This window comes from Peromyscus leucopus, chromosome 15 (genome assembly GCF_004664715.2).
Source record: "Peromyscus leucopus breed LL Stock chromosome 15, UCI_PerLeu_2.1, whole genome shotgun sequence".
Lineage (NCBI taxonomy): Eukaryota > Metazoa > Chordata > Mammalia > Rodentia > Cricetidae > Peromyscus > Peromyscus leucopus.
The window spans coordinates 29622287-29694375 of record NC_051076.1 but is presented as its reverse complement, the minus strand read 5'-3'; the positions used below and the strand labels follow the sequence as shown (position 1 = coordinate 29694375).

Below are 72089 nucleotides of genomic sequence, written 5' to 3'. Positions count from 1 at the left end.
AAGTGATTTCTTCATTTTCACTGTTTCCAACCCAGGCTCGTTTCCTCATCAGCATTGTTAATATACTTTGGAAACATGCCAGGCGTGCCATGGAGTAATGGCTTTGCTAAGCACTACCTTCCTTTAAACCACTTTCCCTTTAAAAAGTAGAAAGTCCACTTGGCTCTCCTCCAAGGATTCTTGGAATATTTAATCCAGTGGGGTACCCAGAAAATAATGTCCAAGCCATGCCTTAAGCTTGCTAGCATGTAGAATGAAGGGTGACCTGCTAATAAACACCAATGATTGTATTGAATGGTCTCCTGTATACGTCTTTGAAAATAGATGAGGTGATGCCAGCCTTTGCCTCCTTGAAGTGGGTTAGATATTAACTGGCTCGGGGAAATGGAAATTACAGTGGTACATTCAAATCCAAAAAAAAACAAAAAAAGTTTTCTTCTCATTTGTGAATGTTAGCTTTGAATCTTTAGATGTGTGTATCTTGCCTGTTAGAGACTGTTCTCAGAGCCTAGCCAGGTGGCCCCCTCTACAGTTGCTTCAGGTTACAGCTTTTACTTTTTTATATTCTTATTCCAGAAGCTTCTTACTTTGTCATCTCAGGACTCTCCTGCCTAGGTCAGGAGACCACCAAAGCTAGTCTTCCATGTGATTAACTCAGTGTTCTGATTGGGAACTTGGCTACATTAGCTCAATTCCTTTTGTCATATAAGGTAATCTTTGTGGGAGTGACAGTGCTCCTTATTTACAGGCTCCACTCTACACAGAGGAGAGGTCACACAGAGCATGTATAGCACAGGACAGAATTCTTTGAGCCCTCTTTAGAATTGTGCCTATCACAATGCATATGTATCTTAGCTTCCCTTCAAAACCATAAGATTCTCTATGTCATGGATCAAAACTGAATTCATGAAACACTGATTGAAATGAGTTTTCCCCACTTTTGGTGTCTCTAGTTATCAGTTTATATTGAGATACTCTGGCACAAACTGCAATTAAGCATAGATCTTCATTTAAAAAAAGGTAGTTTGTAACAATGATTTGTCAATATGGCTGACACTTTTAGGAAGTGAAATTATATAAAGCCAGTATAATGACTAATTCTGTCTTCAAGATAGCCCATTCACCAAGTATTTATGGGTTAACAACTCTTGTGTGAACTGAGCAACCTCTGAGATTTTTATTGGGCACAAAGTTAGACACCATTTTTTTCCCTCAAGAAGGTCACAACATAGTGTTGGAGAAAGCTATAAAACATATGAAAGATTATTATACAATACAAGACAGGGTAGTCGTCAGCTACCCCAAGTGATGCAGAAATACAGTGCGGAAACTTGGGAGTTAGAAATAAAGACTGGCTGAATTAAGAAGAGGAGTCAAGTAATCTGAAAGTGTGACGGTATGATAGCTCCTAATAGTGAGTCAGAGGAGATTCAACTTCATCTGTTAGAAAAGAGTTCTGAAACATTTTGATCTGTGACAGGGAGCCATGAAAGCTGCATATAAAGAGCTTGAGTGTGAACAGTAGCTTCAAGATAGATGGAGAAGATGATGGAGAGAATCTAGAAAGCTGAGGTGGTGAAGGCTTGGACCACATGCCAGAATTAGGAAGAGAATGAAGACTCACTAAGACATGCGTTAAATAGTAACAGGAATTGATCCAGGCTTTGACCTAATAGATAAAATGGAGTTGAAATCTATGCATTTTTAACAAAGTTAAAATCTATAGTTTTTAATTTAGGGGACTGTGGTAGAGATTGATAGCTGCATTTCAAAATTCAATACCATTTCCTTTCTGGTGAAACAGCTGGGTATTTCTCTGCTTTAGTAGAAATTGCATGTAGCCAAGACACCAAGACCTAGTGCCCAGCTTTCAACTTTTGTGCCATGCCCCTATATGGATGGGATCATGCAACTGAAGCAGAGTTTTCAAAAAAAAAAATGGCAAGAATAAAAGGTTAGTGGATGAACAGTAACCATGAGTTAATTGAAATCCAAGCACTTAATGAATCCAAGTCTTTCTTGGAGCACCCATCAGTGTTACACCCTGAGATTTCACTGAAGCCTTGGGTCTGAACACAAACGTGCACTTTCCATGGGTGTGCCATCACACACACATGCTTCCCCAAATATATTCGCTCACATATGAGACAATTACTTGTTAGGAACTGCAGCAGCATTTACTGCTTTTGAATAAACAGAGTGACTTAATTACAGAAAACAAAGATTTTTAATATTCCCTACTGTCATTCCTCAGCATATAAAGAACAAATTACTATAGCTTTGGGTTACATCATGTTAGAAGGTTTGATTTTAAAACATCTCTGTTTGGGTTACTGACTTGAATTTCATAAATGCTATTAAATAGATTTTGGCCAGGGAGCAGGACAGAAATCCAACAATTTCTGAAGTGGCTTTAAATTTCTGCCATGGTATAATACGTCTTTATGTGAAGCAGCATTAGTAATTATAAACTCAAAACTTGATCAACTCTGAAAAATGTCGAAAACACTCTGTATCCTGCAATAGGATCTCTTCAGCCAAGATTTAATGTTTTGTGTGAAACTAGCTAAGCACATCCATCTCATTAGTATAGTATTCGTTACTTTCCTATTGCTGTGCTGAAACATCACAATCAAGGCAACTTATAAAAGAAAGCATTTAATTGGGCTTACAGTTTCAGGGGCTTAGAGATTATGATGGCACAGAAAAAGCATGATTGTAAAAAAAGCTGAGAGCCCAGGTCTTGATCTACAAGCAGAAGACAGAGAAAGCACACTGGAAACATGATGAGTCTTTTGAAACCTTAAAGCCAGTGACACGTGTCCTCCAACAAGGACAAACCTTCTTAACCTTTCCAAACAGTTCCACCAACTGTTGACCAGTTGTCTCAGTTACTGTTTGATTGGTGTGAAGAGACACCATGACCACGTCAACTCTTATAAAAGAAAGCATTTAATTGGGGCTGGCTTACAGTTTCAGAGGCATAGTCCATGGTCATCAAGGCAGGGATCGTGGTGGCATGCAGGCAGACATGGTGCTGGAGAAATAGCTGAAAATTTTACATTCGAACTGTGAGCAGCAGAAAGGTAGGAGCTCACGAGGTCTGGCTTGGGCTTTTGAACTCTCAAAGCCTTCCCTGAGTAACACACTTCCACTAGCAAGGCCATAACTACTTCAACAAGGCCATACGTCCTAACGCTTAAATAGCGTCACTCCCTCATGATTAGGTATTCAAATATATGAGCCTATGGGAGGCATTCTTCTTCAAACCTCCACACCAAGCATTTATATATATGGAGCTATGAGGTCGATTCTCACTCAAATCACCACGAGCATGCAAATTTTCTTTTCTCATTAATAAGTGGTAGTAAATATATATACCAGATAATTGTTTTAAGATAAATTTCTTTATGATATATTATCAGTAATTGTTTGACTTGTATTTATACTTATAAACCAGTCTACCCAAGGTCTCTGAAATTTCTTAGATGAAAAGGGAGTATAAGAAGAAAAGAATACCAAAGACCTGATCTAGCCAAAAGGGTAAACAGGGACTATGAGCATTCTCAGGCCTGGACAAAAAACTTCCTGCATGTACAGTCCATTCTCTTTCCACTTTCCACCTTCCTAGTTTGGAAGCAACCTTCAAGTCCCCAAAGTGGCATCTGTAAGAAGGGCCACAATACAGTCCTCTCCCACTCTCTGCTGTTACGTAAAAAAAAAGCTAACTTCTACTGCATGTGAATCATTATGCATTGTCTGCTTATTTTAGGAACCAGACTACCTTACCACAGGCTTAGAAAAGTACCACTAACAGAAATACCGAAAGAGGTGAAATGCTGAAAAATGCTAACAGAAATGAAAGAGAATTCCATTTGGCGGCTACAGAGAGCACTAAATCTAATAATATGCCTGGAGCCGCAGTAAGTCCAAGCATAAGGAGAGAACTCAGGAAGAAGCATAGATTGGTTCTTTGCAAATTAGTTTGCTAATTCTCAGATTAATAAAGTATAAGAACATAAGAGTTGAGGACTGGGTCTCAAATACAGACTCGCATTAGGTACTGGAAAAAAACGAGGGAGAGCTAGTGAAGAATTGAGAGGGGAGATTCGGGCACACAGGAAAGGAACAAGGTTCAAATAAAAAATACCACTTCCTAATTCATGGAGCATCTTCCACTGGTCCACACAAAGAACGTCAAGGTGCAGCACCCTCCCTGGGGCTGTGCCGTGCTGCAGGGCGGGGGGGGGGGGGGGGACGTGAGGGGGGAGACACAGACACCACGTCTGGAACGGGGCTGCAAGGAAAGCCAGACACTACCCGTCTTGCTTAACTCCCTCATCTTCCTCTAACACCCGGGGAAACACACAAATGAGATTGCCCAGAAAACAGGGAACATCATCGTCTCTGTTTTTATTTTGTTGGACAATGGGTTTAACCCCATTTGTTTCTTTCGTTTCTTTTCCGTTGCCGCCAGGATGCCTTTTCTTACACAGCACAAGGAGATGAGCCTGCCGTCATTCACTGTCGTCTGTGGAAGTTCTGACAGGGTTTGGCTGGGTTTTTGTTTCTAGCTTCTATTGACATCACATGAGCAAAAAAAAACCTTCAGAGGTAGCCCACGTGCTGGAAGAATGATCTCCTACTTGTAGTGGGTAGCCATTCCAGCTTGGATCTGGAAGTTCCAACCCCCATTGAGACTCTGGAAACTGTCACGCCTACGAGGCGGGGCCAGGGGAGGCGCCTGGAGACCCAAGAGCTGGATGGGCCCGCGCACTCACTCTCTGTGCCGGCCTAGTAGGCGTGACAGTTGCCAGAGTCTCAATGGGAGTTGGAACTTACAGATCCAAGCTGGAATGGCTACCCACTACACCTACTCTACCGTTCTGTGGCAGTAGAGTGTGCTTTGCTCATAGTTTTAAAGAAGCAGCTCCATAATGGGTGTGGTTTAGGTCTGGGTTTAGGAAGCCCACCGGTGATTTTGTTGCTGTTGTTGGTAGTTCTGTCGGGGTAGTACTTACCTAAAGGGAAAATAAGAAGATCCCAAAACAAAATTATCTTTAAACTCAATGTCAATAACATAGATTTGTTTTAGAGGATAATTTTGGGAGAAGAGTAAAGAGTGATTTTTTTTTATGTATAAATAATAGGAGATTCTGTTCTTAGTTCAGAAAATATTAATCAAAGACACCCAGAGTCTAGAGGGGGAACAAGAATTAGAGGGCCCCTGGGGTAGTCATGTGGCAACCTTGGCCTGCACATCATCAGCACACACTGAGCCTGCTAGATCTTCTGGCCCATGTCCCACTAGAACTTGCTCCAAGAGCTTAGCATCATATTTCACTCAGGTGGCCTATTAGTTAATTCTGTTGAATTGTTGTAACAAAGTATCTAACAAATGCAATGTAAGGGAGGAAAGGTTTATTTGGGTTTGCTTTGGTGGTCCAGTCTACCAAGGCAAAGAAAGTATGGTGATGGGAACTTGAACCAGGTGGCCACATTGCACCTGCTGTCATCAAGCAGGGAGGTGAATGCTGGCATTCAGCACATTTCCTCTACTTGATTCAGCTTGAGCCCCCAGGGCCACAGAATGATTGGTTTCACCATGGTGAAAACTCTGAAAATACTTTCACAGTCATGCCCAGAGGCTTGCTTCCTAGGTGATCCCAAATTCTGTCATATTGATAACCAAAATTAACCATCAGGACCTGGGGAGATGACTTAGTGGGAAATATTGTTTGCTCTGAAAGCATGAGGTCCTGGGTTCGAATCCCCAGTACTCACATAAAAGCGAGGCATAAATGCATGTACCTGAAACTTCATATTGAGAGGCAGAGGCAAATCCTAAGAGTTTGGTGGCCAACCAGCCTCGCTGAAACAGCAAGCTTCCAGTTCATCAAGAGACTCTGTATCAAGGCAATAACAAGGTCAGAAGTAGAGGAAAACATCCCATGCCCTGTTCTGGCATGCACATGCAGAGGTGATACAATCATACTCTCATGTGTGTGCAACACATACATACCACATGCACATACGAAGGTAAAATGAACCATCACAGGCTGGCAGGTACATAACCTGTCAAAAGAAGTGAGTTATTCAAAGCCGCTTGTACATGATACCAAAGGAAGGGACCATCACAATCAGTCCAGTCAAAAGAATTACTCAAATTAAGAACGCTAATAAATCAAATAAATGACTGATGGATGTTTACAAAACAAGAGAACTATTTGGCGCACTCTCTTTTGGTAATATTGTGTGAGGGCATAGGACCTTGACATATAGGAAAGCCCTGCTTATTCTCTTTATCATACAAGTCAACAACCTTCCCATTCTCCCCTGTTTTATTGGTGCAACTTCCCCCCAACTTTCAGGTAGATGAAATACCAATAGTGGAAATGACTCAATGATCTTTTTTAATTTCCTAAGCTCTTTCAACCTCGATAGACCCTACCTTAATGCAAATGAAACTTGAGTAGATTTTACATTACCTACTGAAAAATAGTTTCAATTAGAAATTTAATTACACTGTCTTGAGGAAATGGAAAGGACACTTTCTTTGAATTTTATACATTATGGAAACCTCCAAAGTGCAATAAATCTGCTAATTGATTTCTGTACCTGCTATGTTTGATTAGGTGTATTTTATTGTCTTCTTGGTTTTAATTAACCCTGGGCTTGTCAAAACGCTTCCAACGACAAAGGATATATGATGAAGTGTGATAAACTCTATTAACACAGGCTGACTTTTGTCAGTAATTGCGCTCGAGTACAAGAGTTATTAGAAATTAGCCCACAGGAGGGGAAAAAAAAAAGAAGCTGTACTTTTGGTAACAATATTTACGACCACCATAAATCTGAGAATCGGCCCCTATGTGCAGATGATAAGCAAGTGTGAATGACCATAGGGCCCTATAGAAGATCAATCGCTCACTAGGTGTCATATAAATATTAACCGTGACAAAAAAAAAAAAAGAATTATGAAGTCTGAATGATAAGAGCAAAAATTACGACAACATCCCTGACTGTTCACATTAAGGAAATAGACCCAGAAAGTGAACATAAGTAGAAAAGCCAAATTGTTATCATTGAGTCTGACCCCAAGGGATCCTCGATGGGAGCTCATGCAATCCATACAAGACCAAGCACTTCAACAAATCCATCAGCTTCCCTGATAATGGGGACAGTTTTTCATATGAAAATCATTCTGACCATTAATGTCCTATCAAGGTGCCAATATAGATCTTTCTCTTGAAAAAAAAATTGAAAAGAAACATTTATATTCTTCTATCTACTGCTCTAGATAGAGAAGAGAGAAACGCCTTGATAATTCATCTGTCATTGCAGTTAACTTGTGTTCTCCTTATAGCCCAGCACCAGCAATGTTTTACAGGCTTTTAATCTTGGAAATCCCATCAGAAGCATGCCTCCAGAAAAAATAACTGTGGGAAATTGCTCTTCTGAAATATTATCATGTCAAAACCCCAAACATCTAAATGTGTGACATAATTCATTACAATCAGGTGACTTTGCCTAATCAGGTTAGAGAAATACCTATGATGCCTGGGCCTTGGAAGCAGTCTCTGAGTTGAAAGTCCACAATATTTGGTTTCATGAGGTTGGTGGTCATCTGAAGGTGAATGGTCATAAGTGCAGCTAGATTAAAATATAAGCAAAGAAATTGCAGAAACGACTTTGTGACATGGATATAAAAGAGTAAACCTTCTGGGTAGGAAAGGAGAAGGGAATTAAGGAAAGTAATATTGGAAATTTGAGAGGAAATAGTCCCCACACTCAAGAGGCAGAAACAGTAGGGCCATGTCTTTGAGGCCAACTTGTACTACATAGCAAGTTCCAAGCCAGCCTGGGCTACACAGCAAGACTATTTCTAGGAAAAGTGATAAGAGGAAAAATGCATTCATGACAGGTGGATGAGTTGAATTTCTGAATGAAAAGAGGGGGTTTAGTAAGTTCCTGTAGACTTGGTACACACTCCCCAAAATGAGATTTGTCTTCCTGGAGAGTGAATACACAATATAAAGAGAACAGACACCAACAGCTCCCAGGAGCTACCATAGCACATGGAATCTCAGTTTAAAGAGGATCAACCTTGGAAACTGAAGTGGATGATAGGTGTCCTATTGTCCTATTGGGACAGACATTGCCATCTCATTCCCATCACCAATACTGCCTCCATACCTGGAAGTCCCTTTCCATCACCAGCACTGACTCCATTCAGAGCAGTTCATCTCCATCACTGACATACACGGAGGTCTTATCCATCACTGACAAACATGGAAGGTCCTCTCCATCTTTTCCTGGTTGTATCTCATTTCCTTGTCTTACTGTTTTAACTAAGACTTCAAGCACTATAATGAGCAGGAGTGGAGAGAGTAGGTACCCTTGTCTTATTCCTGTTCTTAGGAAAAATGTCTTGAGGTTCTCTCCATTTAATGATGTTGGCTATCTGGAGCTGAAAAGAACAGTATATAGAATCAATCAAACTAAAAGTTGGTTCTTTGAAAAAAATAATAATAAGATTGACAAATCTGTAGTTTAAAAAAAAAAGATGTCCAACTGATGCACATCTACAGAAGTTTCCAGGAAAAAAAAGTAGGAGAATATGTGCAAGACCAAGGAAAAGCATAAGGTCACATACTAACTCTTTGTCATTTTTATATTTACACTTACTTCTTTTGACATTTATTATTATGTAAGGTCTTAAATAGGAATCATTTTGTCTTCTCAAAATAGGTAAGCAGATCCCAGTATCCACATTGTCTATTCCATATCAGATTTTTAAAAGTTTTATTTTATATTTACTTGTGTGTGTGCAAGAATCCAGAAGAAGACACTGGGTCCCCTGGAGCAGGAGCTACAAGCAGTTGTGAGCCACTCTACATGAGTGCTGGGAACCACATTCCAAATTCCTGCACTTGGAAAGAGCAGCAAGCACTCTCAACGGCTGAGCCATCCATCTCTCCAGCCACTCCATATCAGTTTGAAACACTAGGTTCATCATACAATAAATCTGAATATTTTATGACGTTGTTTATGCTCTGCTACTGATCTGTTTGCTTATTTATGAGCTGGTAAAAATATTCATTTCTGAGAAAATATTTTCTGGAGGATTTCAACCTACTGGCTGATGAATCTTATTATGAAACACGAGGGATAAATTATGGGATGTCGATAGCATTAAACACACTTCAGTTTTTGGAAGCCATATGGTCTTCTCCACTAGAGAAATCCTGTGTAGATGCCTGTAAGGAAGCAGATTTCTTCACTGTTAGCAGGCCCACCACCTGCCTTGTGTTTGAAACTGTTATTAAATGGAAAGAGCAGTTGATCTTAACAGAAAGCTCCATTCTTCCATGTTCACTGACCTAGTTTGGAGCCCAGCAAGTTGTTGCTCAGCTTTAAAAAAAAACAAAAACCTGGTGACTCCAGAGGGTTTTAAAATACTGGTGCCAGGTGCTACATCCCAGCAAAGGCAAAACTCAGCGTTTCCAGGCTATTCCATCCCTTCCCCAGGCTGAAGCTAGCAGTTCTGTCAGTCTGTCCCCAAGGTAGCTAGAAATCCCACCAGGAAAGGAGAGTCTTGTTAATTTAATTTCAATTTGCTTTAGAGTGCATATACACACATTTTAGTAAGCGCCGTGAGAACTCAGCTGTTAACCTAGTAACTATTTCATTGTGCAAATATATTTGGACATCATCTTTTCCTGTTTCCAAGGAGATGGAGGTGTACCCCACATAGATAAAATGCATGTAGGTAAAAAAGACTTCCATTTATAAATACAATTAGAACTATTTCTGTTTTTGACCAAAGATTCTGAGTCTCTTCCAAAGGAGGACAGGTGCAATTTGGCATTCCAAAAATTTAAAAAGTTGAAACCTGGACCAAGTTAGAGAGGATTTTTTGTTTGTTTGTTTGTCAGGACTGGAAATCAAACTCAGTGCCTTGAGCAAAGTAGGCAAGTGCTCCTGAGCCCCACCCACACCCCAGAGCGATCTAAAAGCAGAGAACGACACACACCCCTTTCACGGTTGGCACTTGAAAATGTATCACTAGTTCATGTCTACCATTCTGTTCATTTCATGTCCCCTTCTCACACACCTTTGGGACTATATCCTGAAGGAAGAGTTGGATTAGTCACCAACAGTTTTTAGTGGGAGGGGGAAAGGAATCGCCAGTGTCTTTTTGATGGAATTCCAGTTCTATCAAGTGTGACTGCACACAGTTGTGTTCTTCTGTCTCAGACAATGAGTGAGCCTTGTCATTGGAGAAGGGATAGAAACCAATGCTTGTTTTAAATCCCTGTTACACCCAATGGTCTTGGCGCCAGTTCTTCACAGGAAAAATAATTTGACAAAGTAAAATGACTGAAGATATTTACACTGATTTTTTTTATAATATCTAATTAGGGGAAGGCAAATCCTATTACACGGTACAGTCAGACCAAGACTTCGTCCACCAAGATGCTGGTGTGAACATGACAGTAAAGAATTCAGTTTGACATGAACTATGAACCAAGGCTGAGGGGCCCCCCGCTGGATCAGGCCCTCTGAATAGGTGAGACAGTTGATTGGCTTGATCTGTTTGGGAGGCATCTAGGCAGTGGGACCGAGTCCTGTGCTCATTGCCATGAGTTGGCTGTTTGAAACCTGGAACTTATGCAGGGACACTTGGCTCAGTCTGGGAGGAGGGGACTGGACCTGCCTGGACTGAGTCTACCAGGTTGATCACAGTCCTCGGGGGAGGACTTGTCCTGGAGGAGGTGGGAATGGAGGGTGGGCTGGGGTAAGGGGAGGGGGTGGGAGAGGGGAGAACAGGGGAACCTGTGGCTGATATGTAGAACTGAATGGTATTGTAAAATAAAATAAAAGGAAAAAAAAAAGAAAAAAAAAGAATTCAGTTTGTATATGTTTTCAGGGCTGACCATTTGATACTGGCTAAGCAATTGGCATGCTCCTCCCTGGGGACGACTATTTCTCCCGCTCTCGTCATTCCTTGGTTGTCTATAGTTGTTTGTCTAGGGTTGAGGCCTCATGAGCTTTTCCTCTGTCCACATTAGCATGTCTGTTGGTGTTGTCCTTGTTCACACACACACACACACACACACACACACACACACACACACCAACAACAACAACAACAACAACAATTAAAGAAAAAGAGATCATGAACTTGACCTAGAGCAAGAGAAAAGAGGATGAGGAGATGATGTAATTTTTATACATATCAGGTAAAAACCAGAAGAGGTTTGCAGTCTCCTGGGACATATAGATGAATGTCTATAAAGGTAATCTCTTTGAGTGCAGATATGTTAAACCAAAATAAAAATCACAAAATTAAAATAGTTGAAAACTTGCAACGTGGTTATCCAAACATAACAGCCAGACTCTGGAGCCTGAGTTTTCCATTTGTAGCCATGAGCAAGATATTTAAGTCCTCCAGTCCCCCAACAATATGAAACTTGCCTTGAAAAATTGTTGTGACAATTTACAGGAGGTACTTTAATGAGATTTTTGTTTTTTAATTGTTGTTAAAGAAATAGAAGTCATTGGTAGCATGTATTGCTAATATATAGAATATACTAATAAACTTTAAAAAAAGAAAAATTAACATCATACATAGAGACCATTGACTCAAAAATAAACACAAAAAATATCATTCCAACTTCACTTACATGAATAAAAAACAGAATGAGATGAATTTCTTGATCACTTTATGATTTATTCATAATTAATAATTAATTAACCATGGAAAGATGGTAGAGAAATGAGTCATCTTAGATGACATGCAGTCTTTCTGGAAAAAGAAAACGTCAACATTTATCAAAGGCCTTCAAAATGTTGATGTGGACTTTGGCCCAGTAATTATACTTCAAGTTTTAAGAAGCTCATTAAGCTATAGTTCTTTGTAAAGAAAAAAAAAATCTTTATAAATAATGCAGATGTTGAAAAAAAAGGTAGTCGTATGCTATGTTAATAGTTTGACTTATCATAAAGCTATGAAGAATGTTCATCAATAATTCTTTAAATACTTGGGCTATGATTATATCATTAAGGAAGAAACAGGAAACAATCTTAGGACTGACAGAATTTCTACTACATGAAGATACATATGTATCGGTAAGTTAGTTTTGTATAACAAAGAATTGCTCAAAACTTATTAGCTTAAAGCAACTATTTATTAATCTCAGAAATCTACAGGCAAAGCTAGGTTGGGCTTAACCGGGCAGGGTTTCTCATTTAGTTGCAACTAGTCAGGCTTGCAAAGGACTTTGGTTAGCTGGGATGGTTAAGCATAGCTTTGGTTGTTATAACTTAACTGTTCTCCACTTAGTCTTTTATTCTTCATCAGGCAAGCCTAAGGTTGATCCTTTTTGTGTTATATCAGAAGAGAGAGAGAGAGAAAGAGAGAGAGAGAGAGAGAGAGAGAGAGAGAGAGAGAGAGAGAGAGAGAGAGAGAGAGAGATGTAGCTAAAAGGCTGAAAACAGCCACCCTATCACTTACACTGTTCTGTTTTCCAAATTGATTCATGAGACCAACTCATACTAAGTGGAAGGAAAATAAAAACTCACTCCTTGATGACATAGTACCCACAATAATATTATAAGTAGCAAGAAAATTGGAGTAATGTTTATGATCAACCATCCATAGCATACATAGAAAAAAGTTGGGAAGCACCAAAATATGTATCGTATTGGTAGAATTATTGGTGATTTTTAGCATATTTTTCCATTTTTTGCCTCACCTACAAAAAGAAAGTTTTCCTTTTAATTATCAGGTAAAAATAAATATTTTAGAATGCATATCTCCTGTGCATGTTACCTAGTGATACAGACACACCAAAGTGGATTGGGGCCACAGGGGAAGAGACTTTGGTCCAGCCTGGGTTGGAAGAGACGAGGCTAGAAAGGGCGATATTTGATCTGGGTGATGAAAGATACATAGAGAGAACATGGCTAAGCTAGGTAAGATAAGAACATCCCAGAATAACAAGGATGTAGGAGACAGTATGCTTTCTAGTAAAATCAGAGGATGGAAATAATAGTAAAGAACACAACCCAGAAGGGGCCTGCATGAGACTGCAGAACAGGGAAACCCCATGCAGTTTTAGGAAGAATTCCAAAAGGAGGCAGAAAGCAGAACTCTCTGGTGGAACTCTAGCTTTACTGGCTGAAAATGGGCACAAAAAATTGAACCCAAAGCTGGGGAAACTTATCAGTCCATAAAGTACTTGGTAAGAAAACCTGAGGACTTGAATTCAAACCCCAGGCCCACGAAAAAGTCATGTGTGGCCAGATGGTGGTGCCACTTGCCTTCAATCCCAGCACTCAGGAGGCAGAGCCAGGCAGATCTCTGTAAGTTCGAGGCCAGCTTGGTCTAGAGAGAGATCCAGGACACATACCAAACCTAAACAGAGAAACCCTGTCTCAAAAAAACAAATTTAAAAAAAAGAAAAGAAAAAGAAAATATGAAGACAATTGTATTTGTCCTCTGAGCCTTGGAGAAGCAGAGACAGGTAGACCAAAGGGGCTCACTGGCCAGCCAGCCTAGTATAACCCGCTCTCCCTGAGTCCTATTGACATACTTTGTCTCTGATGGCTTCTGAGGGGTAATGCCAAAGGTTGGTTTCTGGCTTCCACATGTTCCACACACTCAAGTGCTCGTGTCCCACTCCCTCAGATGCTCATATGTGAACACACACACACACACACACACACACACACACACACACACACTCCCTTACTAACTCCGAGCTGGATAATTTTGAAGGGATTCTCTTTCAGACAGTTCTAACGGTACTGTTAGGATTATGTGGACACTGGCACCAGAGGGGCGCTTGCTTTTAGCTGAGGCAAGAACTCCCAGAAAATTAAGGCACAGTGATCAAAAGGCTGGCAGTCTGGTTTCTTGGCTACCCCAGTGCTCCCCTCCCCGGGTTCAAAGTCTAGAGAAGCAGGGCAAGTGTTGTGCTGTGGGAGACTTTCAGAGCGAGATTGATCAGCTCCTGATGATTAAATTGGGGGTTATAAAACAGCAATACAGCTGTCACCGTTGCAGTGGCTCTTGCCTATGTTATGTGTTTTTCAATGAGGCGCTTAATTGAAATGAATGCCTAGGTATGTAAATTCCTAGATTCAATCAATCAGCCTGTGGAAGGTCCCCTTTGTCCCAAGATTGTTCTGGTGTAGGATGTAGTTTGGGGATCCTAACTACAGGAAAGCCACCAATTCTTAATTGAGTTTGCAGCTTCATCAGGACAAGACTGTGTCAAAAAGAGAGGGAAACATGGAGTCACAGCTATCTGCCATGGGGATGGAGATGGGAAGGAAAAAGACAGAGGGTGGGAACCCAGTCACCAGCTTAGGGGTGGGGCTGCCCTCTATACTAGCAGTGCCTCAGCGGTCTTCCTTAATATTCTGCCCCTTCATGTTTAGGTTGAGTGGAAAAGCAATTGGCACTCGGGGAGAGCTGTGCGAACCCACACTTCCTTCCTTCCCCAGCGCTCTGTGGCTTTATACAATTAGGAGCAGAGAAAACCGAAATAGTGTGAAAGATGTGTGTGTCATCCCCAAATCAAATTCCACTGGATGTCTGTGTTTCATCCACTAAGCATCATTTTAAGTCTTATCAAGGATCGATTATAGAGTCTTTTTCTTTCTTTCTTTTGTTTTGTTTCTATTTTGTTGTTGTTTGAGACACAGCCTCATGTAGCTGGCCTCAAACTTAGGATGTAGCCAAGGTTGGTTGGCTTTGAACTCCTCATCTTCCTGCCTCCGTTTCCCAGGTGCAGGGGCTGCAGGTGTGTGCTGCGTGTCCACCAGCTTATGAAGCCCATTTTTAGAAATAGTATGGGACGACGACTAGGCAAAGGAGAAGGTGAAGGGATTTGCCTGCAGCAGACAAAGTTATGTCAGGATAAAAAAGACAATCCAAGCTCTCCCGAGCCCCAGCACGAGTCTCTCTCCTCACAAGCTCCAGCATGCTTAGGGTTGGAAAGTCACAAGATGAATGTCATTATCTTCTCAGGGGTTCCAAGGAGTTGTGTGTAGTATACCCAGAGAAGAAGAAGATGACTTAATTTGCTAATTAACACACTTGGGCTGTCAGCAGCTACCCAGTCCAAATGTGTCAGTGTGTCTTTAAGAAATAGGAAGTATAAAAAAATGAATTACTTACAAAAATTAAAGTTTACTGTCAAGGATGTGACTAAGAAAGAACTCCCGATATATCTACTAGAGTGACCATAAAAACAGAGTTTGGAAACTCACCTTCAATACCTTCTCATTAAGGAGTTGTTAAACTTGGAGAGGCCAAGAGAGCAATGCCTCTCTTGTAGAAGCAGACAGATTTCTCCTCTTCTGTCTAGTGTCCTGTCTAATCGTAGCCACCTGCTCACACAGACTCTTGCTCTCCTGTTACCTGCTCAGGATGACGCTTCTGTGGACCAGACCAGGGTCTCATCTGTTACTATATGAAGATCTTCCTTAGAACTCATCAGAAATTGTTCATTGTGTGTTTGCTTTCCTCCCTGAGTGCGTTCCAAGAGTACCCCTCAGGACATCTCTTTCTTCCAGTTCATTCCGCCAAATGTGTGCTAATTACTTCCCACCCTAGGAAGAGCCTCTCTGTTTGTCTGCTTGGTGCCACAACTCTGCCTTGCTGGATTGCTTCCATGCTCAGGCGACGGCAGGGCGTTTAGCCATTCTCTCGGGGGGATGTGCTCACTGGAACTGGATTGGAAAATAAATTCCTCACACAGCACTGGAACATGGACTCCCTCTCTCCATTTTTTTTCTTTCTTCCACAAATCATTCCCAAGCTCCTATGGTGTGCCAGGCACCAGATTTGACTCCAGGAATAAAAGGCTGAACCAAAGATTTGGCTCCTGTGGAAATTACTAATTCATTCAGCAGTTCCAATAGCATAGGATATAAGAGTTAGAGAAAATGGCATGTGAGGATGTCACAGGTGATCAGCATAGATTAGCATAGAGACGGCTTCTGGAAAGAGTATACTTAAGCTACAGAGCAGTGAGCAAGATTAAAAGAGAAATGGGTGGGTAGTATATGTGTGTGTTTGTGTGTGTGTGTGTGTGTGTTGTATGCTAATGTGTGTATGTATATATATATATATGTATGTATGTTTGTGTATGTGTGTGGTGTGTTTATGTATATGCGAGTATATGTGTTTGTAATGTCTAAATGTGTGAATGGTATATGTATGTATGTGAATACATGCATATGTATTTGATATGTGTGTATGTATGTATATGTATAGTATATGAATGTGTGCATATGTACGAGGTTTGTGTATATATATATGTATGTGTGTGTGTGTGTGTGTGTGTATTTACGTATAGTGTGTGTGCTCATGTATGTGAATGTGTATACGTGCCTGTGTATGTGTGTGGTGGTTTGAATAGGAATGGCCCCCACAGACTCATGTGTTTGAATGCTTGACCCAAAGGAAGTGGCATTATTAGGAGATATGGCCTTGTTGGAGGAAGTGTGTCACTGTGGGGTGTGCTTTGCAGTCTCCTATCTCAAGCTATGCCCAGTGTGATACACAGTCTCCTTCTACTGCCTACGGATCGTGATGTAGGACTCTCAGCTCCTTCTCCAGCACCATGTCTGCCTGTGTGCTGCCATGATGACAATGGACTGAACCTCTGAAACTGTAAGCCAGCCCCAGTTAAATATTTACCTTTATAAGAGTTGCTGTGGTCATGGTGTCTCTTCACAGCAATAAAACCCTAAGAAAATGTGTGTGTGGTAAATGTATGTGTATATGTGTATATACATGTGTGTGTATGTGTGGTGTGCATGGTGTGTATGCATGTGTGCATATATGTTTATATGTGCATATGTGTGGTGTGTATGTATGTGTCTATATATGTATGTGCATATATACGTGATGGTAATGTGTACATGTCTGTGAATGTGTATGTGCATGTGGTATACACACATATATGCATGTGTGTATATATGTTTATGTGTTCATGTGGATTGTGTATATGTATATATATACATGCATGTAGTATGCATGTATGTGTATATGTATATGTGTATACATGTGTGTATATGTGTGTGTGTTTGTACAGCTGAAACAACATATACAAAGACCCTAAATAAGAAAGAACATGGTATATTTGTGGAGATGTCCATAGCATAAAGGAGTCTTCAGCTGGTTCACAAATACACTGGCGTGCCTGCTCTATGCCAGGACTTCCCTAGAGTCTGGGGACAGAGATTGGAATATGTCACACACATGGGGAGCTTAATTCTAGTGGAGAAAGATGACAGGAGGCAGAAGTGCTAAGATAATCTAAGGTGTTGGTGGGGTTGTTGGAACAACACAGTAACGGAACAGAGACTAAGTGTGGAGTCTGAGTAGGGCTGCTCGGCCCGTCTGGTCAAGGAGCTTGTTTCTGAGGTAACATTTGTGCTGAGGTCTACAGATTGAGGAGCAGCAGCCATGTGAAGGTTTGGGGGAGCACGGCATGGTACAAAGATGTCACCAAGGGCTTTTAAAGTGCTTAGGAGTTCAGGCCGCAGCCTCAGTGGAGACTTGAGGTAGGTGTGCTGTGGTTTGTTTTCAAAGTGATGGTTCCAGTTTTGCTACAAGACAGAGTGTACCGGGTGGATCTAAGTGATGGGAAAGAGACTGGTTCTGGAAACACTTGGAAAGCAGGATTGACAGGCTTGTTGGTCGAAATACTGGTGGATGAGGAAGAGAGGGGACAGAGGGAAGGCTTGTTCTTTCATGCCTTGTACACTAGGTGGCAGGTGGTATCACTGTCAACCCCGTGAGCTCTTTCTTGGATATGTTGTGTTGGAGGCATCAACAGCGCTTCTAGAAAAAAGCCACAGACAGAAATCTGACTCTCAGGAGAGAGGTCTGGCTTGGGCATTAGGACTGGGGATTTCTCCGTACTGGTAACTAAAGCTCAGGGAAAGTGTGAATCATATAAACAGGGCCTTGGATCCAGCCTGAGGAATGGCGGGCTGCAGTTACTTGGGTGATGACAGTTTTCCTTACCCAGTTGTGCCCCCTAGACCTCCTCTAAGATCTCCCGTCACAATGCATGCTGGACTTCCATCCTGCAAAAGTTATTGACTACAGCATGAACACGCTCTCTGTTAGGCAAAGTAAAATGCACAGACATACTTTTCGATGTGTTCTGTGTAAGAACCAAAGGTGTGAAGGATGTTTTCCTCACACAGTAGTTAAATAATAGTGTTGTGGTGGTAGGTATTGGCCAGAAATTGAGGAGCAAACTGTAAATGGGTTTTCTTTCCTGAGTCTGTGAAGCTCATGTTTCCATCCACACCGGTCCCCCAGTTAACCCACAAAATTTATTCTATTTCTCCTTCCCAGGGAGATCCATGAGTGTTTTTCTCTTTGAGTCCCGCCTTGTTACTTAGCCTCGCTGGGTCTGTGGGTTGTAGCATGATTATCATTTACTTTACAGTTAATATCCACTTATAAGTGAGTACATTCCATGCTTATCTTTCTGGGTTTGAGTTACCTTACTCGGGATGATTTTTTTCTAGTTCCATTCATTTGCCTGCAAATTTCATGATGTTATTGTTTGTAACGACTGAGTAATACTCTATTGTGTGAATGTACCACATTTTCTTTATCCATTCTTTGGTTGAGGGACATCTAGGTTGTTTCCAGTTTCTGGCTATTATGAACAGAGCAGCACTAAACATGGCCGAGCAAGTGTCCTTGTGGTAGGATGGAGTGTCCTTTGGGTATATGCCCAAGAGTGCTGTAGCCGGGTAGATCAATTCCCAATTTTCTGAAAACCCACCACATTGACTTGTTTTTAAATGTGATTATGTATTTTTAGTATTCAGTTAACGTGTATATTTGAAAATGTTACTCTTTTTCATTGGCTATTCCTTGTTCTTTCTACTAGGTCCATTTATGATTCTTTGTTCCATTTTGTACTTTGTGACTTTGGCTCTGTTGCTCATTTTTCTTATAACAAGATATAATAATCTGAATTTAAAAGTTATGTCATTGTATAGAATAGTACAACTTTCCAGTTACTTAAGAAACCATCATTGAGAACTAATTAAATTCCTCATTAAAGATGAATTTTACTATAAAAGTAGTACAATTTATCTGCAAACCTATTACTTATGTCTGTCAATCCAATGTTTGGGCCACAAAACTGCCCCCCCCCCCGCCTCAAATAATCTACTGCACAGAGCATAATTGACCAAAGGGTCTTCTTGCTCTCTTGAATTCATGACCACATTTTTACTGAAGTCACTCTTCTTACAGATTGTTTTCTTGCTGTGTCTGAGCACAATGGGCATGCTAGTGTAGGCCAGTGCACACAGGGCAGAGGGCCCCTTCTATGGGGATCGTCAGTCCTGGGATTCTACAACGTCTTAGGTAAAACTTGACCAGACTGGTTTAGTCTAAGTCTTCCTGCCTCCTCCTTGTGATTTGCCTTTCCTTCGTGAGGATTGGACCTGTATCGTCTGAATTTTTCCTTGCCTTCCACTGTTTTGTCTTTTGTTTGCTTTTACAGACAGAGTTTCTCTGTGTAGCCCTGGCTGTTCTGGAACTCACTTTGTAGACCAGGCTGGCCTCGAACTCACAGATCTGCCTGCCTCTGCCTCCCTAGTGCTGGGATCAAAGGTGTGCAACACCACCACCCAGCCCACTGTTTTGTCTTTAAGGAATGCTTTTATGTTTTTGTTTTTTATTTGGTTTTTTTTGTTTGTTTGTTTTTTGTTTTGAGATAGGGTTCCTCTGTGTAGCTTTGGTGCCTGTCCTGGATCTCCCTCAGTAGACCAGGCTGGCCTCCAACTCACAGAGATCCACCTGGCTCTACCTTCCAAGTGCTGGGATTAAAGGCGTGCGCCACCACCGCCCGGCTAAACAATGTTTTTACACCTTTGATATTGTCATGGCACCCTTTCCTCAGAGGATATGGATTGCACCCCCCCCCATATGTTTCTCTTTAAAAATATTTTATAAGTATGTGGTGTGCATATTCATATACATGTGCATAAATGTGTATACACACACACACACACACACACACACACACACACATATATATATATATGCTTGATAACATGTGTGGTTCTTCACTTAACTAAAGAAAAGACCTTGTTAAATTCTACTATTTCCATAAAGGGCATTTATTTATCTCACCCTCCACCCCCCCCCAAAAAGAAGCTCATGCATGGATGATGGTGGTGTCATAAGGAAAATAATAATGAAACACTGACACATGGACATCTGTTTAAGGAGATTAAGGACACTTAAGACTGTATTAGACTTTTTGTCCCTGGACAGATACTTGGGAGAAATAATTTAAAAGGAAGAAAGATCTAATCCGGCTCCAGTTTCAGCCCATTGATCAGTGGTTGGGTTCTTGTTTCTATGGGGAAGAAGCAGGAACACATTCTGCAGGACACTCAAGCTGAAGGAGTTTTGGGTCCTGTGGCTATTGCCCAGCAGAGCCTAGAGCCACTGACTTCTTCTCCAAAGTTCGAGCCATCTGGCCTTCCTAGGGAGTGTGTTTGGGGGAGGGAAATACCTATCCTCAGTGCCCAGTTCATTTGGTAAGAGATCCAAACTGAAAAATGGAAATCACCTCAGCTCCCCACAAATCCTAGGCTAATTCTTTCAGGGCCCTGTGATAAGGTGTAAGAACACACTTACCTGGGGGCTTACACTTCTTGTTCTACCTAATCGCTAAGCAACGGGGCAACTGCGCATTTCATCTACTACAAAAATGACTCTGAACGTTTCAGTCTCCTCCATGAAATGGGGGTGAGAGTGGGTTCCTCCGGCCCCTCTGAGGTGCCATACACACTGGGGCAGGATTTTCTTCTCCTAGCCCAGGCCCTTTGAAAGTTGGTTGGATCCCTCCCTGCACAAATCCCTGTCACAGTGTCATGCCAGGAGGGAACTTCAAAAATCTGGAGCAAGCCAGTGCAGTCTAGTACATTTTTTAAAAATCCAAATCCATTACCATAAAAATGAGCATCTCCTCTTTCCCAGCCTGCAATTCTCCCTGACACTCAACTGATGGATCAGCGGACCTGTGCGTTTGCACTCCTTGTTGATCTGATCTCCCCCTATTTAATAGACAATTATAGGCTCTTTAAATCCCAAGGATTCAGAGACAGCAAATAATTACTAGTAGCAATTTTAGGATAAAGCCAATCTAAATGAGTTCAGTTAAATTATGCAACACCAAATAGTGTTTTTTTATTATTTTAAATAAGGACAGCTAACCAAAACCCCCAAACAATGCTTAAGCTGCCTCCAATCCCCCCCTGACAGCCGCCTGTTAAACTTCTGACCTGTTTGCGAAAATCCCCACAACTGTCTACCAAAGGGGATGCTCACATGATTGCAAACTTCTGTTCTAAGGACACTAAATAAATTATTTCTTTAAGATCATATGGCAGATCTATAATTAATTAAACTCACCCTGATATTATCACAAAATAATTTAGCTTTTTCTAAAAAAGGTAAATGTAATTTGCCGATCTGGTATTTGGAAGAATGCTTTGCCCAAAATCAATTCCTTTAGCTTCCAGAGAATAGAAACTAGAGGCAATCTCATTTTAATTATATCTCTTTATTGCTAACAAAGGAATGATTTATGCAATTAAATTAACTGGCTAGAAAATTATTCTCAGCTGGGCTGTCCTAATTCTTTGCTTTCTGAATTGCAGGCTCTTACACTTTCCTGTGTAGATTAATTTTTCTGATATGCAAACAATGCCTCTTGTGTTCGTCTTTTCCATTTTTCTATTCAAGTCCCCCTTTTCTTTCTGCCAGCGACATGAGTAATATTTGTTGAACCGCTAGGCTTTCTGACTAGGCTGGTGCTTTTTTTTTTTTTCTCCTCCTCTTAATGTTAAGAAGATGGAAAAGATCTTTTCTTTTCCAATCTCATTATTCCAGAGCAGAGCAAGATTTGAGGGTTTCTTATCTATAGTGCTGGGACAGCAGCAGGAACATGGAAAAATTGCAAAAATGTCAGAGTGCAAAACTGGAAAGCCATTTCAGCAGCCCCAGAAGTTATAAATTAGCCCGCGTCTGCAGGGTCGTCTTATTACTTCCCCCTCTCCCCTTGCCTACACCACAGTCCCTTCCCACACCTAGTCCCTCTCTGTCTGCCCCAATTATTTCCTACAAAGTACAACCAGGTAAATAACACACTGTATTCTCCGAAGCCCTAAGTCAACACTTACAGAGTGACATCACTGAGTGAGAAAGGTGGGGAGAGGTCACGAAGGAACTCAGAGACAGGTCAAGTTCTTGAAGATCCAGGGGGGACTATCTTAGGTAGAAGGTCTTATAAAATGAGATCTATTTCTGTACAGAGTGATGGCAGTGTTGAGGAACTGATGGCACCATGTGTGGCCTAAATTAATTCAAGTTGTTTCTAATGGTCCTGTAGATTTTGAAATTTAGCTGGAATTAGGAAGGGGGTACAAAATGAATGGCAAATCTCAAGAAAATGGCAGAAGAGAAAATTGGTGATTTTTTTCTTTCTAAGTCATGTATACAGGCCTACGGTGTGCTTCCCACTCGCCTCGCCTTATCTCCTAGATCATGAATCACAGGCTCCCTCTGCAAAGGGCAGAGCAGCAAATACTCCTCAACCCGTGGGCCAGATGATTCTGTCACAGCCACCCACCTATGCCACTCGGACACGTCACCGCCACAGATGAAAACGTAAGCAACGAGCGTGGCTGTGTTCCAGGAAAACCTTATTTGTAAAGTAGATACCAGGCTGTTTGGCCATGGGACACAGTTTGTCACCTTCTGTCCTTGGTCCTACCAGCTTTTATGTTGTCTGAAGAAGAGAGACTCAGAAGGAGAATGACAGAGGAAAGAGGGAAGTTCAAGGGTCCAGGAAGGGCAATGCACGCTGGGAGGCCCTCAGTCACTAACAACGATTAGTCGGCCTGATGGAGCTCACAATCCAGTGGATATAATGTTTTAATGGTGTGTGTGTGTGTGTGTGTGTGTGTGTGTGTGTGTGTGTGTGTGTGTGTGTGTGCAGGCACATATGTGTCACATTGTGTGTGTGTAGGAAAACTTTCAAGGGTTGGGTCTCCCCTTCCACCTTGGACTGAACTTAAGTCGTTAGACTTTACTGCAAGTGCCTTTATCCACTAAGCCATCTTGTTGGCCCCATGTTTTCTTTCTTAAGTAATAGGATGTGGATAAGTCACTATCATCCACAATGTAGTCGTCTTGTATATTTCTGAAATATAATTCTATTTGTAAAGGAAAATAGAAAAATCTTTTAATTCAATCAATATGTAAAGATTTTGATCACTACGTCAACCAAATTCAAGAAAATCAAACTAAAGATTCTGTTTGACATTCTGAATATTTACTTCCAGGAGAACTGTTCAACTGCCAATCTCACGTTAAATATATTACCCAGTTTTCATTGCGCTCACATGAGTGCTGGTGGCAGTGGTGTGCAGGAACAGTGATTCAAGAGCAGCTTTTAGTTAGATTATCAGGGCTTCTGGACAAGGCTGCTATGTAACATGTTCACATTCCCTAGAAGTTCACCTTTAACCAGAAAAAATATAAAAACGTAGTTCACTCTGGGAAAATAGAAAGCAAGGAATTATTATAGGTGGGAGAGCTTGGAAAAACCTCACGGTAAATACAGAAAAGTCTGGGCCGTGATATCCAGCCCCTCTTCCACCACAACCACAATTCAACAAGGTCCAGCCTCACAGGACAATCACCTGTTACCAAGACTCTGAGGCTGTGTGTCTCCTGTGTTGATGGAAGCAGGACTATCTTAGAGGGCCAACTTCTTTATGACTGCAGTCACCTTTGGGAGGAAAGTCAACTGTTGTAGATATGGTCCACAGATATTAAATTATTGCAACTACTCTGTATTAGTCTCAAATCCTTGAAGAAAAGTTGCCGAGAGCCAAGACATATTGGGCAAGGAGGTTGGTAGTAATTCCCAGAAAGCCACAGTAGAAATGAAAGTAGGAAAGCCTACATTTGTTCTCACACAGTAGCCAAAGCTCAACAGTCAAATTGGACTTTGCAAAACTTTCAGATTTCTATCTCTGGAATTGCACTGGGCTCCAAAATTCTGAAAATGCAATTAGCAAATGTCTGTTTGCTTTGTACTGAAAATCAGGAGAAAGATCCTGTTTGGAAGCAACTCACTGGATCCTAAGAAATACTTGAACCAATGATAAAACTACCTCATCCAAGATGAGTAGGTCCAGTTTTATGAAGGCTTGAGTGCCAGCTAAGAAGTGCAGAGCAGAACTAACGAGGGCCCTGGCAGTCGTCCTAGTGTTTCAGGAGAGGAAATCAAGTGGTTACCACTAAGAGCTTCTTGGAGCCAAAGTTTCCCATCTGTTCCACATGAGATAATGAGTCTTCTTCTACGCTCTGCTGTGACGGCAGCACACGCGTGTAACATTCCAATCAAGGAAGAGGCAGTTTGCAAGGGATACATGGTGCCTTGAGATAAGTAGGCTACACAGTGCCTTGGGGTGCTCATCAGGGTAAGGGCCAAACCCCCTCACTCACCATGGCCGGGTTGTGTTCATCTGAACCTTCAATACAGGGAGTGGAAAGATAGCAGCCAACCCCACAGGCAGCTCCTAAAGAATTAAGCTTTTAATAATTGCTACGTCTGAGAACTGGCTTGATTGTACCCCTAAGGAGTCAGACTGGAAGTGTGGTCCCCAGTATAGCAATGTTGACAGGTGGAAGGTGATTAGGTTATTTGGGGGTACCACCTTTTGGAAGGGATCGATGGAGTTTGGGGTGGGGGGGTCCCAGTTAGTTCCTGACTGTGTTGTTACAAAACAGCAAACAATTCAGCTGGTCCCTCTCCACTCTTGGTTTCCTAACTTACCATGTGGTTTCTTCCGGGTGTGCTTCTGCCGCTGTGATGTCATCTACCATAAGGTCCTCACCGGAAGCCAAGCAAATGCCAGTGCTACGCTATCAGAACTCCCAGGACTGTGTGCAAAATTAAACCTCTTTCATTTGTAACTCACCGACCCTCAAATATTTTGTTGCAGCAACAACAAAAGTAGAGCAATGAAGGAATCCATGTCTTTGTGTGGTTCCCTTCCACATCGCACAAGGGGTGGGTGTGTGATCAGCAAGAAACTCTAGAAGTAATGGCATGTCACTTCTAAGATCAGGTGACAAGAGGCAGCTGCGTCTTCCTGCCCCATCTCTCTCTCTCTCTCTCTCTCTCTCTCTCTCTCTCTCTCTCTCTCTCTCTCTCTCTCTCTCTCTCTCTCTCCTGCTCTTTTGCTCTTTTTTTAAAAAATTTCTCTATTTCGTATATATCCAGCCATTTTCCAGAGGATCAGACAGCTGCCATGTCCAGCTCCCCTAGGAAGTCTGAGTGGTAAGTAACTAAGGCTTCCCAGTAATACTCACAGGAACAGAGATTTTTGCCAAAAGCCACTGGATTGAGTCATCTCAGAAGCAGAGGCCCCAGCTCGCAGCAAGCTGTCAGGGACTTGAAACCCTGACAGACAGACTGGCTACCATCTTGTGAAAGTCCCTACACCAGCATCTACACTGCTAAACCACTCCTGGATTCTTTTTTCCCCAAGAATTTTGTGCAATAATAAATATATTTTTATTTTAAGCAACTAAGAATTGGAATGATTTGTTATACAGACATGTATTACTAATACAGGGATTTGGGCAGAAATGAAGACTGGTGATATTTGGACTCATAGTTTTTGAAGTGTTGACAGTGTCCGCAGATATATCTTGACAGAAGGGAATATATATATCAATCATCTATCCATCTCCTATCTAGATCTATATATCTGTCTATCAATATATCGATCTGTCAATCAATTTAGTATGCGTATTCATGTGGGGGTACACATATGCATGGTATATGCTCACGCATGCCTGTGGGCACACACTGCATGATCTGAGGCCATGATCAGTGTCTTCTATCACTTTCCTCTCTATTACTTTGATGAAATGTCTCTCCCCAAATCTGGGGCTTGAACCTTTTTGTAAAGCTGGTAACTAGTGAGCTCCGGCAACCCTCTCATCTTCACCTTGCCCAGTGCTGGGGTTGCTGGTACATGTGGGATCTTGCACAGGTAGATATGATACTGAGATTCAAACTGCATTCTTAATGGCTGTGCCATCTCTCTAGTCCCAGGAATTATCTCTTGGCCTCAATTTCTAATATATTAGGACTGGCCATGTGGCTAGCAGAATCTTAGTAAATGTCCACCGAGTCATTGAGTGGAGAAGGGCAGGCCTAAATCCTACAGAGGTAAAGGAAGCCCAACCATGGGCATGGGAAGAACGGGACAAAGGGAGCCTAGTATGAGGTGTACGTCTGTCTAAAAGGAACCACGGTTCTGGTTCACACTGACTGAAGGGAAGGGTGCCCCGAAAAGGGGACTTCACAGTCAGGGCAGTGAAGAAAAGAATTCTCTTCAGAAAAGCAGAAAAGACTGGGAGAACCCAGGGAGGGACACCTCATGCATCTTCGAATATGGACGCTCACTTCATTTGCTATTTCCTTTGAGTTTTGTTTCTATTACACACTAAGTCCCACCACCTTGAGAGCAGTGATAGGAAGTCACCTTGATGACAGGAGGAGGGACTTGACCTCCTGATAAAACTCACTGTTTGCTGAGCACTTTTGTAAACATAATGCCTCTGTAGTTTTCCCTAGGGCAGTAGCCTTAAAGAACATCGCAGTATCTCCCAAGTTCTTCCTCCTTCGCCTGGTGATAGCCCAGCCAGCCAGCAGTAAATGAGCATTAGTGGCCCTACAGGTAGGTCACGATCATGTATGCTCTATGATTTGTTTCTGGTTAGATTCTATTTCTTTCCGATGTAAAAGCTCACACAACAGCTTCCCCGGCTGTTTTTGTCACCCCGCTTTCTTGGTTTTACTAGCAATAGCAGCCATTTACAGAGTGCTAGGTACTTTATTATCTGATTTAACCTCTGCAACAGCCTTTTGATGGAAAGAGTACCCAACTCTACAACCGGAAAAAGATGACCTGAGCGGTGTTCTGTTTGGACCTCAGTTCATGAAGCCAATCGGTTTCCTGGTAATGCAGGAGTGTCTCTCAAAAGCCTGCCCTCCACTGCTGTACTGGACATCTCGTCATAATTGTTCCTGTGACGTTTTTACAGGCATCCTCGGTCTTCCAGGGCAAAGAACTTGGAGACGCAAAGGTAGGACCAATGGCAGGAGGTAATGAGGACCACACCATGCTACTCCAAGACCCGGATGTCTTCTAACCAGGAACATTTTAGATATGGGAGGATTCCAGATCGACAAGATCACCAGGTGGCTTGGAAGCACAGCAGAGTTTGAGGGGTCCCACCATAAATCTGAGGAGACTTCCACCCCAGTCAGTGTACTTCTTCTCTAGCATGGAGCTGCTCTAGTGGTGATCCCCAAGTCAGCCTGGGAACAACCTGACTGCAATGCAAACTCTGGTACCCACCCGAGCCTACTGACGCAGCCCCTCTGGGTCCGTCTTCAAGTGATGCTAATGAATTCGAAGGTTTGAAGAGTCGAATTGGAAGTCCTTGCAATCCTCACACTTGGGCACACCTGAGAAAGGAGTCAAAAGGGATAGCCCGTGGGCCCCAAGTCTGCTGTCCTGTGAGCTCACCCCCACTTGTGAGCTTACCTGCCCTGGTGGAATAAAAAAAAAAAATCTGCCCTCTTAGTTCTTTATATTAAAAATACAAAGCTACCCCTCCTGACCCGGGCCCCAAGAATTGGAGTCTATGTCAATGTGGGTCATGCAGACTAGATTTTTTAAGCCAGCACGTTTATTCATCCATCTAGGACCAGGTGCAAAAGGGTTGTGATGGAGGTGGAGCCACAGATACAAATAGGAGACGGGCTCCCGGAGACACCTACTAAATTTGGTTGTAACAGAACGGGCTGTTGTCGGACGTTAGCTGTGTAACCGTTATTTCCCCAAAGCCCCTCAATCCTTCAGAGCTTAGGATGTATTCGCTCTTACAGTCTTATTAAAAAAGGAGTGAGAAGACTGTAGTTTATACTCCTAACCATGTAGGAACTTCTTAAAGCAATCCCCAAGAATAATCATTAAAGCCACGCTGGGGCTGGGGGTATGGCTCAGTCAGTAAAGTGCCCACAGTGAGGACCTGGTTTTAGATCTCTAGTGCCTATGTTTAAAAAAAAAAAATAAAAAAAAAAAGCTTAGGTGCATGTGCTGATCAGCTCCTCAGGAATGACACATGCACATATGTGAACATGCACCTGCACAAGTATGTGAATGCACATGGACATGCTCCCACATACACACTAAAAATAGAATCACTTTAACTATAGAATAAAAATGCTTTCAATGGGGGAGCCAGGCACTCTAGAGTCCCAGAGACCTGCATCTGAGGGAGGGGCATGTTTAACAACTACTTCAAGCAGATTTTGCACGCACTCATTTTGGGAACGATGGTGCTATCATACTGTACCCCCACAAACTGTAATTGCTCCTTAAGCGATTATAGCTCTTGTTGGGAACAGACTAGCATCAGAGATTTGTGAAGAGAGCTATATGGAGAGGATCAGGCAGCATTTTAGAGACATTTTTGTGTTGGCAGAAAGAATGGATTTGAAGAAGCTTTTGTGGTAAAGGGTGATGGTCTTACCGGAAATAAAATGAAAAACAACAGAGATACCACGCTGAGCTACAGGGGCCAGGTGGTGGTCTATATTCAGTCCCTAAGACACTCGCCCACTGCATAAAGCGCCTCAAGTTCTTCCCTCCGGCAAATTCAGTTTTTACAGCCCCATGGAATCTGAGCTAGAAATCTTGAACTAGTTGTAATTGCTTAGGTAATTTTAGAGATAAACATAGGGCCAGAAACAACACCTTCAAATACTTTACATATTACTTAGAACCGATTTCAACCAGGCGGATTCTAAGTTCTCTCTGCCACTTTTAGTTTCCGGGTTGGCGCTGTCACTTTAAAACGCTCAGCTTTTGCATTTCCAACCTAAAAACCCACAGCTATTTTTGCCTCGGTTATGCAAGCCGCGTTGTGCCCCCTGGTGGCAATCTGGATTGGAAGATGAGAAGCATATTTCAATCAGAGGGAGAGGGCCGACTTAATTGAAAAAGGTGGCAGGCCTGAATTTGAAATGGAATTTCATATCAAACTTTTCTGTTCTTACTAAAAATAGGAAACATCCTGTTAAAACTCAAATCCGATGTATTAACTTCAGCCTGCGAGGTGCATATTTCAACTCCCTGGCTTTGTCACAAAATGGATTAGCTTCTTGAAATATGTCAGTTCAACGTGAAATTAAATATTTGCTCTCCATCCAGCTAAGGAGCTGAGCACAGAGGACTGCAGTCTGGCAGCAAAGCCTTTCCTCTGCCATCGGGGCAGCACGTGCCACAGACACGTGATGTCACCTGCTCCTTCGGGGTACGCAAGGCCCCACATTACAAAACCAGCTGTACACCAACAGTGCCATTTTCAAGACAGCTCCAGGAAAAATCTGTAAATTTTAGAGTTTATTCTTCAATCAGAAGAACCAAATGGATTTGAGTAGATTATGACAAGGGCTTCTGATTAAATTTTAACTGTTTAGGGGCAAAAAGGGATGATTAAAGATAGTTACTAGAAAATGTATTTGGTAGGAGGAAGTGTCAGAGTGCTTCCTGCTACACGGAGAAGCCTGCTGCAGTGGCTGTATTATTTGGTCACAAAAACCAAAAATGATTTCTTCCCTAAGTAAACACTCGAGTGACAAGCAAGCACATAAATGGTACAACGCTGAATTTGAAATGTTAAAACAGAAGTCACAAGCCTCCACAACAGAGAGCAGCCATGTTAAAACAGAGAAGTCACAAGCCTCCAGAACAGAGGGCAGCCATGTTGGAAATGGGTATAAGACACCACATAAAACAAATGTTACAGAAAATAGAAGGCCAGTGAGATGGCGCAGCATAGAGGGGCTTGCCACCAAGCCTGATGACCTGAGTTCGCATCCTTGGTCTCACATAGTGGGAAGCAAGAATCAACTCTACCAAGTTGTCCTCTGTCCTTTACATGTGCACCGTGGCCCCCCACATATACAAAAAATAAATGTAATTAAAATTTTAGGGACTTGGGGGATGGCTCAGTGGATCAGAGCCCTTACTGCTCTTATGGAGATCCTGAATTTAGTTCCCAGCATCCACACTGGCATCCCCAGATTATCTGACACCTGAACTCAAATGCATGTATCTACATAACTGAAAATAATAAAAATACTTTTCAAAAATATTATGTCTCAGTTTGGACTAAGGCTGAAAGATGAATGCTTTCCAGCAGAACCAAATAAAGCTGTAATAAACCATGCAAAGAAGCATGCAAGCCTGTGGAAGTGTAGTGGACTCAGTGAGCTGGAGGGTCCCTGCATTGCCTGAGGACAGTTCAAATAGGATTCAGAAAGACTTCATTTCAAATGAAGGTCTTGAAGCTCATTTAAGTTTATTTCATGGTATAAGTGAAAGGTTAAAAAAATATTTAACAGTTCTGCTTATGACATAGCTTAATCCTAAAACCTTAGTTGTCCTTCAACAATGTGTGCTTAGGAAAAGTCACACCAACCAAAAGAACGCCTTCATTTTACCTTTGAATATCAATACTAGACCTCTTGCCTAGTGGATACTGAACAATTTCTCAAAATTCTATCTATTAAGTATTTCTACCTTTATTTGCTGTCCTATTATTTTTGGTACTTAAAATACAAAGAAAAAACACAGGGAGCACATCAGCCTATAAAAGCACACCAAAGGCAAACGGGAACCAGCAGTGACCAGGTGACCGGGTAAGTTAGTGGATATGGCCGGTACTTCTATTAGCATCGCTGTAACTATGCCAAAGGGAAACAGGAACCAGCGGTGACCAGGTGACCTGGTAAGTTAGTGTACGTGGCCAGTATTTCTATTAGCATCGCTGTAACTACGCCGAAGGGAAATAGGAACCAGCGGTGACCAGGTGACCAGGTGACCAGGTGACCGGGGTAAGTTAGCGTACGTGGCTGGCACTTCTATTAGCATTGCTGTAACTACGCCGAAGGGAAACGGGATCAAGGCCGCACTCGGAACATCCTCTTCCTCAGCTCGGCAGTCTTCTCTTCTGTTCTAGTGCAGCACTCCTCCGTGGTCTTCTCAATGCTCTCATGGTACTTCTCCAGAGCGCTTTTCAAGTTGACAAAGATTTCCTAAGGACAAATGACAAAGAATTACTCTGAGTCACAGCCAGGCCTAACACTGAGTTGCAAATGTTTCAATCGCCATTCCGATTACCTCTGACACAAGGCTGGGAGAGGCTACAGCTGAGAGAGACCATGAACCATCAAGAAAAGCAAAGTTTCCAAAAACTTTATTTCTTAAATCTTACTAGAAAAATCAGGTGAATTAGTGACGTGCTTGTGCGAATGCTACTTTAAATAATCAGCACATTCAATGGCTACAGATCAACTTAAGTTTCCAGCTCCACTGGGCTATGTGTTTATTTCCATGAACAAGAAAGCTGAGATACCACTTTCGAGAAACCATCAAAACCAAGTGTGGCTAAAATAAAAAATAAACAAACACATCCTGCAAATCCACAGCCAAGCATTTCAATACACTAGAGCAATGCTTTCTCCTGAGAATAAACACACTCCCCAGGAGGAATTAGTCACACGGACAGAGCCACTATAAAAAGAACAGGAAGCCCAAACCCAGCAGCGTCCCCATCAGAAGCAAACACACAGCCAAGGCCCTGAGCAAACTGCCAATGGAAGTCTATGCACAGTGGAGATTTATACCAGTTCAGGACGGCTCACAAATTACAAGTCTTCCTGGGAAGTCAAAGCACAGGGCTGGGGACAGAAAGCAAAGTCTAAGGCTAGCCCAGTGCTGCTCAACACAGAAGCACTAACCATATGCCACTATTTCAATGTGCAAGAATTCAGATGAAATTCAAACTTCCATTAGCCCCTCAGTTGTACTAGACACATGTCAAGGGCTCAAGGCCACAGTGCCTACCTACCCAGTAGCTACAGGACTGAGCATGACTCTAGCAATGTTTTATGTGACAGTGTTGGTCTGATGATCTCATTTTTGAAATTTGAGAAATTTAAAAATTATACAATATCCACGGATTTTTACACCCAGCATCACATTGATCCCACAAGTATTTTAATTCATCAATCAAAAACATATTGTTGGGGTGGGGAGGCTGGAGAGATGGCTCAGTGGTTAAGAGCCCTGGCTGTTCCTACAGAGGTCCTGAGTTCAATTCCTAGCATGGCTCACAACCATTTGCAATGAGATCATTAAAGACACACCTTAAAGGCCCTCTTCTGGCCTGCAAGCATGCATGCACACAGAACAGTGTACATAAGTAAATAAATCTTTAAAATAAAATATAGATATATTGTTGGCTATTTCTGTGGAGAGGACAGTGAAGATGAAATCACTCCTCCCCCCACAGCAACACAGGCTGCACTAAATACTGAGCACTGGAAGGGGGCACATGCAGGCCAGGGCTACCCATGGAGAGAACTAGCATTTTGCTACAATTCACAAGACTTACAAAATTATGTTATAAATGTGTGAATAAAATGAATAGTATCACTGAGGAGAAAGAAATCATGAAATTAACTTTGTAAGTCTGAAGGCCAGGGTTATCTCCAGCAGGTCTAAAATGTCAATTCCTTGTGATATAAAATGATGAAGAGAAATATAAAAAATTATGTCATCTTAGAAATACATCAAATACTCTAAAAGAAATGTATGAAAACACTGAACAGAAGAGATGAAATGGGGAAGAGGGGGGAAGGGAGGAAGAAGAGGAGAGATGGGGACGATTTTGAACTTTATGTCATTTTTGCTGTGACTGTCTGGAACAGGAAGCAGATCTGTAAAGCTGACCAAATGGAAGAGGTACTAGAAGCTACAAGCAGGTGAATTACCTATGTAAGGGAACATTTAAAGCAGAGTCAGTGATCACTAGGGTCCGGCAGCCCTGGGTGAAGGCCACTCTGACAATCTGTCATCTTTCCTCTTTGTGAAGGCGGGCTATGAAAAGAACTAGAGAATCCTTTGAGCAAAGATGCTTGAGTTCACCCACGGATTCCCAGTCATTCCCGGGCTGCTGAGGACCAACTGGACGTCAGCAGACTGGGTACGAGGAGGAAAACACAGCAAGCTGAACGACTGTGTCTGGAGCTCTGATAACAATGCTGCACGCTCTGGAGGAGTGTTACGATGCAGCCAGAGTCCAGTTTCACTCAATGCCTTTTTTCAACCTGGGCCAACACCACACAATGAGAAATAATCGGTATGGATGAGATTTAAACTGGTCTTGGCATTTTGACAATCTAGGTTGAAAAAAAACACAATTAAGACTACAAGATATAACAATAAGATCCTGAATTGAGAGCAATCATTGCATCACAGGATGGTAGAGTAAAAAAAACATGGCAGAGCTGCACGTGAAGAAGGTGTGTCTTTAATTGACCATAGTTTGAGCATAAGCAGAAGGCGAGACCCTGCTGCTGACACCCCAGTCCCCAAACAAGGTTTTGTAAACAGAGGCACTGTGCTCCTGGGGCCGCAGCAGTACTTGGGAAGGCTGCGCTATGTAGTAGGTTCTACACTTTAAAGAAAATGACAGTTAAGAAACATAACAATCAACAGGATAACAATGGACAGCTGAGGGTACTAACCCAGAAGGACACAGGACTACCTTAGGGGCTAGTCAATAGAACAGGTACAGATTAGTCCAGAGGGGAGAGCCGAGTCCACCCGACTACAGACACTGAATACTTTAAATTCAGAATGGGAAATAACATTTTAACAACTGCAGCTGTAGTAGAACAGCTTGTGTGGTTATGAGCTCCATCCGCAGAAAACAATCACAATTACACAGAGCCCGTCAGTGGCTCTCAAATGCCATCCTGTTCTAGAGATAAACAGACAATTCAATTAAGAGATGGGACCTATTGTGGAGATTCTAATTCAATGTATTTGGGAGGGGGTGCGGTCATTTCAAAACCCCTCACTGAATTCTAAATACAGCTAGTTTGAGGACACAGTGCTCAGGGCCCTCTCAACATTACAAATATTTATGGAAAGCACACTATACCCAAGGCTATTCTAGGAATGGATTCACACACCACGCTAAGAGTTAAAGAACAACCAGTATTGGCAGGGAATGTCTAATAGTATTGATGAGACACATGTGCACAGAGCCAACAGAAATATAAGGTAGCTGGAGCATCTCTTGTGACTAACAAAAATAGTTCAAATTCCAGCCAGTTCTTAGTTTTAATCTGCTAATAACCAGTTCATTAACTACACCTAGAGCATGTGATAGCAGTCTCTGGTTTCTTTAATAATGTAGGATGAGGTATCTCAAGTCTCTTTTGTATTAGGATCTTTGCAGACTGTATGGACAGAGAGTTCAGCTATCACAAACCAGGAAGTTTCAGAAGCAGGAAGATGGAGATGAATGAAAAAAATCAGCCTAAGATTCTGAAGGAAGAGCTGTAGCTATTTCGGATAGCTTTTGGTAAAACGTTTTTAGAGGCATAATTTAAAAATCCTAAGTAAAGTCCATCTACTTAGGACTTCACAACTGTTTATCAAGCAACTACTTTTACCCAAAGGGATGATATTTTGTGATGTGCTAAAAGCCAAGGGAGAAAGAGGCACAGGAGACGCGTGTCTGCTGATTATGAAATGGTACCCAGAGTGGAGCTACACATGGACGAAGGGCCCATGGAGTCAAGTTCTGCTCCAGAGAACCCCAAACCCTGTCATGGGTGTCATCACTTATGTTCTACACTCATGGACTCTACGTCCTAGGAGCACGCACCTGAGACTTCAGTTTCTCCCTTTTCTCGGCATCTTTCAGTTGCTGAATCCCAGATTTAATCTTCTGGATCTCTTGGTTAATGGTGGTTACCTGCTCACAGACAGCATCTCTTTTTTCTTGAACTTTATTGCAATCTCTAAAGGGAAACAGAGACACCTGATGTAACTTCTCTTGAGCATTTAAAAACCAAAGACGCTAACCGTGAACCCAGAGCCATCATCTGTCATCATCTAGGCTCAACAAGCCTAGAACTCGTCCAGATATAAAAGCAAGCAGACAAACCCCACAAACCCCCACAGCGTGGTGCACGATACTTACACCACGGCGGATGGAACTACTTCCTCCAGAGCTACCCTTTCTCTCTCCTTACTTTGCAGAGCCGCAGATCAAAGCCTGGCACATGCTGGGCAAGTGCTCCACCACTAATCGACACTTCAACCCTCACACCCTCTTCTTTAAACGAAGGCCCGGCAGGCTACAGCGCCTCAGTGTGCACATTTACACACTGTCAGTGCGAATGGGGATTAGTACAACTTTTCTGCACATCTGGCAACAAATACACAATCCCCAGGTTCTGTCTTTTCATCTGCATGAAAATACTCAGCCTCAATGCTGTGTATAAGGACTAAAGGAAATGGCACTGTAAATCTACCTGTGGCATGTGATATAAAGGCACAGTCCTAAGACTGACAAGGAGACTCTACTGGCGAAATACCTCAGCATACCAGCAGAAGAACTTAGCATTAATTTTTACCTGACTAGTATTAACATTTCCTTTTCAAATGTAACTCTAAGTCACTATGTCTCACATGCACTGAAATAAACACTATTACCACAACCCGTTAAAGATTAACACAAAGAGATTGGAACTATGTGCCTCAAAAGGCAACAAGCAGAAAAATACCAAATAAACAAACAAACGAATGACTGAAACAGCCCGAGGTCTTATTTCTACAGACAGAATTATATATATATAGATAGATAGATATAGATATATAAATATATCTCAGTCACTAGAGGCAGACTTCTGTCTTGAAAACACAGGAGCTTGGAAAGCCTATCCGCTCTCCCCAGCGCGTCCTAACCCACTAGACTGAAATCAAGCTCCTACTCGATCACTGTCCGCTTGTACTGCTTCACGTCTTCCTGCTTCTTGTTTATCTTGAAGCGTGTGGTGGCAAGCTTCTCCTTCTTCACAGTCACCAGTCTTTTGAGTGAGTTTTCTTCAGTCTTCAGTTTCTTTAGTTCTGATGAATCACTTTCAATCTGGTCCTCCAGGTTCAAGCACTGTTTTATGAAGAATATTTAAAGTCATTACAACCAAACAGGACTTATAAACAAAACCAAAGGGCTTTCTAGGGTGAGCTAGAAAAAAAAAAACACCCACAGTTTCGAAATGGTAAATCTTCAGGCTCTGAAAGCCCAGCAGAAAACCACAACTGTCCAAGGGGAAACAGCCCAGTGGGCAGAGAAGATGCCCCTGCTTGTCTGCTAGGATTGGTGAGGGACAGGCACACAAGAGCCGGGCCCTGCAGCTGAGTGCTGGCGTGGGAAGATTCTACCTTCAGTAGAAGAGAGAAGGCAGAGGCAGACCTCAGAACCAAAAGCAGATCTGTCCTGTGACCCCGATGGTGGACACACAGGTGCACTGACGGGAACTAAGTCGGGACTCGGCCACAGATGATGAGTGATTATATCTGTTAGGACAAGCTAAAACACTCACTACTATATTTCAAAATACATACCACCACGTGCCATGGTGATTTATTATTCATTTCATCTGAAGGTTAAAATAAGTCCTGACATCCGATGTTTAGGGGAAGATGGCTTACTCCTCAGCCCGTACTACACTACAGAACAAGCCAGTGTTTTTGGGAGGCAGTAAAAAAGGCTGAAAGGGAACCCAAAGCTGCTGCAGCCCATCACATAATGACGACAGAAACCCCACACAACACAAACCTCCTTCAAGATGCTGCTCAGTTTCTCCCTGTTATCTGCAAGGTCCTGGATTTTCTTTTGATATAACTGCACCTCCAGCTGACAGGAAGGCAGGCAATCCACAGAGTCTCTATAGAGTTCATACTTCTCCATCACTTCTTGCTTTGGGAGGGAAAAGAAAGACCAGCTTGATATTCTCTTTTATGAAATGAAAAGGTCAATTCATCTGCTCTTCAATAATTTCTGCATTCACTACTGAAAGCTCAAGAATGCACAACAATTAAGTCCCTAGGTTAGTAGCAAGGGATTACTACCAACATGTGTCAGACACACAACAAGGCCTCTTTTAAAGCATTTTACTTATTTATTTTATGAATGCCTGGTGCCCAGACTAGACAAGGGCATTGGATCCTCTAGGACTGGAGTTAGAGACAGTTGTGAGCTGCCATGCAAGTGTTGGGAATCGAACCCATCTCCTCTGGAAAAGCAGCCAGTGCTTTTAACCACTGAGCCATCTCTCCACAGACCTAAAGATGCTTTTAAAACTCCAAATATCCATACCTAAGAAAACTGGCACTTTTTACTACCTGACCATTCCGTGATAATTTTCCAAAGATTCTTTATGTGTGTAGGAAAGCGCTCACTCTGGTTAGGTACAGCTTAACGTGCAAATACTTGCCTACACAGCCTTGTGGTTTGATTCTAAGCACCACCAAGACAATTCAAAGGCTTGTCCTGCTAATTCTCAGACTACTTCTGAATACTACAGGAAAGTCATGGTATCTATTAATAATCTTCCTGTTTGTTTACATAACCATGATTAGCATTTGATTCTTTAAAAAGATAATCTCCTCTTTTAAGACACAAAAGAAATGACTATTTACTCAAATCACATACCACTGCAGACATCTTTCCTTCTCCCTAGTAGGCCACTCCCTGCCTTACCTTATTAACCAGTTATATTTCTCCTCAGAAAAGACCTGATTATATTATAGCTCATCTTTCATTTCTATTTTTTTATGGATTTGTAAAGTCTTTGCATATAGTGGATCGAATCTTGCCTTCAAGTCTTAGTTTGCTTCCTGTTGCTGTGATAAAGACCATGACCAAAAGCAACCTGTCTAGAGAGATGGCTCAGTGGTGAAGAGCACCAGTTCTTCCAGAGGAACTGCATTAATTCCCACAGCCACACGGTGACTCCCAACTGTCTGTAATGTCAATCCCAGGGGATCTGAGACCCTCTTTTGGCTTCCAAAGGCACCAGGCCTACCCAGTCCACAGAGAAACATGCAGACACACAAAATAAAAACAAACAATAAATAAATTTTAACTGCAACCTGGGGAGGAAAGGGTTTATTTTAGCTTACATCTTACAGTTCACCATGAAGGCAAGTCAAGGCAAGAACTCAAGCAAGAACCTGGAGGCAGGAACTGAAGGAGAGGCCATGGAACACTGCTTACTGGCTTATTCAGTTTGCTTTCTTATAAAACCCAGGAACTATCTGCCTAGGGCTAGCACAGCCCACAGTGATTTTGGAACCTCCAACATCCATCATTAGCGAAGAAAATGTCCCACAGACTTGCATACAAGCCAATCTGATGGAGACACTTCCTCAATTGAGATTCTTTCTTCCCAAACCTACGTCTAGGGTTTTGTTCAGTTGAAAAAAACTAACCAAACACTTCAAAGGCACATAAAATGTTTTAGTGGGCGTTTTCTCTCTAGGTTTTGTTAATTTGAAAACATTTAGTTTATAATCTAAGCCCTTAGGAGGCTGAGGCAGAATCAGGAGTTCCAGGTTATTCTGGGCTATGGAGTCAGACTGTGGGGGTGGTGTGTGTGTGTGTGTGTGTGTGTGTGTGTTCCATTTGGTCAAAGATTATGTAAACGTTCTACATCTGTTACCATTTCAATTGCTAACTCACATAAGGAGTTCCTTTTATAGACAACCAGCTGTTTTCTCCTAGAGGACCCTTCTAATGGGGGGTGGGGTCACACCCAGGGCTCCCCATGCTGACTGAGCAAGCACACCCCACCACTTAGCTAAACCCCAAGATCCACCATTTTTTAAATAAGGCAGCCATTCCTCATAAATTTTCAAATCTATTTCTGGGCTCCATTTCTGTTTTGATGATATTTTTTTCTCTCTTATTCGTGACAATTTTTATTTTCAGGAATTACTTGGATATGTAACTTTAAAAATTTGATTCAAAAAAGAAGCCAAATTGTCTACTTCCCTCTAATTTTGTTCCTTCTCACCTCACTCCACCTCTCAAGGTAACCCCTGGCCTTGAACATGTTTCTTCTGCCTTGAATGATCAGACACTAAGACAAATTCCCACTCCCCTCTCCTACCAGACTCCCACAAATCTAAACTGAGTTCTCTCATTTCCTTATTTCAAGGCACCCTCTATATTTTAATGCTACTTAAAACTCATTTAACCTTTTATAGTTTTATATTTGAAGCACAAATGATCAGGAGAAACAAAGGTTGCTCATATGTTCCTTGTGCTCACTCTGTGACTTCATAGTTCACACTGTAATTTTTAGTTACTAATTGTTTGTAATTGTTGAATGCCTCTTCCCTCTAAAACTGAGTGACGAGTTCTCAGACGAACACAGCATTCCCACTAGATCCAGCAGAGCAGAGCCTCAGATGCTGCGGTGGTCAACGGCTCCCTTGCGGCTACATTTCTTTGCCGTCTACCGTCTAGATACTGGATAATCGGAAAGCAGGGAGCTCACCCGGGAACTCTGGAGCTTCTGGACAGTGTCCTTCATCTTCTCTTTCAAGTTCTTCACCTTCTCGGGAGAGTCCACAACTTTGCTTTTCAAGCTGTCTTGAACTTCTTTCAAAGAAGCCAAGGACAGCTTTAGCTCATTCTGTTGAGACATAAATTGGTTACTACTGTTTGAATAATATAAGAGCATCGGCTCACATCTGCTGCAACCAGGTACAACTGCATTCTGACCACCCTGGCCTTCTTAACGGCTCTGGCTACAGACCAAGTTCTTTAATGAGACACTTAACACCCTCAGTGGCATCTCTGAGATCAGTGTGGTCCTCCTAAGATACCACAGCATCCTGTTCCTAAGATTATCAATGGATCCTGTAAAACTCTCCTCCCAATTCCTCTACATCCCTTCCATAAGTAGCACAAGTACATACAACAGTAAAATTATGTATGTGGTGTTTTTATATTACCGAATGACCTGGCTGGAGTTCTAAAAAGTTACTTTTGTTCCTCTGGTACTCAAAGTAATGGTGCGCATGCCTGTGTGAGTGTGTGAGTGAGTGAATGTGTATGTGTGTGTGTGTGTGTGTGTGTGTGTGTGTGTGTGTGTGTGCCTGTTTGTGTAATATAAGAGAACATGAAGAAGGTGAGGTCAGGCGACGTGAACTAAGAAGTCTTCCTCTACACTTGAAATCTCTCCACATGTGGTTTCTAGTATTAAACTAGCTCAGTGAAAAGGGTGCTTGCTGCCCAGTCCAGTGACTACCCACATGGTGGAGGAAGAGACAGGACTCAGTGAGTTCACTCCAACACCACGGCTTCCCTGTCTCCCAGAATAAATAACACACACGAGAGGACGCTAACATTAAAACTGTGACTAAACATTTTAAAAATGAATATATATAAATACAGAAAACCTACTGTATGGAGATGGTCAAAAATCACTAGAATAAAAGAATGTACATTAAAATGAGGTTTTCCCCATATAAGAGTGTGAAAATTTTTTTAAAAAAACGCAAAAACTGAAAGCATTTATTTTTTTAGCAAGAGTGTAGGGAGTGGACAAATCTATAATCTCTTGCTAAAAATAGAAATTAGACTCTTTAGTTTGGCAACATGAGCCAATTTTAAATGTGTATTTCCTTTCATTCCCACATCCTGAATTAGTGTTTTAGAGACTGATGAACAAATGTCCACATTTACAGCACACACACAGCTACACAAATTAACAAAAAATTGGAATATGGAAGTCTATCAAAAGACAGGAAGATGATGGATAATACAATACATATACAGATGTCCAACCATATTATACAGCCATTGAGATGAGGAGGAGCTACTTGAAGCTCCAGATAGCCATCTATACTACACTGCAAAATGTGTGTGTGGCTGGGACTGTAAAATTACACAGATAGATGTATATTAGAAAAATAATCAAATTATATAACATACACACACATACATCAGATCATATGGTTAACTCTGGGTCCTTTATACTTTCTTCATACATTTCCATGTGTGATGTTGTTTGCTTCTTTTATGATAGTTTCTGTATTTAAGTTGAAGAAAAGGTGCCAGGTGGTAGTGGTGGTGGCTCACGCCTTTAATCCCAGCACTTGGGAGGCAGAGGCAAGTGGATCTTTAAGTTAAAGGCCAACCTGGTCTACAGAGCTAGTGCAAGGACAGCAAGGGCTACAGAGAAAACCCTGTCTTGGGGAATCTTTGAGGGGAAAGGATGACGAGAACTGACAATCACACAGCTAAAACACTGCAGTATAGTCAAACTTTACAAGCAAGGAAACAGACGATACATACCAAACGCTTGGTCTTTTCTGAAATAGCTGATTTCTTTTGGGCAATTCCCTCCTGCAGCACTGCCTGAGAGAAAAAACAATTGTGTTATAATGATTTGAAACACTAAATTTAAATCACTAGCTACTTCCTCATCCAATACAGGTAAGAAGAGGAGGAAGTGAGAAGATCAGATGGTGTCTAACTGTCTTTATTCAGAAAAAGAGCCTTAGAGCCCTTTCCTCAGGCCTGAGGGTGAGTCCAGCTTAAGCACAAATGGATGAAGAAAGCCATGGATTGGGGAATCCCAAGCACCTGGCCTATCAGTGTGCCTGTGAGGGGATTCTGGAGACAGCTGGCTCATGAGGACTCTGCCCTAAGCAAACTCACTAAAGGATTGTTAGGGTCTGAGAGAAGCCCCCAAGAAAGACCAACAGTCACAAACAAAATTTAGCAAGAGCGTTCTGCTGTGATGGACAGAACCCTCTGAGACAGTGAGCCAAAATCAACCTTCCCCTTGTTTAATGTTAGTACTTTAGTAATGATATTGAAAAGCCAAACATAATAGAAAAATAAGTAACTGCATAATCTGTCCTAGTACCTTTTTAAACAAAACTACTAACTCATTAGGTGTGTGTGGTATCTACTGAGCAGCACAAAAAATTCAGGCAACTTGGAGTCAGCCAAGATCTGAAAATGATTGTTTTCTCTCATTGATTAGCACTTGGTTTTTTATCCTGACAAGTTCCCCAAACCCCAGCTTCACAGAAATACAGGGAAAGCAGCACAAGCTAACACTGAAGGTGGGGACTAAGCACCCAGAGCTAGTGCAGGCTGGGTGGACAGACATACAGACATAAAGTGACCCAACACCCCATGAGCATTCGCTGCAGTGCCCAGGGGACCACAGCCTCACAGCAGAACCAACCCCAAGAGACTGATCGAGAATTCTACGCATCCAGAATGCACAGAGCATAGCACACAAATAGCCACACACGGCTTCTTCAGTAACCGAAAGCCATGTTTTCCCCGGCTGTGTGCACCCGCAGCCGCATGTTCAAGGGTCCACACATACCGTTTTCTGCCTAAACTCGTGGTTCAGCAAGTGCTGCAGCTCTTGAATGTCATCCATAAGCTGCCTGAACTCTTCCTGCTCTTCAACTGGAACTGACCTAAACACAACAAAACAGATCAAAAGAAGAGTTTATGCATTCTTCAACTGGAAAGGTACAAATAAATCCTGTGCCTTTGATAACTAAGTAAAGGCTCTGAGTCCTTGTTTCTCGGTTATATATTTCAAGATAACCATATAATAGATGACTTTTATCTTCAACTGAAAGAAAAATAATCAGATGAAAGCCTTCAGCTCCACATGCACATACCCATCCACTGTCACGCCCACTACAATGACCATAGCATTCCTCTTTTGTCCAACATGGCCCTGGCTCTCGGCACCATACATATTCCAGTACGGGACCAGGCACTCTCCTATGCTACCATCCTTTCCATCAGCACCTACATATCTGTGCTGAGTGGTCTTGTATGTAAACTTGACATAAGCTATCAAGTTATCAGAGGAAGGAGCCTCAGCTGAAGAAATGCTTCCTTGAGATCCAGCTCTAAGGCATTTTCTCATTTAATCATCACTGGGGGAGGACCCAGCCAATGATGTGTGGTGCCATCCCTAGGCTGCTGGTCCTGGGTTCTAGAAGGCTGAGCAAGCCACAGAAAGCAAGCCAGTAAACAGCACACTTCCATGGCCTCTGCATCAGCTCCTGCATCCTGCCCTGTTAGAGTTCCGGTCCTGACTTCCTTCAGTGGTGAACAGCAATACTTAAGTATAAGTCAAATAAACCCTTTCCTCCCCAACTTGCTCTTTGGTCATCGTGTTTCTTTCAGCAGTAGAAACCCTAAGGAAGACACTATCCAAAGTCTCTTCCACACAAAGGTCCAAGTTTACTTTAGACTATCTAAGGTATTAGCCATTTATTTTGATTCGCCTTGGCCTGTGTTTCTATAAAGCTAACGTTTGCTTATCCTCTTGGTCTGTAAGAACTCTTCACATGCTAACTAGGGCACAACATGAGCTCTGTCACTGTCACCACCTCAGCGGGGCTTGGCATCAACTGCTGCAGACAGTCTCTCCCAGCTGTCATTGTTCTTGGGATTTAGTTTGTGACTTTTTTTTTTTTTTTTTTTTTTTTTTTTTTTTTTTTTGGTTTTTCAAGACAGGGTTTCTCTGTGTAGCTTTTGTGCCTTTCCTGGAACTCACTCTGTAGCCCAGGCTGGCCTCAAACTCACAGAAATCTGCCTGCCTCTGCCTCCCCAGTGCTGGGATTAAAGGCGTGCGCCACCACCACCACCACCACCACCCGGCAATTTTTTTTTATCATGCTAAATTGTGATGTGTGCCTCTCACTTTCAGTCTCTTAGTTTACTCTTGTCTATAAAGACAATTTTACCAGAGACCTTAAACAGACTACCTCAAAGACATCAACAGACTAGAATCAAAGAAACCAAATCTACCTGCTCTCAATCAGTGCAGACAGCCACAGAACAACTTACCCTTACAATAGCAAAGATCAGTCCACACTCAGGAGGAACTCTACTTCAAATTTTCATCTTTGTTAAAGCGAAAAACAGAGCTAGTGCTGGGACCCCCGCTATAGCTCCTGGGTGGAGAGTGAGCAACCCCTCCACATAGGACAAGGCAGGACAGAGCTTTGCTGGGCCATCACAGCGGGTGGGGCGGGTGGACAAGGTACTAACGAGAAAGAATCAATGATAATTCAGACTTGGGGAAGGAAAACACAGAGATCTGTGTTCAGAAACAGGGACTGAAATGCCCTCCATTCTTCAGGAAGACAGTGAGACTTGGTTGGTGTGGACAGTGGTGCTGAAATCAATGACTTACTACTTGGTCTGTACCTGGCAACTGTAATCATCTTATTTCTAAATAAGATTTCTAAAGCTTCCACTTACTCGAGTTTCTCCAGTTTCATCGATGCTTCCTGGTGCACACTCCTTAACTGCTGCATTTTGTCTGCAGAGGATTTCTGTGAATGCAATTTAACCTCATATTAGCATGTTTTAACAGACAAGACTGTATAAAAGAAAGAAAGAAACAAACAAACAAAACTACAAAGACTGCGAATTATTCACCATAAAAAAAAAAAAAAAAAAAAAAGTTAGGGCCAGGCCCCTAAGAGCATTTGGTTAACAACCATAAAGAGCTCGAGTGTGGATTCTCAGAACCTACATAAAGGCTGGGCACGGTGCATGTGCCTGTAACCCTAGCACTGGTGGGCATGCACAGGTGATCTCAAGAGCCCTTGAGTCAGCCAGACAAGCCCAAATGACAAGCTTCTGGCCCACAGAGAGATCTTTTGACAGAGCACTAGGGTAGAGAGGCTAGTAGTATGACTGAGAAAGACACTTGATGTCCTGCTCTGGCCTCCAATGGGCATGTACCCACACACTCAAGAGCAAGTACTACACACGTACGCCCAGCACCCAACACACACAATAACAACAAGTTTAAGTGGGTAGGCATTTATGAGAAACAAGATGAGAACAGTTTTTCTCTACTTTTCAAAATGCTGGGGCGAAAACTCGGGATCATGCGCATGTTAGGGACAACCTCTGAGCAGTATTCCCAAGTATTCTTTACCTAACACAAATATTGCTAACACATCTCACCATGGCTAGACATGTGTTAGATACTGATAATTTTCAAGGAAAGCGTCTTTTTGGTCCTGAGCATATGTCTATCTCTTTGAGCCACAGTCATGAATGAAAAGCTATGAAACAACTAACTAAAGCAGTGAATGTAACAGGACCAGAGACCATGACACCCACCCAACACAGGCAGTGCCAGGAAGGGCAGTCATTCAGGTCTCTTAGAAATGAAATGTCCATGTTGTGTGTCTTTAAAAAATAAGAGTGAACGGGCAAACAAAAGTGTGTGAGTGTATGCACAACCGAGTACATGTAAGCTTTGGAGAGTCTTCAGAGTCAGATATGTAAAGCTTACCTTGACTTGAACTAAGAAGTTTTTATCCAGTTCCATGTAGCTGAATCTCAGATCTAAGTGTTTTATGTTACCCTGGTACTAAGGGTCCAGCCCTTGCACATTACGAGACGTGGGAATGAATCCCCCAATAATAGTCCATAATCTTCACAAAGTTTATCAGTTGTGCAATGAAAAAAACCCATCTGCTAAAGTGATGGTGTTGAAGGCTAGGCAGGAAGACTAACACAGGCAGTCCAACTTGGCCTTGCTTAAGAAGCGAACATATTTCAAATATGTCAGTTATTTGAAGAACACTATGCATCTTTGCAAACGTCTAGAAAAAAACCTATTTTTTTAACATAGGGAGCAATGTCTCAACTACAACATTAAAGTAAAATTCTATCTTCTGTGTTATCAAGAACAAATCATTTCAAAATATCATCCCAAAGCTAAAGTCTACTTTGTATAAATATAAAACCAAATTTAATTCTAACAATGATCCAACAATTGGACCTGTGACAAAATTTCAAAGCAGATTAATAATTCATACATGAGACTGCTGATGTGATGTGTAGGTATCTAACAAACATACTTAAATCTTACATTTTCCAAAAGAAACTCTGCATACGTCTCCTGGCATGCTTCTCTGAAGTGAATAAAGTTGATAATAGCACTCAAAAACCGCATTGTCCGTTTGCCTTCTACAATAGAAAACAACACTCTAATCCATTGAAACAACAGAATGCAAAAACGTATCATTTTTCACCATATGACTTGGCTCACAGCATATAAAACTTAGGCTTTAATGAGGTTCAAAACATCTGCTTTAACTTAGACTGAAATTACCTTTGTGTTTACAAAGGAGGAGGGCACTTGCCCTTAACAGAGAATGCATGGGTCTTATAGAAGCACGAAGATAAGGTTTTGGAATTGGAGAGGCCAGAGCAACTAGAATTGGTGAGACTAAGAACTTCGGGACAGAGGCTGTGGAGAGTTAAAGGGTTCTGGAGGCCTTAAAGAAGCTGGTTCTAATCAATCAGTATGTGGACACAAGAAACAACTAAGGCTAAAAGAAGAACCAGAAATAGTTAAAGTGATAAACGAAAGCATCAGTATGGCATAAGATGGCATAAAATTTGTAACCTAAAAAAAAAAAAAAAAAAAAAAAAAAGCAAAACCAGAATATAATCTATAAAAAGAAAAAAATATCAAAATACCTTGAAATAGCGCCAATGACAAATACAGCAAAAACAGTTCATGAAAATGTCTCATTTGTTCAATAACAGAGTCTTATGAAGATAAGAGACCGTTCCTAAAAATACCCAACTCCAAATCAAAGACACAAAACAGAAGGTATCTGAACTAAGAATTGTGCCAGAATAGATTAGCAAAGCATGTTAGACCTAGGATGAAAGGTTAATGGAGCAGAAGACAGGCCATAGAAGCTCCTGAGATGAAGGCCACAAGAAGAGCAGCCGCCACCACCTATGAGCAGAGGCAGGACAGACAGCATCCCACGTCTTTGATGAAATCCCACAGAAAGGAGGAACAAATGCTACTTTTAGCCTAACAGGAGAGTAATGTCCAAATCTTATGAAAACTATAAACAGTGAAGTCTAAGCTGGAAATCAAAACAACAAAAATTCCCCAGAACCCCATAATACATTCAAGTAGCTAAATAGTAATAAAATTGAAAAGCAAAGACAAGAAAATAAAACAGACACATTAAATGGAATAAAGATAAGAGTGGATTTGCTTATCAGGAACAAGGGAATCCAGAATATAATGCAGCAATAAATCTTTTCCTTTCCTGTATCTTCAAAAGTTTGTTATTGGCCTTCTCTGTAAATACTGTCTTCAACAGCATCAGCATGCCTTTAAAGCACTGGAAACACTATCAACACTATCAACTTAGAATTCAATAACTAAGAAAATTAGCCTTTAAAACTGAAGGTGAAGCAGGCATGTCAGGACACGCCAGGAATCCAGCACTCATGGTACTGAGGCCAGAGGATTTTAATTTCTAGACTATATAGTAAGACATTGTCTATATAAACAACAAACAAGGAGCTGGACAGATGGCTCAGAAGCCAAGGGCACTTGCTGCTCTTGCAGAGGACCCGAGTTTGGCTCCCAGTGCACCCATATGCCACTCACAACCACGTGTAATTCCAGCTCCAGGGATCCAACAACTTCTGGCCTCCATGGACACTAGGCATGTACTTGGTATACATCATACATGAAGGCAAAACACACACCAATACACATAAATAAATCTTTTAAAAGCTATTTTTAAAAAGTCCAGTAGCCAAAATAAGACAAGAAATAGAGAACATGGAAATACATAAATATTATAAGGAAGAAAAAAAGATTAAAGGTAAATTTAAGCCTGATCATATCAATAACATTAAATACAAATGAGCTAAATAGTCCAATTAAAAGGCAGTGAGAATGAAAAGAATAAATCCACAAAAGATTTCAGTATCTGTCTTAATCATTCAACACAACTGAAAGAAAATCTGAAGGAACATTAAAACCAACTGGTCCAAACCCATGGGGTGCTCTACCCAGTGAGGAAATGCAAATGCGTGCTATGCAACAAACACTGCAGGCCATGTGGATGCACAAGACTTGGAACCTGTGCATGCTATTAAAGTAATACATCACAGGACTTCCAGGACACTGGCAGATTATGACACTTTGTCCTCCTGGTATGACGTGTGCTGCAGTGAGTAACAAGAGTCAGGATAACAAAGACTAAATTAAGGCAGGTGGATCTCTGTGAGTTCGAGGCCAGCCTGGTCTACAGAGTGAGTTCCAGGATAGGCTCCAAAACTACACAGAGAAATCCTGTCTTGAACAATAAATAAATAGATAAATAAACAGATAAATAGATAAATAAATAAATAAATAAATAAATAAATAAATAAATAAATAAATGAATAAATATATAAATAAATTTTTAAAAGGGGGAACTGAACAAAAAGTCAACAGCACGGGGCTCCAGCTCCCCAGCTCACACATCCGAATCTACATCACACAGCCAGTCTACAAGCACATCAACAGATGAGTGAGTGAGTGAAGAAAATCTGGCTGTAGGAACTCGTGCCTGACTTCAAGTATACTTGCTGTAAAGACAAACATCTAGATGAACGGTGCCAGGAAACCGGATATCCATACAGAATGATGCCAGAGCCTAGAGAATAGCATCCCAGAAATTGGGGCCAATTGGTGTCTCACATACATCTTCATTTTTCACAAGCTTTCCACTCACAGCAAAATCTGAGTAAGGATTAGGTAGTTCTCCAGAGGCCTTCCATCAGACTCTGCCATCTGCACCAGTGGCACTTTTGTTAGGAATGAGGCATCATTATCACTCCATACTTAGATGTGCTAGCTGCCGCTGTATTGCCTGTGGGGTGTGACGACTGCAGGATGGCATGCACGTACCATGCACATACCACCACTGCAGTAACACACAGAGGCTTCGCTGGCCTAAAAAGCTTGTGTTCTAGCTAACTGTTCCTCTTTCTCCTCTGAGCCTCACAATCACCCATTTTTTTCCCTCTCTTTCTGTCTCCAGTGTTTTGTCTTTTACATGTCATACAGCTCTGTAGCCTTTTCAGATTGGCTCCTTTTACTTTATAATACACACTTGTAGTTCCTCCATGTTTTCTCACAGGTTAAGAGCTCATTGTCACTTGGCACTGAATTAACATTCCACTGGATGTAGATTATTTAGTGACCCACTGAAAGACATGATGGTGTCTACCAGTTAGAAACTGTGAACAAAGCTGCTACCAGCGTCTCTGTATGTGATTGTATGTGAACACAGTTTGAATTCCTTTGCGTAGATACCAAGAAGACCGACTACTGGATCATATGGTAAGAACAAGTTTCATTTTGTTAGAAATGGCCAAAGTGGCCACGCCTCTGTGCACTGTGGTAGCAAAGAACTCAGGAGCCTGCCACCCAGAGTCCTTCTCAACACTTCAGACTGCTGGGTTTTGGAGTGTTGTCAGTCTTAATAGGTATGCAGAGTATGTGCTTTGATTTTTTTATAAAAAGTATCAAAGTAATTTAACAGGGAAAGGGTAATGTTTCTACAAATAGTGCAAGATTATTCTCACATACAAAAGGGGAAACAGGAACGGTGACTCACACCATATATAACAATCAAAACATTAAACAAGCAAGACAACATCCACCAAACACTCAGAAGCAAATCTCAGCAACTTCGATTAAGCTAAGATTTCTCAGGAAGACATACAAATTTATTCTTTAAAAATCAATTAAAATGTTCAAAACTGAAATTTTGCATAACTATATAATTGAAAAGGCAAATAAAAGAGTAGCAGAAAAGACCTGCATAATCAGCTGATAATTTATCTGAAGTGTCTATAAGATAAACAGATAAGGTGCTGGAGGGATGCTCAGCAGTTAAGAGTACTGCTCTTCCAGATAACTCAGGTTTGATTCCCAGCACCCACATGGCACCTCCCAACCACCTGTAAGTCCAGTTCCAAAGATTCTGACACCCTCCTCTGAACTCTGTGGGCAATGTACACATGGAGTACACAGGTATACATGCAGGCAAAATACCCATACACATACTTTTTTAATTTAAAAGACATTAAAAAATAGACTAATGATTTGAAAAGAACTTTGTCAAAGACAACATATCACCATAAAGATGAAATATTGCCATAAATAAGCGTATGGAAATATGCTCAGTTTTATTAGTCATCAAGGAAAAGTGAACTAAAACCACTAAACCCAGCAAATGGGGAAAATTAAAAACATATACTACTCAAACCACGGGGGATACGGCATAATGGAAACTATTGTATATTGCCAATGGGATGCAGCCGCTTTGGAAAAGTTTGGTAACTTCTTAAAAAGCGAGACATGCACTTATCACACAGGCTAGATTTTCTACTTTTCAGTATTTATACAGAGAAATGAAATCACATCCACACACTTGTAAATATGAATATTCACAGCTGCTTTGCCAATAATGGCCAAACATTAGAAACAATTCAAATGGCTACTAATTGGTAGATGGATGGACAAACTGTGCCATACACTTACATGAGAATACTGCAAAGGCAAAAGAAACAAAGGACTAACAAATATGCACAAACGTCAAAAGCACTGTTTAAAGAAGCCAGACAGAAATGGCTGTACTCTGCTATGACTCCGTTACATTAAAGCTGATGAAAAGCCAAAGTGAAAGAAACACATCGGTGCTCTCAGAGAATGGTGGCCACAGGGAACTGACTGCAAATGAACAAGATGCTTCTGTGGGTCGTGGAAATGTTATGCATGGTTACAGCAGTGTACTATCAGTGCTACAATACAAGTTCTCATGGATAAAATGTAATTGCTAATTTGATAACCTTGGCCAGATTAACTCACTATGCAACATCACACCTGCACATCATTTGTATCTGGACTCCCAATTTTTAAACGTAACCTCATGGTTGCATTGCCTTCATAACAAAATGGGCTCACAACTGAATCACCTGGCCCTTTTTCTTACCTCTGCTCACATGTTGTCTTCATCACCAGCATCCTCTTAGACCTGCAACTGGGCCCAGCACCCTCAAGCCTCAGCTCAACCATCTTTGTAGTTTTTAGCCTTCTGAGGGAAATGGGCCTGCTCTGCCCACCATATGCACTGTTTCTCACCATAACCCACCTCCCAAGGCAGGCAGGCAATCTCTGCCCTTCTTGTACTGTGTCACTTAGGGGGGGTTGGTGCTTGTCACATTTCTTATACAAAGTCCAGTGAGTTTTAGGAGCATCTATCATGTGTGGCAGAGTGATATCAACACAGAAATAAAGTGATCTTCCAAAATTTTAGGAAAATTTAAAAAATAAGAAGCTTTAAGAAAAATCAAATTAAAAAACAGCTTTCTATAGATCTATAAGGACAAAAAAGCAATACTTTTCTAGAAGATCTTTAATATCGTTTTCTTTTACATTTATTGGCAGAAAGGGAAAATGGTGAATTAAATGATTGGAAATGTACTTACTTGGATACAGAAGATCGGAGAACTCAAAGTCATTCACTCGGCAGATGGGCATAAAGGAGGCCCTTTAGGATGCAGAACAGTGAAGAGCAAGGTGTTAGGTGCTACACCATGAACGCAAACATCTTAGTTTCAAACCTATTTGTCAGTGTTCAAGAGCCAGTTCAGTCGGGTCAGAAGTCTACTACAGTGCAGTCCTGCGGCATTGAAATCTACTTCTATATTGCATTAGTGTTGTTTTTTTGTGCATGATACATCAACATTCATGCAGTATCAAGGTAGTTAGACTAATAAACAGCATATATTCTTGGTGATTCTAAGACTCTTTAAGAACGCAAAGCTACCAAACAATTGCAGACTTAGAGCACCTCAGAATGTCATGTGAGAGCATCCTGAAGAGTGCCAGAGGGGAAGACAATGCATGTGAGAACTCCGAACACACAGGAGATAAAGTAAAGGCAGCAAGCTGCTCTTTCACAAAGATCATACCATTAGTCAAGTTTAATGTAATGTAGATTAAAAAAAGAGATCACCCTTTACTCACAGATGAGAGTATAAATTGGTGATTGGTAAAAAGCCCTCCATTAGTTGTGGATACATGACTTCTACGTTCACCGGCATCTGAATGAAATAAATCATGAAATCTAAGTCACAAATCAATTAGATGAAATGAGAGGAATCTTCAATTATAAGAAATCTTAATCACAGGAAATGATCAAACGATATTAATTTATTACCGCCAAATCTGAAAACAGCACAACTCCTAATGCACAGCTGGAGTTGACAATAATATATGATGCTCAGTTCCCAGTGGGCACTTAATGAAGACTTTTAAGGGCGGGGAAATAACATCAGAACTTAGGCTAGGCACTTGACTTTGTTATTCTCTTAATTGTTACAACCTTATGTTAGAGGGACACCTCATTTTGTAAAGAAACTAAATCTTTGCAAAGTTCCATAGTAAACACAGGGCAAAATCTTATATCCAATCATAAGCTAAGAGTGGTAACATGTGTCTGTAATACAAGTAAGCACACAGGAAGATCATGAGTTCAAGGACAGCCTGGGTTATCAAAACAGTAAAAAATATAGAACCCGATGATGAGACCCTGTAGACATTACATCTTCATGGATCCTCAGACAAATGCCCTGATAATTTCATCACAAAACATGTTCAAGAGAAGCGCTCTTTCTGACTAGAACTACATGGTTTGCCTCATTTCAACTGCTCCAACCTTACTATCTTCTATTTTAATGTCAGAGTCCTTTCTACAAAAACATTTGTTTTTCTAAAGACTTGGCAGTTGTTTATTAAAGTCTCTGAAGCCAGAACTACACATCTGTGGACAAATTACATAGAATCAGTAATTTCCAGGTGTCATTGGATCTTCCATTAGTTTTCATCTTACTAAAGATTCTCATTAAGTTACTATTTATTACGTCTAAAAGTCTTCTCTAAGGGAGAGCAATTTATGTAAGCCTTTAGATTTGCTGGAAATAAAGTCAAACACTTATCCTTTTGGGCAGAGCGCATTGTGAGCAGAACTGCTGTAAACACAAAAACAAACACTTTTATCTCCTAACTCACCATGTAGAAGTGCTCCGGCCGGATCCCATACACTATCTGTAAGGCTTTCATGTAGATAGCGTGCAAGACCTCAGGCTACAAGAGAAAACTACAGTCAGTGTCTCAGAGAGCTGTGTCATTACCACCATCACCATCAAATGCTGCAGTCAATGAATGCAAAGAGAAATGGTGAGAAAATCACCCGGCTTCCCTCAAAAAATCTCCTAATTCCTCCATTATTTTGGATATCTTATGGTACATACCAATTTGTTCATATGTAGTGAATAAACAAGGAAATTGGTTACTTATAAATGAGGGTTAGTCTATCCAAATCCAACCCAATCAATCAACCTAGCCCAGACAGGGTAGACAGGTGAGTCTTCCTGAACTCTGTCAGGAATGAGGAAATGCTGGACCACTCAAGATTTGATTTTTACTTTTAAAAGAAAGATCACTCAGACTAGCCTGCTGCTATGGATAGAAGGTCAACTCAGATTTCAGTTTAGCTGCAACACTTGGAATAAAGGCTATGAAAGTAAATGGAGAAATAGCAGGATTTAAAACCCTTGTCTTCTAAGTCAGTGGATCCCAAATGCTGGCCTGAGAACCTGTTTGCCCTGCATTCAAGTTCCTTAGGTGAACAGAAAGGCCTGAACTATGGTGGAAAGCTGGCAATGTTTTCTAAAGCTGTATTATTGCCTTAAAGCCTATCACTCACTCTGGCCATTCTTTCCATTTCAAAGAACTCAAGTGCACTGAGATAAACAATTTTGCATTCTGTATGATAAAAGAAGCCTTCCCATATTATAACTTCAAGGCCAACCCAGGAAACTGGAGGGAGACTTTGGGATTTTGCTGCAACACATAAGTAGCTCATTTTTGCATTTAATAACCAAACATATAAAGAATAACACCTGTCAAAATAAGTCAAATCCCGCCTGGGGCATAATGTAAGAAAATTAATCTGCACGCTTCCAAAGAAGACTGTTTTTAAGCATGCGTGTGTAGGAAACCACTTGGAATAAATCCTGTCAAGCTCTCCAATAAATGATGCCCTCATACCACCACTCCAGTAATATAAAAAATTTAATATACTTTAATATACCTATGTTTTAAGGCCTTTTTTTCTTTAAGGAAAACAGCTGTATTAAAGAACCGGGTTCCCAATGGGATGAAGAAGTTGCCCCACATATAAACTTCATGTTATTTTAAAATTACACCAGGTGAGAGATTTTCCTCTAGATTAAAAATGACTGGCCCACAACAAATAAGAGGGCACTCGCCTTCCTTCCCACACTACAGACCCAGTAGCTTACTTTATTCATAAATATTAGGATCTCCATGTACAGACAAGTGCATTTTACCTTTGGGTTTGGATAGAGATCATTCTTAGAGAGGTTTTTGCCATCAGCTCCTGTTAGTATTTTATTTCGAATATGAACCACAATCTCGGTTACATTGTATCTGGGGAATGACAGAGTCTCCATTCTGAGAGTCTCCTCCTAGTTTAAAGAAGAAAAAACAAAGATCAGAGATATGCACAATGAATAGTCCTTATAATCTGCAAGTTAGTACTTAAGGAAAAATGAACAAGCTGTGCTTGAACTGTTCACAGTAATACTATCATCAAATATCTGAATTAGGTAAAGAATTTTAAGCCAGGCATGGTAATGCATCCTGGTGACCCCCAACACCTAGGAGGTGGTAGCAGGAGGATCAGAAATTCAAGGTAACAATTACAAGTAAAATTCAAGGCTAGACTGACTCTGTCCTGTCTCAAAACAAGATGAATGTTATTTACACACACATACAAACACACACTGAAAGAAAGGTGGTGTTTTATCCTAAAGTAATTTTTATGACAAAGTAATAGTCATTCCCATTAATTTTTCTAACGTTCTATTCCATAAGGGATAGAGGCTTTGAATTGACGCACAGTAAGAAAATCATGTTGGCTTTTTTTTACACGAGGGCCAGGGCATTTAACAAGATACTGAGAACTACTTCTTGAAGCACAAGACAGGCAGCAGCAGCAGAAGCTAAATATAAGCAATGCCAACACAAGGCAGAAAATAAAAATGCACTCTGATTTGATATCCCACTCAACACAGGAAGATGGCTAATAAGATTTAAGACACAAGCAGGGGTGAGAGCTGGGGCAGAGGGAAAGGAAGATGTAGAGGGAGAGTGGAAGGAGAGGCTTTAATTTAAGGCAGGAATCCCTTTCACCAGAGCAAGAACTTAAAACACATAAACTAGCAAAAACCCATATGTCCTAATGTGTGCAGATAATAGATTATTCCTACTGGTGTCCTCTTAAAATAGTACTTGTCATAATTCTGTCTCCCTTACACATCCCAGAGCACAACTGGCAACGTTTGGAGATATTTTTAGTTGTCAAGACAAGAATGCAATGGCTAGAGGCCAGGCATTCTGCCAAACACTCCCCAATGCTTTGGGTGGCTTCCACTGTGGAGGTGTCTGTCCAAAAGACCACTACTTCCCAAAGTGAGCAGAGACCCAGAGTGAACACATTCAGTTCCGCAAATGAACTGAAATGGCTTACAAGTTTTGAAATCGACTTTAGGCTCTCACTGTTTCTTAGAACAATTATGGCTAAAAAAGAAGCTCCAACAACTTGCCTATCATCCCAATAAAAGGAAGATGCCACCCTAAAACATGGTTGTTAAATAGTGCCCTGATTCTGACCCCCTCTCAACATCACCGTCCCGAGGAACTCCAAAAGCTATTTCCTTCTACTCTAGTGTGTCTCTAATAAGTAGAAGACACTTCCCCACACCACTGAGAAATGCTGCTGTAACCTCATTACTGGTCCTATTTTTAGACACTGTAACTGCATAGAATGCATTAACCCCTATTTACAGGACACTGCTGTTGTAGAATATTATTTTAAGGTCTGTTGCTTTTGTTTAACTCTGTGAAGCTGTGTTACTGTGCCTGTCTAAAACACATGAGGGTCTAATAAAGAACTGGCCAATAGCAAGGCAGGAGAAAGGACAGGCAGGCCTCGCAGGCAGAGAGAATATATGGAGGGAGAAATCTGGAAAGGGAGATCTAGAAGAAGCCAGAGGAGAGGAGGACACCAGGGTCCAGCCACCCAGCTACACAACCAGCAAGCCACGGAGTAAGGGTCAGATTTACAGAAGTAATAGAAGGGAAAAGCCCAGAGGTAAAAGGTACACGGGGCTAATTTAAAGTTAAGGAAATAAGCCCAGCTAAGGCCTGGCATTCATAAGTAAGAAAAAACCTCTATGTGTTTATTTGGGAGCTGGAGGGTGGGCCCCCACAAAGAGTAAAAAAAAAAAAAAAAAAAAAAACCCAACAACACATTCTTTCACAAATACAAAGAAAGCTGTGACGGCCCTTCTAAGTCTTCTCTGCTACAAGATTAAATACTACTCCTTACATGTGGCCACTCCGTTATGAAATTATTTTTGGAAACCTTACCATTTTTGAGAGAGAAGAATACACCTTCTCCTACTCCAACAAAAATCAGTACAGACTTGTACCTAAACTGGGAGTAGTTTCTGGCAGCAGTATCAGGCAGGTAATAATTCTGAAGTGGCCATCACTAGGCGTCCCATCATGAAGTTCTGACACTCCCTCCGGGCCCACGGCGTCAGAACCCACAGATGAGAGCTCCCACTGTTCCCCTTGACAGGATGGTCACGAGCCCAGGCCATTTTACTTATGCTTCCGGCAGCCTACCCCACACTGCAGTTCTACCCCACACTGCAGTCTGGGGTCTGATTCATCTCTCGAGTGGCTCAGGCAGAAGGAAATACAAGATATTAGGAGGGATGAACAGCAGATGAAGAGACGACCAGGAGGAGGGAGGGACTTGGAACTTCTTGGAACTACAAAGTGTCTGGCTACCCAAGAGTTCTCAAAATCAGCCCTTTGGGGATTCTACAAAAGTTTTATCGTGTAGGTATGACTGGTTTTACCAGTGCCAACAACTTCCAGTCTCTCCCTTCCCCAGGATCAGGGGACAGGGGCAGAATGTCCTAACCCCATAAGATTGCCTTAGTTTTCTGGTAAATCACTCCCCACTGCCCCCCCCCCTACTCCCCATGCCCAAAGGACTAGAGACTGCCAGGCAACAGCTAACCATTAGGCAACAGCTATCCATTAACATATAAAAGTTCACTTATCGCCAGGCAGTGGTGGCACATGCCTTTAATCCCAGCACTTGGAAGGCAGAGGCAGGCAGATCTCTGTGAGTTCGAGGCCAGCCTGGGCTACAGAGTGAGTTCCATGAAAGATGAAAAGCTACATAGAGAAACCCTGTCTCAAAAAACCAAAAAAAGTTCACTTATCACTGTGACCATTCCCAGGATTTGGGGATCTGTACACCAAGAACTTTGGGCAATGACAAAATGTATATTTCACACTCTCATACTGTCCTATTTAAATTAACCCTGAGATACTTTGTCTATGGTGGTATTTTGTTTGTACTGAAATGTGATTTTATTTGTCAATATCTTTGATAAGTTTTAAGACTCCCTCTCCGCTGTCGCAACAAGCCGAATCAGACCAAATCAGGCAAAGCCCAGGTTTAATGGGTAAAGCCCTCCGGGGCGATTCCCTGGCCCCACAGAGAGGAGAAGGGGAGGAGACCGGAAGAACCATGAGTCTATTTATATATCCCCTGTGGATACTGCTTATATCTCCCCTATGGCAGTCATCCTGAGTCTCTCTGGGGAGGAGCAGTGTTTGGTGGGCTCTGAACTGTGTGAGGTAGAGCTCCCACCCAAACAATCTTCCCTTGTGCTGGTCTATGTTTGTGTGTGTGTGTGTGTGTGTGTGTGTGTGTGTGTGTGTGTGTGTGTGCAGTTCCATGTGGACCAGAGGCAGTCTCTAATTTTGTTTCTCAAATACCATTCCCCTTATTTATTTAGATATGGATTTATTTATTTAAAGATATGGTCTCACAGGCCTAGAAGTCACCAAGTAGGCTAGACTGACTGACCTGTAACACGAATTTCAAAAGGTCTTATTAAATAAACAAACAAACAAACAAACAAACAACCTGGAGCCAGATATCGGGGTGAACACTGAAAGATCAGAGAAACAGAATAAGCCACAGTCAACCTCACCTCACCTTGTTTCCTCAGACTGAAAGCCTCTGAGTCGTCACTAGAATGGATCTCAGCTGAACTGCTGCTAAAAACCCTCTAGTTCCTGATCCTCACGCCTTTATATACCTTTCTGCTTCCTGCCATCACTTCCTAGGATTAAAGGCCCGTGTCCTTCCCAAGCAAAAACATGAGATCTCAAGTGTTGGGATTAAAGGTCTGTGCCAGCACATCTGGCTCTGTTCTTGAACTCACAGAGATCCAGAGGCATCTCTGCCTCCCGAATGATAGGATTAAAGATGTGTGTCACCACGCCTGACATCTATGTCTAATTTGGTGGCTGGCTCTGTTCTCTGATCCCCAGCTAAGTTTTATTGGGCTGCACAAATAAAATTATCACCACACTGACCACCAGACGTCTGCCTGTCTCCATCTCCACAATGTTGAGGACTATCTGACCATGCCCAGAACTTAAAACAAAAGGTCCTGCCTTTCCTAATTGAGCTATTTCCACAGACAGTCAATATCTTTTTAAACATAATACCAAATGAATTCAACACTCCAGATATGGTCAATCTAGGGCAGAGTAGTAATACAGCAAGAAATGGCCTCTACTGATTGTGGGTAACTGTAGCATTCATGTAGAAATACATTTACAGTCCAGTGAAAGAAACGCTAAGAGCTTCAACATGGTCCTCTTATGTGAGCCTGGATTTCCCCCACACTCTTCTTACATCAATATTTGAACTTTAAGCTGTTTTCATTTTCTACTACTGAATTTCATAACTGCAAACCGTTTTTTCAGAGATAGGATCATCTCAGATCTAGATTTGGACCCTTCACACATTAATATCTATTTCAGTATAAATTATAAATGTATGGGAAAGTAAATTATCCTACCACAAGTGTATTAGTTTGGTGTGTTTCTAGAAACTACATACCTCTGCAGACTCAGGAATGGCTCGGCAAGGTCCTTCTGCAGAAAGAAGTTTACGGATGTTTACATTAGAAATGTGTAGACACAGGCAGAGGCTTCGCCACAGTACAGCTCCCTCTCTGCAGAGAAAAGATCTGTGCACAAGAAAACACTATTTCTGATCCCTGCCCAGGTACAGATGACATGGGAGAGACTTCATCAGTAGAACAAGAGAGCCTCCCTTCACTGTGCACCTCCTCCGGCCACAGTTCCAAATCCTCAGTCACTTCCTATCCTCTAACCAATCTCTTTATAATCAGCCAATCTAGTCCTCCCTTGTGTTAGGCACACATTAGATTCTGGGTTGTCCGTGCCCCCTCCCCCCAATATTCTGAGGTCAGTTTATTTCGTGGGTTAACATGGTGAAGACTTCAGAGGGAAGAGAGTAAATAAGCATTCAATACGTTTCATCTAAGTCTTGGTTTTTGAAACTGTTCATAAAACCATTACAAAGAGGATACTTGATAAAGCAAGCTACACCTGGATTAGAGATTTTAACAAGGCAGTGAGTCTAAAATATCTTCATGATTATTATCACACACACTCCTTCTGCTGATGTGATGTACAATGCCCTGGAGTTAATCCTTATAAAACATCAAATCTTCACAAATGTACAATCGGCTTACCTACTACACAGATTTCAATTTTTTCCACTGAAGTTTCTAAAGCCTTTAATAACCTAATGCTCTTTCTGGTTCAAGTTAATCCCTTCAAGACTTCTCCTAAACTTCCAATGCCTCATTATACCTGCGTGGAAATCTCTGCACCTCATTACACTTGTCTGGGAATTTCTGATGACCAGTTTCCCAATCTAAAGCTACCAAGAGGCTTACACCTGCAATTAGTGGGCATAATGACATCTTCTCATATCCGAATTCTCAGTCTTTCACAGTGAAATTTCAGTTCCAATTCATCTCTGTGTATGTGTGTGTGTGTATACAGAAAGAGGGGGAGGCCTTTAGTTTGAGTTCATAGCTCAGACTAAAGTAATTTATACACAGTAAAATGACTCTGACATGCTAGCTCAAATAGGGCAGATTTCCGCTACTGGCTTCTCTTTCTCCTTTATTTGTAACACTACAATGCAAGGCACAGCATGCACTGGAACAGCTGTTAAATTTTATACATTAGGTTTGGCAATGCAAAACTAAGCAAGTAACTCCCAATTTTAATCAATTAAATAAAAAGGTTCCTGAAAATCGTGGGGTGGGCCTACTGTTTACACACGAGTAGAGCCGTGTACACTCAGCTCCCTGATTTGGGGTTAAGTATGACATCTTCGCCTTCTGATTCATGATTCTGGGTGTGATCAAGAGATGGAGCAATGGGGATACCTAGAAAACTGACAAGCATTCACCACGCGACAAGTCCCACTGATACCACTCTCGTGGCTCACACCTGTCATTTCAGCACTCGGGAGTTGGAAGCAATAGGATTAGGAGTTCAAAACAAGCCTCAGGTACATGGTGAGCGCCAGGACAACTTGGATTCTTTAGACCCTGTCTCAAATCAACACACAGACGCTTAAGTCGGCGAACCCAGGCGCCCCGAGCCTAGACCTCCTCCCGCTCCTCCGGCGGCCGCTCGCACTCACCTGTGGTCGCAGCAGCTCTCAGAAGACTGGAGACAAGCGAAATGACAAACCCCAAAGCCTCCAACTGTTGTCACTTTTCAAACCAGCCGCCTTGGCGTACGAGGCCCGCCCCTTTCCGCGGAGCCCGCTTCCTCCGCGACGGGGGCCCGGAGGGCTCAGAAGACCTACGGTGGGTGGGGCTTGGTGTGCGGCGCGGCAAGCCTGGCCCCAGGCCGGCGGAACCATTGTGCAGGGGGTTGGCTTCCAGTCGGAACTGTGACTCCGCTGGACAGAGGAGCCCAGCTGCTAGAGGGCGGAGTTCCGGGCGGTGTTTACTCGGTTGTCAGTGACTTCCTCCGGAACTTCATGGCTGGTGTCCCGTTTGGCGAGCAGACGGTTTCTGCGTCCTTCTGTTAGGCTCTGAGAGTACAGTGGGTGAAGGATGTGTTGTCTCTACTGAATCAAAAACATTGTAGAGAAACCTGCTGTAATAGTAGCAATGTCCCCGTCGGATAAGCATTGATGGGGTCAGATTCTGCCTGGCGTATTTGTACGCATCATTTCACTTAAGGGTCATGAAAACTTGGGACATGGGTGGATACGCATTGTTATTTTGCTTTAGAAAGAACGCTCTACGTTAAAGAGATTGCGTGAGTGACCCAAAGCCACCCACAGGAGTTCAGAAGTAGTCTAGCCGGAATTAGGTTACAAAGGACCTGAGTCCTCTGTAAGCAAGTCTTGTAGAGATGGGAGGTCTATAGTTCATCTTGTTATGACCAAATCTCGGGGGCCCCCAGAAGACCACCACGGACACCGAATCCCGTATGTAAAAGCAAAGACCCTTTATTTTCCAGCTCTGAGCTAGGTCCCTGTGTCTGTGAAAGCAGAGAGCTGTGAGCCCAGCCAGGGTAGGATTTTTTTTTTTTTTTAATCATAGAGGTTGGGGTGAGGAGATTTCCATGGTGTACATGTGCATATGCATGGCAGAAGAAAACCTTGTGTGAGTGACGTCCTTGGAGACACCATATACTTTCTTTGAGCTAGGTCCTCTAATTGGCCTGCAGCTCATCAATCAGGCTAGACTGAGCCAACAGTGAGCTCTAGGGATGCTTACCTCCTCCTACCCAGTACTGGGATTACAAGTGCATGCCACCATGACTGGCTGCTGGGGAACTAGTGCAGGCCTCATGCTTGTGAGACAAGCCCTTTTCACCTTAGTGACTTGTAGAGACCCATAGAGGTTTCCTAGTGAGAAATTATTGAAGGTCCGAGAATCTGAGCATGCTTTACCCAGCTGGGCTGCATAAGGGAATGATTTGACCACGGGCCAGTTTACCAGGTGTTTGGATGAGTCTACACTTGGCTGTGCGGTGTGCTTTGATCTAGCAAGGGGGAGGTATTTTGCCTTGCCCCTTGGCATTGTTGTAAAAAGCCCTTTTGAAGAGGCAGAAGGATCTAGTGGGTTTTGATCCAAGTCCTCTTCAAGCTATCCTGTGTTTCTGTCTTTCTCCTATTCATTGTCTTTCTATCTAAAAGTTTCTTATCCCTCTCTCCTCCTCTTTAGGAACCCTTTAAAAGGTGGGAGCTGGCCTCCCACACTAACTGAACTATCTGCAGACCCATACTTGGCTTTTTGAGGTGAAAGATGAAACAGCAAGATTCTCATAGTGTCTTTCTAGGGTTTGGTTGTAACCATAAAGACGCTAACTATGGTGGAGAGTTAAATTCCAGCACCGAGATACCCTCAGCAAATGATGGAATCACATCTGGACAAACACATACATCCAAAGTATTCTGTGTAAATGTGTTTGGTGCTCTTAACATACCAAGGATCATAATCTAGGAACACACTATCCACACAGTATCGGTTGTTGTCCCCTTGATCATATGATTTGACTGATCAGGAGCAGTGGCTTGTCACACCCCAACATTTAGATAAAATATTGTCATGCTTATCGGTGCCCTTTGAAATTTGAAGCCATTTCTATAGATTGGATACTTTTTGATATTATTATACAATTGATAAGTCATAAGTGAAAGCCTCATAACTGAGACCAGTTGCATGCTTTTTGACTGGCATGGCATTTTTTCTCTTCCTCTATGTCCACACACACACCCACACACTCAGTCTACTCTTGCATTTTCCCCTTGAGACTTTGTTTCTGCCATTACCTTTCTAAACAACATCCTGCCTCAAAATCACTTCCACCAAAAAGCCCTACTCTATAGCCTGGTATGATAGGACCTCTATGATCCTGACACTATTTACCTGTTCCTTCTTTTCCATTCTACCCACCTACTTATGACCCTGTGTTTAATATACTATCAGACATTTCCTCATTTTTGTTGACTGCCAAGCTCCTCTCCATCCTTACTTAATCTTAACAGATCTTTAAGAAGCCATTCCTTAGCTTTTATTCTGAATTAGTTGACTTCTCCCCTTGTTTTCATGACTTCCATTATTCACTTAAAAATACTAATTGAGTTCTAAACCATGTGGTAAGAATAGGGAGAGGAAAACCAGTTCGGGGATCATTGTAATGATCCAGGTAGATGAAGATGGCAGGCTACAGTAAGGGGGCACCACCAACAGGGCCAGGAGCAGATCTAGAAAATTTGGGGCGTGGATGTGGATGAACTTGATGACCAAATTGTGAACCCAAACTGGAAGTGGGAGAAATCAAGGATGGGGCAAACTGCCCAGCTTGCTGTCAGTTGTCTATAGCTTGGTACAGGACCCTGTACATTACAGATATTTAATAAATACCTAATAAGTGACTGAGTTTTCTTGCTTAAGCACCTTTTCAACTGAGGTTCCATTTTTTTTGCTTTGGGTAACATAGGTTCACTTGGGAGGTGACTGGTGGTTTCATTTTCTAGTAGATCTACTTCTGGATGTCTGTAAAACACACCTGATAATATCCAGATAATGACAATCCGTTAAATGATGTGAAACTCAAGGGACATCAGAGGTGGAGTTTTTCCATTAAAAACAAACAAACAAAACCCACTTCATGTCATCATCTGTTTTGTGTCTGTCTCCTCTCTTCCTGCAGTCTCGTTTCTAATAGTCTAGGTTCCCAGCACCTAACACCATACCTTCTATCCACTGATGCGCAGTGTTTGTTAATGAAGTAAATAATTTTCTTAAAAACATCCGTGGAGGGGCCCCCAAACAGCTTGACTACACAGCTGCCATGACAGGCTTAGAAGCCCAGACACAGCTTCTGTGACAGGCTTACTGGCAGGCAACACCAAGATCCAGGAAATGCTATAAGCTGACACCACCCAGGGACCCACCAAGGGACAGGGAAGTACCTAAAGCTAATCAGGGTCCTGAACCTTGGAAATGCCCTCGCCCTAACCTCTGCTATGATAAAAAGCCTACCCTGCCTGGGCTCAGAGCTGTCTGCTCACCGCTGCATCAGACAGATACAGGGACCAAGCCCCAGAGCTCAAAATAAAGGCTCTTTGCTTTTACATATGGGATTCGGTCTCCATGGTAGTCTTTTGGGGGTCCCCGCAATCTGGGCATAACAAACAACAAAACCTTTTTTCCTTCCTTCCTTCCTTCCTTCCTTCCTTCCTTCCTTCCTTCCTTCCTTTACTTTGTGTGTGTGTGTGTGTGTGTGTGTGTGTGTGTGTGTGTGTGTGTGTGTGTAGGTCAGAGGACAGCTTTCAAGAGTTGGTTCTCTCTTCCCACTGTGTGGGGTCCAGGGAAGAAAAGGAAGCCATAGGATTTAGTTAAGAGCCTTTACCCATGAAGTTGTCTTGTTAGCCCAAGTCACTTTTTTAAATGTGGTGCCTCTGACAGGAGAAAGAAATTGTAAAAAGCCTCAAAACCATTTTTAAAAAAATATGTGCACTTTGATTCTATTTGCTCTCCCAATGCATTTATATTTTCTATGGGAAATAAAGGATGACAAAATATCCCATTCAGTTTTATAATCCAAAAACAGTGTTTCAATATTTAATATGCAGTAGAATATTATAATGCTGTCTGGTCATATTAGCATTTGAACATATCACTTTAGGGCTGATTTATAAATTCTGTGGTGGTATCATTGATAACCTCATTCTGTTTACTCATGAATAATATTTACTGTTGTCTTAAAAATGATGACCATCCAGGAATAGCAGTCTGAAGTGAAATTATAAAAATTCATTTTATGTCAAGGACATCTGACAGGAAACCTTTAAATTACTCATTAAGAGGAATTAATGAATGTAGGAATATATATCAAAGAATAAACATGCAGGAATATGATTCTACACTTGCTGAACATCTCATATGAGAGGAATCACCAGTGCCATTGTGGCTTGCTGCCATTACAGGTAACACAGGAAATGCAGAACTCTTTATTCATGGGTGTCATGATATGCTTTGAGTATATTTACTAGTTGATTTTGAATAAATAGGTAAGATGTGTAATTGTTTGTTATATTCTTGAGTTAGTGTTATAGAGCATAACACTACTGAAGCATAACACAGTGAATCGTCACTACACTGAAACTACAGAACAATTTAACATGGAAAATTCCAGTAACATATTTGTGTGTTCAGTATAGTCACTGGGTGGCGCTGCTGTATCGATTTTAACCTTACTGAGAATTCCATTCCAGTTCATTTTACATAAGCAATCCAAACTACAGCGATACACCTAGGACACAATGTTCGAGATTTTTTTTTTTTAAAAAAAATAGATTCTAAATTTATAGTCCTTAAAGTACATGTTTAGAGTCCTGGATCAGGCAGTAAAATAGCAGTGAATTCAAAGCAGTTGTCTGAATTTTATTGCCCTTTAATCATTCCAAGCTTATTAATCTGCTTGCCTCCTTAGCCATGTTCATCTTTGTTGGAAGTTTTGGAAACTGACTTATACATTTGAAATACTTCAGGCAGTATTTGTTTTAAGGACTATATAGTCTGTAGTTGTAAAATACCTAACCTTGGCTGATTGTGATGATCTCTAAATAAACGCACAGATCTGGCATTGTGCTCTAACTAGAATACTTGCCTCAACTTTTACATGAAGTTATATTATTTTAATGTAGCTAATATAGGAACCCTTCTGAATCAGCAGTCAAACAGATTTGATATAGGGAAAAATATTTGTTCAATGTGACTATTAATTCAAAGTTTATATTGTGGTAAATTTCCAGTTTCGACTTTATGACAGCCTATAGTGTATTTCAAGGGAGCTGACAAGGATTTCTGAGGAAAATGTTAAAATTACTGTATTTCATCAGCTGTGGTGGTGTTTGCCTGTAATTTCAGTACTCCACAGGGAGAGATAGGCAGATCTCTGTGAGTTTGAGGCCGGTCTGGTCTACGTAGTGCCAGTGAGTTCCAAACCAGCCAGAGCTATACAGTGAGACTCTCAAAAAAGAATAAAAATTAATATATTCTAATTTTAAAGTTAATTATTTATGTCAAAAGTAGTTGCTCATGCCCACAATCCTAGCATCCAGAAGGCAGAAGCAGGACAATCATTCCAAATTTGAGGTTAACCTGCTTAACAAGTGCCAGAAGACCCTGTCTCAAAGTGACAACAATAAAGGAATCAATTATAACATAAATTTTACAAGTGTGCCATATCTGGGCTCTTATAGGTAGGGTATATTGTATAGCTATAAATTGTGTACTCATAAACAACAGTTATTTATTTCTTACTGTTAGTGTAGCCTCTTAGTGCTGGGCACTAGACAGTTTAAGGTCAACATGCCAGGAAATCCAGTGTCTGGAGTGGGCTGTTCCCTGGTTCATAGTTGGTCATAGGTGGGGGCGTGCTTAGGTGGTGGAAGGGTCTTCCCATTCATCTCAATAATGAAGCCTTTACCCTCAGGACATGATTATATTATTATATTTCTTTTTTTTTTTTTGCGGGGGTGGGGGGCGCGGGTTCAAGACAGGGTTTCTCTGTAGCTTTGGAGCCTGTCCTGGACTAGCTCTGTAGACCAGGCTGGCCTCGAACTCACAGATAACCACCTGCCTCTGCCTTCCGAGTGCTGGGATTACAGGCGTGCACCACCACTGCCTGGCATGATTATATTTCAAAGGATAAATCTCCAGCTCTGCACAGTAACAAAATTCTAGGCTGGGTGTGGAGCTCACACCAGTCATTCCAGCTCTTGGGAGGCGAAGGCAGGAGGATTGGCAGCTTAAGGTCAACCTTTTGTACCCAGAAAGTTTGAGGCCCTTCTGTGCTGCATGAGACTATTTCTTTAAAAATAAATTAAAAGACAGATATGGATCTATTTGCATTTTTCTTTTTCTTTTTTCTTTTTTTTTCCTTTGGTTTTTCGAGACAGGGTTTCCCTGTGTAGCTTTGCACCTTTCCTGCATCTCGCTCTGTAGACCAGGCTGGCCTTGAACTCACAAAGATCCTTCTGCCTCTGCCTCCCGAGTGCTGGGATTAAAGGCGTGCGCCATCACTGCCCAGCTATTTGCGTTCTTCTACATGCGAACATCCAGTTATGCCAGCACCATTTGTTGAAGCAGCTTTCTTTTTTCCATTGTATAATTTTGGCTTCTTTGTTAAAAATCAGGTGTTCTTAGGTGTGTGGATTTACATCAGGGTCTTCAACTCAATTCTGTTGATCCACCTGTCTGTTTTTATACCAGTACCATGATGTTTTTATTACTATAGCACTGAAGGCAGGTGTAGCAGGGTCCTTGTTGTTGTTCCCTTTGAGGGTGGGGGCCGAGTAGGCACAGAGTCAAACCACACAGATTCCAGGAGAATGTCAAAACAACAAGCTCAGTTTATTCAGGAAGAGGCAAGCCTTATATATCCTCCACCCCACCCTTGGGGAAGGTCTGATGAATATGCATCAGCTGGTGTGACACGGCTGCCTCTCATTGGTCCAGGTCATCTCCAGATCATGTTTCAGCTGCTGTTGCTAAGACCATCAGGCAGACCCAGGCTGGCTCTCAGAAAGTATCTTTTTTTCTTGTTTGGGCCTTCTGACCCTCAAGCCTGTTAGGGATGAGTCATCCCACAGTCAGGCATGGTGATACCTCCAGAAGTTCCTTTATTATACAGGGTTGTTTTAGCTATCCTAGGTTTTTTGTTTTTTATATGAAGTTGAGTATTGTTTCTTCAAAGTCTGTGAAGAATTGTGTTGGGAGTTTGATGGGGATTGCATTGAATCTGTAGATTGCTTTTAGTAAGATTGCCATTTTTACTATGTTAATCCTACCAATCCATGAGCATGGGGGATCTTTTCATTTTTCTGATATCTTCTCTAATTTCTGTCTTCAAAGACTTAGTTCTCATCAAATAACATTGGCACAGGAGACAACTTCCTGAATGTAACACCAGTAGCAGAGACACTGAAACCAGCAGTAAATTGAACCTCCTGACACTGAAAAGCTTCTGTAAGGCAAAGGACACTGTCAATAAGACAAAATAGCAGCTACAGAATGGGAAACGATCTTCACCAACCCCACATCTGACAGAGGGCTGATCTCCAAAATATATAAAGAACTCAAGAAACTAAGTATCAAAATACCTAATAATCCAATTTTAAAAATGGGGTATAGATTTAAATAGAGAATTCTCAACAGAAGAATCTCAAATGCCCGATAAACACTTGAAGAATTGTTCAACATCCTTAGCTATCAGGGAAATGTAAATCAAAATGATTCTGAGATACCATCTTAAACATGTCAGAATGACTAAGATCAAAAGTGTTAATGACAGCCTATGTTGGAGAGGATGTGCAATAAAGGAAGCACTTCTCCACTGCTGGTGGGAGTGTGCAAACTTGTACAGCCACCTTGGAAATTAGTATAGCGGTTTTTTAGATAATTGGGAATCAGTCTACCTCAAGACCCAGCTATACCACTCTTGGACATATACCCAAAGGGTGCTCAACCATACCATAAGGACACTTGCTCAACTGTGTTCATAGCAGCATTATTCATAATAGCCAGAATGTGGAAACAACCTAGATGCACCTTAACTGAAGAATGGATAAAGGAAATGTGGTATATTTACACAATGGAGTATTACTCAGAGGTAAAAAACAATGACATCATGAAATTTGCAGGCAAATGGATGGAACTAGAAAAAAAATCATCTTGAGTGAGGAAACCCAGACCCAGAAAAACAAAGACAGTATGTACTCACTCATAAGTGAATACTACATGTAAAGCAAAGGATAGCCAGGCTACAATTCACAGCCCCAATTTTCTTGGTTTATCTTAAATACCCTTAATAGCCACTCATTGTCCACCTCAATGCGTGACAATCCCTGTGACTGTCATATAAAACTTCCCCTCGAGGACACACCATCACTCTAGAGAGAAAGGATGACATTATGGGCTCCCTCACTTTCCTCTTTTGTTTTAATCTCATTAACTGTTTGGTGATTATATTTGCTTCAGGTTCTATTTCTTGCCCACAGTCCCTCTAAAGGTTTTCTCTTAAAGTATGTGAAACAAAGACACAGAATACACTTATTCCACCTTGAAGTTTAATTTCCTAATGAAAACCATTTTCCTTTGAGGAATTCTTTCCTTAGCTTTAGGAAATTGTCTTTATTTTTGTTTGCTTTATTCCATTTTGTTTGCTTTATTTTCTTTATATGCCTGTCTCTCTGTGTGTATGTGCGTGTCCATGGAAGGCAGAAGAGGATGCCAGATGCCCTGGGGATGTGTTAAAGGCAGTTGTGAGCTGCCTGACTGTGCTGGGGGCTGAGCTCTGATCACTTTCAAGAGCAGCGCCTGCTCCTCACCACCCAGCATCCCTGCCTGGGGTATCTTTGTCACGATCATTTTGATCCAGCTTTGCAGGAATAAGCGTGCTGTGCTACAAATGTTCCCTACCCTAACAATGGGTTATTTATCTCAAATCACTTTTTTTAACCTGGCCACAGCAGGCATATGGGCAGTCATGTGGGGCATGAGTATATTTCAACCCTCTTAATGCTGTCATTTTAGATGTGGCAGAAATCATGTTAGCAAACCACAGAGATGGAAGACCAAGCTGAGATCTTCAACTAACACTCTAACCAATCAGAAATGGCAGATATCACAAAGAGTTTGCATGGTAAATCCAGTGGTTGATTGGGCCAGCAAAGAAAGAAGCCTGGGGGATCTGTGTGCCCTCACCTAACCAGCACTGGAACTACAAACATGTGTTACCACACCTGGCTTTTTACGTGGGGGCTGGGGTGGAACTCATGCCTTCATGCTCATGTGGTGTTTTCCAACTGAGCTGTTTCCCTAGTCCCATACACAGCACTTCTGAACCCGTGCTAAACAGCTCTTGGCTAGGTCTCAATACTGAATCTCGTGATACTACCCACCCTAACTTTTGAAGCCAAGGACATCTCACCTTCCATTAAATTCTAGAAATTTCTTAAGGTGTTTGTGTCTCTTATTCTTCCCTGCAAGGGACCAAATGGAAAAGGAGTCACTGAACTGGAAAACAAGCAGGTCCAAGCATGGTGATGTATGCCTGCAATCCCAACACTTAAGAAATGGAGGGAGGAATATGGAAGTTCAAGGCTGGCCTAGAATTTCCTGAGTGGCTGAAATTGGCCTTGAACTTTTAGATTAGGGAAAGGCCATGGCACACTAGTTTTCTAGTCATAGATATCATAACATCTGTTACAATCTAAGTGACTTAAATAACATTAATTTATTGCCCCACAGCTAGAAGTACCAACTCAAAGTATCAGGGGATCAATTACTCCTGAGAACTCTAGGGATGAATCTTTTCCTTATTTTTCATCTTCTTGTGAGTTACTGGCAATCTTTGACATCCCTTTGTTGATATATAACCTCCTCAATTACTGCTTTTGTCCTCATATGGTATTCTCTCATTATGTGTGCCTCTGTCCAAATTTCCCCATTTTAAAGATATCAATCATATTACATATAAAACATCCTAACAACTTCATTTTACTTTGTGCAGAAATACCCTAATTCTAAGTATTATCACATGCTGAAGTTTGGAGGTTAGAACAACTTATCTCTTGGAGGAGGGCACAATTCAACCCATAAACATGATTCACAGCATCATAAGCCAAAAAGTTTTCTTGGGTTAAATCTCCAAATAGTCTGATGGTTCAAGCCAGGACAAATGTACCAGCCTCCCTCTGAGCAAAATCAGTAGATTTTTCTCCCTCTTTAATTGAGAACTAATTACTTATTGACATGCTGAGTACATGTGATTCATTTTATGTTTCTTAGAAATTGCTCTTTAAAAACACTGCCTGGTTATATCCAAAGAGAACAAACAGAAATTAATTGAATTAGTGGCACTTCAGCCCTTGCACATTAAAGGCTTCAACAGAAACAGAGGATCTTCCTAACTTACTTAACCAGCAGTGCCTGTGAATTCGAAAGCTGTCCAGAGAACATACAGAGATAAAGTTGGAACCAGCATACCAATTAAGAAACAGTTAAAAAGATACGTGCCCAAGTCTCTCAAGCTTTAGTGAAATATTTCACTATTAGGGTAAGAATTTGTACTATATCAAGCTGGTGAAAGGAAATGCTGGCCATACCTTCAGGAGGGGAGGCTAAAATCTTTTTAGATTATGGATTAGCCTATAGAAAAATGTCTGCTGTAAATCAAACAGTGAGGGGGAAGAGGAATAGAAATCTCACATACACAACTTAAGTAAAACATAGATAGCTCTCTGAACAGATGAAGATAGGTCTCTTACGTATTACAGAATCTAATCAATATTTATATGTATAATTCAGCTATCATTTGGCTTTAAAGGGCTTATTGGGAAATGTTATCATTTATACTGTTTTCTACAGAAAAAAAATATTTTACTGTTTAAAATAAATAAATTAAAAAACAAAGATATGTGCCCAAGTCTCAAACTGCTGATAACGTAAGAATTATCTTATGGCTAACAGTATTTATGGTGTATAGCCAGCACTTACTCTTTGTGGTTATAGAGTTACATGCCAGAACTAGGAGGGCCTCATATGCTTCACTTTTGTGGCACCATGCATTGACGAGGGAGGACCAGTATCGACAGTTCTGAACAGATGGTTGAAAGCCAAGTCAAGGAGTGTACTCAAGAGAATCTTAGTAGGCAGGTAAGCCAACAAAAGGTGTCTCTGTTGCTTTAACTCCATGCCCGTCTTCCAGATCTGCAGGCTCACTGCAGAGCTCCGGATGGAGAACAGTAAGGAGTCTAAGGAGGGCTTCACAAAGAATGTGGGGGAAGACCACGTGTGTAAGCATGGGAGGAATGTTCACTCTGCCTTAGATATTCTGAGGTAGGAACTTACCAGGATGGCTTACTTGTTGGGCTTCAAATCATCACAATAAAGAATAGTTGAAGCCAGGCGCGGTGGTGCATGCCTTTAATCCCAGCACTCAGGAGGCAGAGCCAGGCGGATCTCTGTGAGTTCGAGGCCAGCCTGGTCTACACAGTGAGTTCCAGGATAGGCACCAAAACTACAC

General features: G+C 41.7%; 1 protein-coding gene across 2 annotated transcripts; it reads right to left on the bottom strand.

Moving 5' to 3' along the window:
• Positions 1-29564: 29564 nt before the first annotated feature.
• On the bottom strand, positions 29565-60811 carry Nuf2 (NUF2 component of NDC80 kinetochore complex). Of its 2 annotated transcripts, XM_028864491.2 has the most exons (15): positions 60670-60811; positions 59041-59075; positions 54365-54502; positions 53022-53096; positions 51978-52054; positions 51437-51498; positions 46002-46099; positions 44369-44442; positions 42462-42558; positions 41411-41473; positions 39606-39743; positions 36881-37021; positions 36033-36208; positions 34922-35057; positions 29565-31274 (listed from the first exon to the last, which is right to left on the bottom strand). In XM_028864491.2, the coding sequence occupies exons 3-15, from the start codon at positions 54485-54487 to the stop codon at positions 31140-31142; spliced, it is 1395 nt and encodes a 464-aa protein (XP_028720324.1). In that variant the 5' UTR covers positions 54488-54502; positions 59041-59075; positions 60670-60811; the 3' UTR covers positions 29565-31139. The 2 variants fall into 2 exon arrangements, with proteins under 2 accessions (XP_028720324.1, XP_037067183.1); XM_037211288.1 differs by lacking the exon at positions 59041-59075.
• Between the last annotated feature and the right edge of the window lie 11278 nt (positions 60812-72089).

Excerpts from the sequence above, each read along its gene's own strand:
- Nuf2 (XM_028864491.2), bottom strand. The coding sequence starts at position 54,487 with ATGGAGACTCTGTCATTCCCCAGATACAATGTAACCGAGATTGTGGTT. Across the intron at positions 44,443-46,001 it reads CAGAGTTTCTTTTGGAAAAT|AAATCCTCTGCAGACAAAAT; the intron begins GTAAGATTTAAG and ends TTGCATTCACAG. Across the intron at positions 36,209-36,880 it reads TGAGCAGCATCTTGAAGGAG|TGCTTGAACCTGGAGGACCA; the intron begins GTTTGTGTTGTG and ends TTCATAAAACAG.